At 34.9% G+C, this 72,089-nt stretch overlaps 7 protein-coding genes and 2 non-coding genes across 10 annotated transcripts; 7 read left to right on the top strand and 2 right to left on the bottom strand.

Moving 5' to 3' along the window:
* The first annotated feature begins 2,110 nt into the window (after positions 1-2,110).
* Positions 2,111-2,182, top strand: TRNAK-UUU (transfer RNA lysine (anticodon UUU)). The gene has a single exon. It is a non-coding gene; the product is annotated as a tRNA-Lys (tRNA).
* Positions 2,183-8,833: 6,651 nt separating this feature from the next.
* LOC126689778 (LOB domain-containing protein 24-like) lies at positions 8,834-10,357 on the top strand. Its single transcript, XM_050384956.1, has 2 exons — positions 8,834-8,989; positions 10,100-10,357. Exons 1-2 carry the CDS (start codon positions 8,834-8,836, stop codon positions 10,355-10,357), a joined length of 414 nt encoding a protein of 137 aa, XP_050240913.1.
* A 1,002-nt stretch (positions 10,358-11,359) lies between these two features.
* On the top strand, positions 11,360-12,190 carry LOC126689777 (uncharacterized). Its single transcript, XM_050384955.1, has one exon. It carries the CDS (start codon positions 11,360-11,362, stop codon positions 12,188-12,190), a length of 831 nt encoding a protein of 276 aa, XP_050240912.1.
* Positions 12,191-26,991: 14,801 nt separating this feature from the next.
* On the top strand, positions 26,992-27,429 carry LOC126689775 (protein PELPK1-like). Its single transcript, XM_050384954.1, has one exon. It carries the CDS (start codon positions 26,992-26,994, stop codon positions 27,427-27,429), a length of 438 nt encoding a protein of 145 aa, XP_050240911.1.
* A 12,667-nt stretch (positions 27,430-40,096) lies between these two features.
* On the top strand, positions 40,097-40,645 carry LOC126689774 (protein PELPK1-like). Its single transcript, XM_050384953.1, has one exon. The coding sequence runs from the start codon at positions 40,097-40,099 to the stop codon at positions 40,643-40,645; it is 549 nt and encodes a 182-aa protein (XP_050240910.1).
* A 3,096-nt stretch (positions 40,646-43,741) lies between these two features.
* LOC126689773 (protein PELPK2-like) lies at positions 43,742-44,050 on the top strand. The gene has a single exon (XM_050384952.1). The coding sequence runs from the start codon at positions 43,742-43,744 to the stop codon at positions 44,048-44,050; it is 309 nt and encodes a 102-aa protein (XP_050240909.1).
* A 4,116-nt stretch (positions 44,051-48,166) lies between these two features.
* LOC126732463 (uncharacterized) lies at positions 48,167-52,745 on the bottom strand. Of its 2 annotated transcripts, none has more exons than XM_050435317.1 (6): positions 52,399-52,745; positions 52,131-52,172; positions 50,749-50,864; positions 50,488-50,593; positions 50,236-50,289; positions 48,167-48,804 (listed from the first exon to the last, which is right to left on the bottom strand). In XM_050435317.1, exons 1-6 carry the CDS (start codon positions 52,663-52,665, stop codon positions 48,547-48,549), a joined length of 843 nt encoding a protein of 280 aa, XP_050291274.1. In that variant the 5' UTR covers positions 52,666-52,745; the 3' UTR covers positions 48,167-48,546. The 2 variants fall into 2 exon arrangements, with proteins under 2 accessions (XP_050291274.1, XP_050291275.1); XM_050435318.1 differs by having other exon boundaries at positions 48,167-48,826; positions 52,399-52,725.
* A 295-nt stretch (positions 52,746-53,040) lies between these two features.
* LOC126732462 (ubiquitin carboxyl-terminal hydrolase 17-like) lies at positions 53,041-62,814 on the bottom strand. Its single transcript, XM_050435316.1, has 12 exons — positions 62,264-62,814; positions 59,378-59,514; positions 58,500-59,287; positions 58,100-58,188; positions 56,417-56,502; positions 56,120-56,282; positions 55,894-56,008; positions 55,606-55,763; positions 54,658-54,742; positions 54,366-54,578; positions 53,826-53,887; positions 53,041-53,725 (listed from the first exon to the last, which is right to left on the bottom strand). The coding sequence occupies exons 1-12, from the start codon at positions 62,533-62,535 to the stop codon at positions 53,143-53,145; spliced, it is 2,751 nt and encodes a 916-aa protein (XP_050291273.1). The 5' UTR covers positions 62,536-62,814; the 3' UTR covers positions 53,041-53,142.
* A 6,859-nt stretch (positions 62,815-69,673) lies between these two features.
* On the top strand, positions 69,674-69,755 carry TRNAS-GCU (transfer RNA serine (anticodon GCU)). Its single transcript has one exon. It is a non-coding gene; the product is annotated as a tRNA-Ser (tRNA).
* Positions 69,756-72,089: the final 2,334 nt, after the last annotated feature.

Here is a 72,089-nt window from a genome sequence, read left to right as displayed (position 1 = left end):
GTGGTCATGTGAAGTTTTTGATTTTTTGTGAAACTTGTGTTCTTGGCACGTGTTGGGCATAAGAAAATCTCACTTGACAAACTTAGTCGAATGACATTGAATATCATTTTATGAGGTTACGTGAAGTGTTTGATTTTTTTTTTTTTTTCTTTTTTTTGACGCTTGGGTTCTTCGGCACATGTTGGGAATAAGAAAATATCACTTGACAAACTTAATCCAATGACATTAATCATCATTCTCACAACATATAGGATTACACATGTTTTAAGAGATACCTTTTTCTTTTTCTTATGCATTCTCATTCTTTGTTCTCACCTAGTCACCCTATTGTCACTAACTCATTGGCAGAGGATTCCTCCCCCTATTATAATATAATATAACATAATATAAAAAAAATGTTGACCCATTTTGGTGTTCGGGTTGTTAAAAATGGTCTATTGACTATTTTAACAATTCCAATACTATTTAAAAAAAAAAAAAATTATAAAGCTATTTTTAGCACTTCAAACTCCAAAAAATGCCCAAAGTCAAATTTTTTTTCACAACTTGCTACAGTGAAATGCCAAGACTAGCAGTTCACTGTGTTGGAAATATTTTAGTGAATAAACAAATTTTGATAAAAAAAAATAATATCTTAAATAATTAGTAAGAGTATAAAATAAAGATAGTTTAGAACAATCTCACAATGCTATAAAATAATGCAACGAAAACATTGTTCTTAAAGGTTGATTTGTTCCACTCGGAGTAAAACTCGATGCGATTAGTTCTCTAGGCCAAACAACCCCCAAGATTAGAATATAGCATCAACTTTCGTGATGGATGCACTTTCACTCATGAAGGTTCAAGAACAACCCTCTATTATCTTTCCTTAGAAAAAAAAATATATAAATTGTAGAAAAATATGTAGAAGAGAAATATAATAGAATTGTGTATAGTTAAATATAAAGTAGTAAAATATGACTTATAAGAAAGGGTGTGATGATGGATATAATTTTGCCTATTCATGAGTCATGACAATAATGGTCTATAGTTATTGATTACTAATAACCCATAAAACCCCAACAACTATATTATTGATTATTGCCTAACGACTATTTTACTCATAAATTATCAACAGCTAGAAAATAAATAATAATAAAAGTGTTTGGAACACACACTCACACCAACAAATTGTGGCAAGAAGGGATAATATATATATATATATTACTTTACTACATTTCTGTCTCCATTTCTCATTATAAAAATTTGTCTATTTTTTCTCTCCCCTCTCTTTTTTCTCTGCCGTGTGAGGGTCTCTTCTTCTCTCTTTTTTCTTTTTTCTTTTTTCTTTTTTTTTTCTCTAACGCCAACGCCTCCCTCTTTTCTCTCAACTAAAACTAATCCTCTCACACTCTTTTTCTTGGATCTCAATGGGTTTGCTCCATCTTTTCTTCGGCAAATTTTGCCAATGGGTTCGTTGGTGGATTGGGTTCATCGATGTTGATTGGGTTGTGGGTTGTTGTGGTGGTGGTGGGTCATTGATCGACTTGTGGAAGGGGTGTGGTGGGTGGGTCATGCCATGTGGTTTGTGTGGTGGTTTTTGGTTGATTTGTGTTGCTGGGTTGTGATGTGGTGGTTGGTGGTAGTGTGGTTGTGGTTGTGATATGGTTGGTGAGTTTGTGGTGGTTGGGTTTGCTAGCAGTGGGTTGTGCATGGTGGTTGTGGGTGGTTGTGGGTGTTTGTTCTTGGCTTGCTAGTTGTTATAACTTCAAAGGAGAGAAAGAAACAGAGGAAGAGATAGAAAGAGACATATATGAATAATAAAAAAAGAATAAAGAAATAATATTTAAATGAAGTGGTAAAAAAAATAATCATTGATATTAAGTGTATTGTAAAGCGTGATATTAAAATAGATAAAATAACTTTTTGAGTTATTAAAAAATAAAATTTTTAGAACCACCATGGAGGAGTGATGCATATTGATAATACACAAAGGATCATGAAACTACTAAATCTACTTGTGACTTGTGAGTGATCATAGAGACGGGAAGTGGGTTTATAAGTGCAATTCAATTCATTCAGCAAACAAACAACAGTGCAATCCAATTCATAAAGCAATAAGAGAAAAAAAGCCATCTTAGCTCAGTGGTAGAGCGCGTGGCTTTTAACCACGTGGTCGTGGGTTCGATCCCCACAGACGGCGTTTCCTCTCTATCTTTTCTTTGGATATAGTAATTTCTTTTTGGTTTTTAAAATTTAAAATTAGTATTCTATAATAAATAATCAATTGGCTATGTAAAAATTAATAATGTTTCTTGCATTGCAAATTAGCAACAATCCCTTCGTCCTTCACACTTACCTATCCAAATATTGTCTATGCATCACCATCAAAAAGAGTAGTCAAAACAAAAAAATATTCAATGGCAAGAATAAAGCTTTACAATCTTTTCACTATTCCATTTCAACCGTTCAGTTCAGTGGGCACAACTAAATATAAGACCAAGAGACAGCAGCAATTTTTCCTATTGGTCTCTTTTTCTTTTCTTTTCTTTTTTTTCTTGCTAAGTATTGAGGAACAGAATTTCCCCGTAAACCACAAAACCCTCTTAAGTTTTGAGAATAAAACTTAACCTCTTAAAAAGTTTGTTTCTAAAGTGTAAACGGTTAAAAAGTTTTGAAAATTAAATTAATAAACAATGAATTGTTCATAAGATGAGACACGCCCATATTTTTATTTTCACATAAAACAATAATACAATGAATCTCAAAATGCATCTCAACCATGTTATAAAACACAATCATTTTAATTATTTTTCCTAATTGATGTTCTAAGTAAGACCCAAACATAGTTTGAACATGAATGATTTGTAGTCACATAAAATTGTAAAGTAAAAGTTTTTATTTTTTTTTAAATATATATATATATATATATTTATGGATAAATTAGGTAGCTAGGATTGAAAATCTATAATGATTTACTCCATAAGTAGGTTTCACTATCAGATCAAGATATCAATTACTTTCTTTTTGGCGTAAGCGATATTTAAACACATATCTCTTATCTGACGCCAAAATACTTTAGCAATTGAGTAACTTTTTTTTTTTTTTTTTTTTTGAGAAACAGCAATTGAGTAACTTGAGTTAACTTGAACCAACCAAACTTTATGTAATTTGAACTAGAAGATCAAGTACCCCCCCCCCCCCCAAAACAGAGTTAATTTATAATACTCATTAAGTAAGCATGATGAAAGATTAGATCACTCAACAAAGTAGTTATTTATATACTTTTCTTAAAGTGAAAAGAATAGATATGCCGAAATTAGCAATTGAGTTAACTATAACCAACTAAATCAATGTATTTTGAACTAAAACATCAAGCACCCAAAATTTTTTTTTTTTTAAGTTAAATTGTGATATATACTTTTAATAAAAGATAATGCACCCAATTTTTTTAATGTTTTAAAAGAAGTTAACTTGTAATGCTCATTAATTAAGTAAAGATGCAATAAAAGATTAAACTACTTAAGTTTCAACAAAGCAATCATTTATATTATATACTTTACTTAAAGTGAAAAAGATAGATAGGATATGACAAAATTAGATGTAAAGTACGGCCAAGAAGTGGTCGCCATGCACATGAAGTGTTTGACTGAATGATTTTTGTTCAAAAATCTCTTCAACTGTATAAAGCCAATTGATCAGCCCCGCAGCCCTTCTTTTTTTTTTTTGGGTAAGTGTTTATGCAGGGGATAGAACCCCTAAGTTGGTAGATCATTGGGAGATCGGGTACCACCTGGGCTAGAAGGCCCGGTCCTTCTTTTATTTTAGCTTAAGAATGCACACAATCGGCCGCCACATGCAAAATAAAGTTGCGTAGGCCTAGGCTATGATCTAGGGCCCCTTACTATGATAAAATTTATCATGTATTTCTTTCAAGTATTCACTTCCTCACATGAGGGAGGTTTCATAAAAGTGGGGTTCACCTTCATGTGAAGGGTTTATATAAATATATATATATATATATAAATGTTTTGGAATTCAGAAGGTGCATTCTTAAGACCAAAGGGCATTACATTCCATTCGTAATGGCCAAAGGGTGTGGTGAAGGCTGTCTTGTACCTATCAGATTCTCTGATTTGTATCTGCCAAAAACCACTCTTCATGTCAAACTTACTGAAAACCACTGCTTTACTAAGCCTGTTAACTAAGTCTCTTTTGTTGGGGATAGGATACCTTATCCATTCTAAGACTTTGTTAAGGGGCTTGTAATTGATGACAAGTCTAGGGACACCTCTTTCTATCTCAGCGTTTTTCTGAACATAAAAGGCTGGACAAGACCATGGTGACCTAGAGTTCCTGATAATTCCCTTTTTAAGAAGATCCTCTATTTTTGCCTTGCAAGTATCCATGAGTTCCTGGCTCATTTGGATGGGTCTGGCTTTGGTAGGGATGTTCTTTTCATGGAAATCTTTGACATAAGGTAGAGCAACTTCGTGCCTTTTCCTATGCCAAAAGGCCGTGGGAAGATCAGAGCAAACCTCTTGCTTAAGTTTTTCTTCAAACTTTCTGATGTCTGATTGGAAACTTTTGCAAGTTAATTGTTCATCTATCCTGGCGTAACTTAGTTCATTACTAAGGTACTTAAGGTGTTGGGTTTTGATATAAGACATGGAGTCATCAAACCCATAGATAGAGCCATCCAGTTTGCAGAAAAGTTTCCAGATGAAATCCTAGAAAAGACTCAACTCCAAAGGTTCTTAGGATCCCTCAATTATATTTCTGATTTCTATCAAAATCTTCGACAGTAATGCAAGCCTCTCTTTGATAGACTTCGAACCAATCCCCCTCCTTGGACACCTAATCATACATTGGTTGTCCAACAAATCAAGAAATATGTCAAGACACTCCCTTGCCTTGGAATCCCCTCTGAAAATTCCTTCAAGGTAGTCCAGACAGATGCTTCTAACATTGGTTATGGTGGCATTCTCCTTCAGCGTGCTAGTCCCACTTCCCCTGAACAGATTGTCTGTTTTCATTCAGGAATTTGGACTCCCACTCAACTTAATTATAGTACTATTAAAAAAGAGATTTTATCTGTAGTACTATGCATTTCAAAATTTCAAAGTGATCTTTTGAATCAAAAGTTTTTGTTAAGAATTGATTGTAAATATGCAAAACATGTTTTAGAAAAAGATGTTCAAAACATTGCATCGAAACAGATTTTTGCATGTTGGCAAGCCATTCTTTCAGTTTTCGATTTTGACATTGAATTCATAGCAGGAACTCAGAACAGTATCCCTGACTTCCTAACCCGTGAATTTTTGCAGAATCCAGAACAAAATGTCCGGAAAGAAACCCGTACAACCCCAACCTCCCAAAATGCCTAAACAGCAAACCACTAGGAGTACCAGTCAGGCACAGAACCCTGGCCCCTTAGTACCCTTTTCCAGTTCACCTAAGGTTTCACCTATGTCACCATCCGTTGTTGCCAATCGTTATTTGGTCTCTACGATCCTGAAACCAAATTACCATAGGCCCCAAGGACAACACAGTTATAGTTCTGCTTTAGCCACATTTCCTTCCAAAGCACCTTCTCCATATACAGTTGAAGAACCCTTTGGCCTGATTGTGCCTAAGCAACCTTCTTTTACTCTCCTTCCTAGAACAGGAAGAGCATCTTACATCAAGAAACCTTTTGTTTAGCATATCTCTTATATTAAGCCACACTTGGCCCATATAACGGATCCGCTAGCATTAGCAATGGAAGTACTGCCTCATGAATGGCATTTTCTTCCCAAAAGCCCAGAGAAAAACATCAAATTCTATAAAGGTATTCTCATCCAAGAAAAGTATGCCAGAATAGAAGACATCAGAGATAGGAATAATCCCTCAATTGTCCTATACCATAAATTCATAATTCAGAGTTTTGTAAGCTGCAAAGATTGGGGACACCCCTCCACTCTCAGAACACTTACAGTACTCAAGGAATCAGAACCCCTGTACAATTATTATGACTATATGGATGCTTTTGAAAAGGTATTATTCTTCCAAAATGAGAACTATGATCACTCATGGTTCATTCAGTTTGACAGGAAGTTTAAAGGCCAGATACCTTCGTGGTTCCTCAAGTGGTGGGAAATGTTTGGAGCAACTCCTCAAAACTTCCCAAAACCTCTACAGGATGCACTACGGTATTTCAGCTCCAGGTTCCAGACAGATAAGCATTCTTCTCAGTTTCCAGCCATCTTGCATATGACAGTCCATTTCAAGATCCACTGGATTAGCATGTGGAATTATGCTATCAACCAAAATCTGCTCGATAGGGAATTCTTTACAAAATGGTGGGATAAATTCAGGCCTACTGATGTTATCTCCAAACTATATAAAGATTTTCCTCTTCCAGTCCAGAAATCCATAGATCATTGCACAAGATCACAGTCTAGCCTAGATTCCGCACAAATCTCCGGAAAATCTACTAAAGAACTCAAGGATCTTGCCCAACAGCTACTCCTCCAGTCAGAACAGCTAGAGTCAGCAGAAAAGAACTCTCCTGCCTCTTCAGAAGCTTCGTGCAATCGTGTTCCAATTGACCCATTCCAGGATTCTCAAGATCCCTATGATGGTTATAACCTGGATAGTGATTAAGGCATTTCCAGATAGAATGTCCCAAATGCTCCAAAACAACCCCAAGACTCCAGAATAGCTCAAGAACCACCTTTGCAAATCCGGTTACTATTCCATGAACAGTACCCACACTTGCAGAGCTGCCAACAGAACACTATTCACTGCACAGTCCAGAACACTATGCAGAATTACTATTCCAGAAAAGCAAGGAGACAAGACACTGTTCATAAACAGTGACCAGTTACTGTTCACCCAACAGTGCCCCAGCAGAATCATTGAAGTTACTATTGCTTTTGGCTGAAAAGATATTCACCTGGAAGTAAAAGCATTTCACCTTCCGTGATTCAAGCAGTCTCCTGAATGGATCCAAGGCTCCCTCCAGCTATAAAAGGCATCCTTGGCCTCAGTCTTTAGCAGGCTAAAATACACTTAGACCTCCTTTCTTCCAGAGCTTCTTACTTTGTACTTTGAACTACTTTGTAACCTAAATGGCTCTCTTCTTCTCCCCTCTCTTAGTTTACACTTGTACTAGAACTACATTTGTAACATATCTATGCTTCCGCCCCCAGTGCCCTCTGAACGGCACCCTTTGTTTGTAACTTACCCCCATTTGGTATATATATTTATATATATATAATATCACCTCACCTCTTAGAGAAAATCAATTTTAAAACTAGAATTTTAGTCCGGGGGAGCAAAATTAAAAGGCAATATTAAAAATGAAATTAATCTTAAAAACTATTAATCGATTATAATAACAAATAAATTAAACAGTTGTAAGAAAATATGAATATATTTCATATCATTAAAATAACTATACAGAAATAACCAACCCATTGCTACAGAAATTTACAACAAAAAACTTACAAACTAATGTGATAAAAATGTGATTAGTGTTAATTGATCAATATAATGAATAAATGTTTGAAATTAATTTTTGTGATTGACAGCATGCCAATTTATTAGCCATAAATAGTAAAATTTGTAGTATCACTTAATAATAAAGTACTCTGAAAAGTATCAAGAATAGTGAAATTTGTGAAAATAATGATAAAAAAGAAAATAAATAGTTAAAAAGGTTAAAAAACTGGGACAAGACAAAAGCTAATTATATCAATAATGAAATGGTTGAAAAGGTGATATGGTTTGGTGTTTGAGATGACCTTTTTTTTTTACCTTTCTTTTTCATGTGTCAGAGTCATTTACTTTGGTGAACTTCACGTAAAATATGCATCATTCCTTTGAAAAATAAGCATATTTATCTACAGCATTGTTATAAAAACACATCTTTTAAAAACATGGGCTGCTAGACCCTCATGGCACATTACAATGAAATTTTAAGAGAAGGCTCAAGGGCAAGCCCCTTGGCCCTCGCCCCCTCTGGCTCCGCCCATGAGAGAAATGCCCCCATAATGTGGGGGCCAATAAGTAATTTTCAATTTCCCCCCTCCACTTTTAAAAAATGAGTAATGTTAAGGAAATTGCAAATTTTACTGTATAGAGCTTACAAAATAATGTGTCACCAATTTCCAAAACACATTTCAAACGTCAATTAATTTATTAAGTAGTTGAAATTTGCACTATTCATGGGACATGAACAGTACAAATAAGCAAATGAACAGTATTTTTGGTGTGAACAGTAATCCGAAAATTATTTTTTTATTATTTTCAATTTTTAGTTTTCAACAAAATAAAATAGTATCCAAACTTATACTAAATTGATGGATAATAAATAAATTTAATTTTAAGCAATATTGAAATACACAAATGCCCATTTAAGGTTTTTGTATAAGACCTCAAATTGTATTGCGCCGGCCTTCTTTAAGAAAAACTATTTTATTCTTCTTTTACCTTTTGTTTCATAAGGAAATTATGTGGAATAGAATTTTTTTTTCTTTTTGGAGTAGTGTTTGACCTTTTATTGGTTCTGTAATTTATTATAATTTTTTTTTTACTGGTCACCCACCTTTGCTTTTTTTTTTTTTTTTTTTCTTTGATAAAGAAGAAATCTAAAGCTTCACATAATTTCCTTATTTGTGGCAGCTATTTTAGAAAAAAAGTAGCCGTTGGTAGCTTCCCAAGAAAAAACCATAAGAATATATATATCTCTAGATTTCACCATTATATAAACATGTCACCATTATATAAATACATAGAAACCAAATCTCTTCTTGAGAATAATTAGAAGTTTTGAAAGAAAATCTTTGAGTAGATTCTCGAAAATCTGACAATGTCCCATTCAACTAGATGTGCAGCTTGCAAATCTTTGAGAAGGAGATGCCCTAAAGATTGTGTTCTTGCACCATATTTTCCTCCCACCAATCCACAAAGATTCGCTTGTGTTCACAAAATCTTCGGTGCTAGCAACACTACCAAAATGCTAGAGGTATGACCAAATATAAATAAATACATATATACATACATGTTACTAGTAATATATTTTTCATTTATCAATTAGTTAATACAAAGGGTGGGTTCCAGTTAGCTTAGCCTATACCAAAAACTGATTGGTGTCTTGATCTGATAATAAAGAGCTATCATCAGGAGCGGACGCCATAAGTTAAAACTCTCTCTCTAATACAAAGGTGTTATATACATATTATTTCATATGCATATATAGAGGAGGGATTAATATTTCAGCTTGTTTGTCGTTGACTGAAAAGCTTTCTATCTTATAGAAATAATCACATAGATGGTGTTAATGATATCCTTAACATGTTTCTTAATGGATTCTTTTAACACATACACATAAGTAAAACAATCACTTCTATAATCAATATGAATGTTGAACATGTTTTACTTTCCTCTTTTTCCCTATCATTGTAAGGTTTGAGTTCATCATTTTATGTTAATATCAAATTTGTTTAATACCATTTCCTCCTAATTTTTCTTGAAACAACACTTGAGAAAAATTTTGTAATTGTTTTGAATAAGTGAATATTAGTACCTAATGAAGTGGACTAGATCAAAAATATATGTTTAAATTCATCTCAATTTCCATTTTTAACCAAATCTTCATTATTATTTTGGAATTAAGTTATTTGAGCAACTAATTTAATATTTGACTCTTTTATCAAAATAATAATAATAATAATAATAATAATAATTGACTCTACTCCTAATGGAATTTTTTCTTTTTTATTATTCATGTAGCCGTTTGACATTTTCCATATATATACTCTTTGTCAACCTTTTAACAAGTGTAATTTTAATACCTGTCACAACAAAGCATGAGAGCACCATCATTTGAAATAGATTCTTTGTCAAATTAAATTCCCTGAGTAATTAATGATTTTCATTTGACAAAAAAGAATCCCAAAATTATTTTACTTTGAAATTGATTTGTAGTGCATTTTTAACTAAGCTACTTATATTTTTTACTTCAAAATTTAGTCCCTTATAGCTGTTCATCTCTCTAGTTTATTTACCCAAAAACAAAAAACAAAACAAAACAAGAAAGCTGGTTTCAATTTTTTTTCATCATTTGGCATTGCAGCAACTTCCACTGCATTTACGAGCTGTGGCAGCGGATTGCATGTCTTTCGAGGCAAGTTCACGTGTCGAAGACCCAGTCTATGGAACTGTTGGGATAATCTCTCAACTCCAAGAACAAATAATTGAGGCTCAGTCTGAGCTAGTGAAGACAAAGAGTGAAATAGCCTTTCATAATGCACAGCAACAACTACAGCAACAACAAATGCAGCAGCTGCAAATGATTAATGCTATTGCCCAAGAAGGTGAAGATTGGCCCTGATCATCGTTCAGTTCAAGTCAACAACATCCTTTCCCCAACGTTAATCAACAGCTATTTGAAGACTACAACTATTTCAATACTTTTTGTGGCTTTGAATTTTGAGTAAATTATAAATTTAGTTTATCAACGAGTATGTTAAAAATACTACAAACAATTTAGATATTCGTATATTATGTCATTGAGGTGGTAGTTTAATCACTTGAACTCTCTCATTTGTATTATTTGTTTTCTTCTTAGCTTTTGAGGTATTTGAAATTAAATTTCCTTAACATCATGACAAAAATGATAGACATATTGTAGCACCAAGCTTCCCAAAGTAACTATGAAACTACATAGTATCCATTGTGAGCCATTAAAATATCCTATACCATTTCAAAACCAGAAACCTCACCCAAGGCCACATGACAAGGTCGTCACACAGACGAGTTGTCACACAAACAGGATAATCACCAATATCATGGCACAATGGTGAAATGACATCAAAAGCTCACAAGTTTATGTATTTGGCATGAGCGATACCTAGGGCTGCCCCCTTTGGTGGGGAGGGGAAAAAAGAAAGCTTTCCACCGTATCCTGGACCAGGTTGGTCGAAAAGTAGTGGGGTGGAAGGGAAAGTTGCTGACTATGGCTGGTCGGGAAATCCTTATAAAGGCTGTTGCCCAAGCTACACCTATGTACACTATGAATTGCTTTAAACTCCCGGATTCGTTGTGTAATGAGCTTAACTCTTTGATTAGAAACTTTTGGTGGGGCCAGCGGGATAAGGAAAGAAAACTAGCATGGCTAGCTTGGGAGAAGATGTGCACACCCAAAGCTGAGGGGGGGATGGGTTTCAAGGATCTTAAAGCTTTTAACCTTGCATTGCTTGCATAACAAGGGTGGCAGCTAACTCAAAACACTAAGTCCCTTGCCCATAGAGTACTGAAAGCTAGGTATTTCCCGAATTCCAATTTTCTGGAGGCTCAAATAAGTAAGAAACCGTCATATACTTGGAGGAGTTTGATGGCTGCAAAAGAAGTTCTTCGGAGAGGTTTGAGATGGAATATTGGGAATGGGCGTAGAACGAAGATATGGGCAGATAGGTGGATCCCAATCCCAAATTCTTTCACGGTTGCAAGTCCTAGGCCCCAAAATTTTGAGGGTGAACTAGTGGACACCCTTCTAGACCGTGAATCAGGGGGCTGGGACATTAGTGCAATAAAGAATGTTTTCTTACCTTATGAAGCGGAGGCAATCTTGAGTATTCCGATTAGTCCTAGTTTTCCGGAGGATGCATTGATTTGGGCTTGGTCGAAAAAAGGTGACTTCTTGGTGAAAAGTGCATATCAGGTAGCATATAGGTGGCTGACCGAAGACAGAGGAAAAGGGGCAGGGGGAGAGGAGTCAAACCCGAGAAGAAAGAAAGAGTTTTGGAAGGCCATTTGGGGTTTAAATTTCCCAAGCAAAGTCAAACTCTTTATGTGGAGGGCTTGTAAAAACATATTCCCTACAAACTACTGCCTTTGGCGACGAAAGGCGTCCACAGATGATGAATGTGTGTTTTGTGGGTTGAGTGAATCTTCGAGACATGCTCTATGGGATTGTTGGATGGCAGAGGCTGTTTGGAAGGAAACAAAGATGTTATTGCCCAAGGTGAGTCATCCTCATCGAGAATTTATTGACGTAATATGGAAAATTTGGGAGGATCGAATGGAAATAGAATGGGAGCGCCTAGAATGCACAGCGTGGTGCATTTGGAAGAATAGAAACGCAGCAAAGTTTGAAGGTAAGATTAAACAAGCAAAGGAGATAGTCTCGGAAGCAAATGCTCTGGTTGAGGATTTTAAGGGGTAGCTGGAAGCTCCAAGATAGAAAGCGCCATCGAGAATAGTAGGGTGGACTCCTCCACGTGAAGGATGGTATAAAGTAAATGTCGATGGCGCGGTGTTTAAAGAGTTGGGTAGCTGTGGAATAGGGGTTGTTATCATAAACGAAAGGGGTCTTCTCATGGGAGCTATGAGTAAGAAGCTGGACTTACCTTTGGGAGCATTGGAAGTGGAAGCAAAGGCTTTTGAGGATGGAATTTTGCTGGCTGGAGACCTCGGTTTGAGGAATATTGTATTGGAGGGTGACGCGAAAATGGTGACAGGTGCTCTGGCTGGTTGCTGCTCCCCCCTAAGCTCGATTCAAATGATCATTGAAGGATTCTGGAGGTGGAGTCTCAATGTCCACGCATGGCAGGTTAATCATGTGTGTAGGACGGGCAATTTTGCTGCCCATCTGATGGCTAGAAATGCCAAACTTGTAAATGACAGTGTTGTTTGGGTGGAGGATACTCCACCCATCATTGAATGTCAAGTGACCAAAGATGTATCTGGTTTGGACTTGTGTCCATTTTAATTGAAAGTCTATTGAATGTTTGCATATCAAAAAAACAAAAAAAAAAAAACACACAATTCACTTCAAAGTAGTGTCATAAAATATTTCAATAACCAAATATCCACAATATTCTCAAAATCCTCAAAACCATTTCTTGTCATAAATATTTTGCATAAATTTCCCAAATAATACAAGCTAAGATAAATCATCTTTAGAATTTGCAAATAATATAATAAATCTATAAAATTCATTCCCAAGAATTTTATAAAAGATGCTTATCTTTTTCATACTAACAAATCATGCATTCCCCATATGCATTACCAAATATGATGCCATTTTCACGAATAATCACATACATTAAAGTTACAACATAAAGCTTTCTAGGAAAATATAGTTTCCATAAACAATTTCCCAAAATGTGTATAACCCAAAAACAATATTTTATATGGCATGGTTATTTTCCAAAAATCTCATTAAAAAGTTGCTTACCTTGCAACTTGCAAAAAGCCTAGTTCCAAAGCTCCAAAAGGAGATTAACTAGAACCGAAAAAATACCAAACAAACCTATCATGATAAGCATAAGACTTGACATTGTATCTAGCAACGAATTATAAATCGCTAGATAAGAGATTAATTAGGCAAGCCTAAGTACTTAACCTCACAAATAATGTATTTCACTTCCAAAGTTTCTCAACAATTTCATTTACAAGGCTTTGACTCCAATTTATAATCATGTCATTCAAAGCTTCTCCTTTACCATAAGTGATCCTAGCACTTTATGAATTTTTTCCACCATGTATGCATACCATTTTCAAGAGACCCATGAAACAACATATATAACAATATCCACCATCACAAACCCCAAATGTAAATCTTCCACTATCTCCAAATAAACAATAAAAATTAGATTCATCAACTGTTTCACATTAGAAAGTCAAAACCCCCAAATCTTTACCATGGGTAAATCTCAAATGGCTACCATTGTACAAAATCCACAACCATTCACCCAAATAGGTCCAACAAATCAAAATCCATAAACATAAACCCAAATAGGTCCACAATAGGTCCACTAAAACAAAACCCATAAACATAATCACAAGAATATCACTTCCAAAACTTATATTACAAGAACCTCTAGCAAAATATGAAAACCCACAAAAAGTATAAGAGCTCTTACCTTAAATAAGATGAGATGTAGGAGTTTAAGAGGTTTTGATGGAGTTTTTTTTTTTTTTTTTTTTCAATAAAACTCGCCAGAAAAATAAGTGTGGAGGTGGTGGAGTGATGCACTAGTGGAAACGTAAGAGAGGGAGATATAAGTGTGTTTGTGTTCTTGTGAAAAGAAAGAAAAGAGAAGAGAAAGAGGGGCATGGCCGGCCAAGGGAAAGGAGGGATATTTTGTGAGATTTGTGTGGTTGGGAATTAAGGGGTAGGTGGGGCCCATGGGTGGGTGAAAATTTGACCTTTTTCTTTTTTTTCTTTTTTCTTTTTAACTTGGGGCGTTACAGGTTGTATTCAATTACTAATTATGTGAGTTCAAGTTAATTCAACTACTAAAATTTCTAATGGTTGAACAATAGATACACTTTTTAGGATAAAACTTCCTTTTCAAATTAGAAATCACTCTAATAATAGTATTAATAATTTTTCTTTTCTAAATAAGATAATATCTTTTCTTTCCTTTTTATCAATTATATTTACAGTTCATTGTCTTCATAATTCTTTCCTTTGTACTCTCTATCAAGCGAATTTTGGAGCAATTTTCTCAAACCAAGGTTCAGATGGCATTGGCAACAATGCTATTGCAGTGCTGAGTTGCCTAGTGTATCATTGAAATTCACCGAACTTATAAACCAATGAATTTCCCATGAATATATTATGTAAGCTAAAAAAAAAAAATACATCATTATTTTTTATATTTAGAATCATTTAAATAATTCTTCTTATATTTTATGTTCTCGTTTCTATATTTTTTTTATAGGTAAAAAAAATATAAATATGACTACATTTATATCAAATCACATATCATGTGCACTATGATTTCTTCTAAAAAAAAATGTGCACAATGATTAGTAAGCCACGTGAAAATTATATAAAACTCTTTTTCAGTAGTTTTTTGACAACAAATCAGTCCAAGACTGTGATTAAATAAAATCTAAATCATAGAGATATGTTATCAAAACAATTGAACGCTAGATGGAATAACAAAAAAAAGGAATTAAATTTGGACTTTATTTCATTTTGTACAATATTAATGAGTAATGAGTAATGACACTCGATCAATCTCTCTGGATGCTGCGTGTCCACAACCAATTTTACTTTTTTTTTTTTTTTTTCACCCTTGTGCAAAAAAATTTATCTATATAATCATATAAGACTCTATTTTTTTATTGATAAAAATTACTATATGTCTCTACGTTTTTTGTTCCTACCATTAACTCATTAAAAAAATTAGAAATAAAAATTAAAAATTACAAAAAAAAAAAAAAAAAATCCTCATTTAAACTATAAAAAAAAAAAAAAAATGATTGTGTGGATTTTTTTCATTTGTTTGGTTTTTTTCACTTTCTTGCTAACCGATCACACAATACATCTAAAACAAATTAATCTCTAATTCATTTTCTTTTCTCTTTGTGAACTTTCTTGGTAACCAAACACAACACTAAACACACCTTTCTTATACAAACAACAAATAACCTAGAAAAGCAACATCCATTTGTGTATTAAAACACACAGATCCAATGGTGTTGGTGATGTCTCTTTTTATTTTACACAATCATTTTTCAATACTCACATCAAATTATCTATTCTAAAAGCAGTTTCAATAAAATTTATAGTATCCTTAACATTTTTTGAATTAAATTTAATATAGCTATATTAATGAATTTGATTGCACAAATTTAATAATGCTTTTTTGTGAAAATTGGCTCAATATATGTGCCTCAGTCACTTTTTTTTAACAAACAAGTATTTTATATCAATACACTTTGAACATGAAACAAGCATCAAAAAACAAAATGACATTCGGCTAATGGAAACAAACACAACCTTATATATCATTATGTGATGTGCCATTAAATCAAAATTGTCCATTCTTGTGGCTCATCAAGCAAGAAAAGAGATTTAACTCTAAGAAACACATTTTATAATAATAAAAAAGTCACATAATTTCTTGGTTTAACAAAGATAATCTACACATTTTTATAAAAGAAGTCACATTTGGATTGTACGTATTTATTCTCATCTCATCTTGTACTGGTAGTCTGGATCTAGTAAGGGGCTGACATCCTGCAGCAAATTCTCTATTTAGCCATTCTTTTTGGTTCATTTCATTTTACTTTGGTTTCTCACTTTCAATTCTTCTCACAATTATTTGTGATCTCTTTCTCTCTCTCTCTTCCTCACCTATATTGTACATCTAAGAAGCTAAAATCTTCCCACCAAACCACCTCTCTCTGTTCTCTCTCACACACACCTACTGAAAACTGGCGATAATCTCAAACCGAAAATATTTCACTTCTCTTTCACTTTCTTTGCCTCTTTCACTTCAAGAAGGGTTTTAGGGGAATGAACAAATGTGAATAAAATTATGGTGGATGATAGCAAGGATTAGATGGTTCTTTTGGCTGACATAAGAGGTGTGGTGGAGGATGTTGTTTGTATAGATGTCGATGAGGAGGATGATACAAGTGAAAAAGATGTGACTGAAAACAATGACCTAAATTCTGATTGGAGGAGGGGTAATGATGAACTCATTTTGAAAAAGAAAGTGTGAGACTGGTAATACAAAAGAGGGTGCTCAAGTGATGATTGATATCTTTGGTTTAAATCCCCTTTCCTTATATACAAAAGAGAATAAATAAATAAGATATAGTTAGAGAGTTTAAGTTTTACATAGAGTTAATATAATTATGAAGATCCTAGTATTCAAACTGGTATTTGAATTTTCTAAGACTATTGATAATAAAGATTGCCAAGAGCTTTGCCTCAACTAGCTAGTTAGAATCTCTTAGTTTTTCCAACGAAGACATTTCGAGTTTGAATCCCCCCTCTCCTATCTATCAAATTATCAAAAAAAAATTTTTAAAAAAAAAAATCAAGGAAGGTTTATGTGATTTCAAAAGAAAATAAAAAATACTCCATAATATTGGAGCCCCATTCAAAGTTTTGTTCCCCTAGAACAAGCGGTCCCTTTCCTTCAGAGTGAGTAACAAGTAACGACAACAACAAGTGGTTCTTTTCCTCTTCTTTCTTTTTTTTTTTTTTTTTGCAAATTATTTTATTTTAGTTTATTTCCACAAGAGTATTTTAATATTACAAATAATAGGAAAAATAAAACTTTACTGTCCTAAATTACACCCTAGATTATTCTTTACATCCTAAAATTTTCGAATGCACGTTTTACACCCTAATCTATGATCTTTGTTATACTTTGCACCCTAACATCAAGTTTGCCATGCATTAACTTGGATAAAAATCTAAAGTTTAAGGTGCAAGGTGTAATAAGTAGTATAGTTTAATATGATATAATATAGTTTCCCTTTATGATTTGTAAATTTGTAGAGTGTATAATTAAGTGACTAGTTATTCTCAAAAAAAAAAAAAAATTGACTAGTTTGACCAAAATCGGAAATTTATCCGCAATTCTTCTTAAGCCATGCCATATGCTATAACTTAATGATGTGATCAACTATGAGTGATGAATAATCATTTTCACATTGACCCACAATTTTTCCTTATCACTCACATTTAACGACTTTAGAATTGTAAAAAAATTGTTGCTAAACAATTGTATTCTTAGACTATCTCAATTATTTATGATATCGGCTTACAATGTAACATTAGGGAAAACATATTCCGTTGTTTAAAAGCACATTAAAAATGGAAAACAAATTCCTATTCATTTAGTTCTACTTTTCTGTTGAATGTAGAACATGTTTTCCATCGTTTCTGTTGACTTGCATTTTTCACGCCAAAAAAATATGAAACATTTTTCATTTTAATAAATAACTGCCTCTAATAGGTCCCATGCTACCAAGACATTTATATTTATAATGTTCATCGAAACTATGAGTGCTGCCAGGGTTTCCAATGCACATTGGAATATGGAATCTTACAATCATTTCTTGATGATGAAGTAACGCTACCACCCTGGTCAAATTTCAAATCCTGCCTATGTACAGATGGTTCATTTTTCATTTAATTTTGGTAGCAAAGCCATTCATATTGAAACAAAACCAGAATTTGATTAATTTGTAAGCGTAAATGCACTTTTGGTCCCTTATATTTTGCTCCTATTTCTATTTTGGTCCTTACTTTTTTATTTTATCGCTTTTAGAACCCAAACGCATTCCACTTTAGTTCCTATCATTATTCACTTAACGGAAATATCATACGTGGCAAACAGAATAAAGTACTGACACAATAAATACTGACGTGACCATTAAAATAATAAAAAAAAATTATTTGGCAATTAATAAATGTCACGTCAAATCCACATTAGCTTAGAATTTTAAAAATTAATTTATCAATTTTAACAAAAAAAAAAGGAAAAACATAATTAAAAATCAACAACACATGAATTCAAATTTGACATCCTCTTCATCAAGAACACACGAGCACAAACATAGAAAATCAAACACAAGAACACAAGAAAGTCAAACCCCAAAAAAAAATCATAAATGAACATCATACAAAACAAAATCAATTCACATATATACATAAACCAAATTATCCAAAAGAAAAAATAGATTTAAATCCGTAAATTTAATCAATACAACCATGTACAAAATACCCACAAATTCTAACAAACCCAACTCAATCCCTCAAGCATACCAACAACAACAAACACAACTCTCACCCAAATTTGAACAAAATACCCACAAAACCATTAACCTAACACACCTTACTCTTTCTGTCAGAAAAACCCCTTGATCAAACCTTAACCCTCCTTACCAACCCAAATTTGAACAAGATGAAAACCCCGGTCAACAAAAATCATAACCCACAAACACAAAGACATGCCCACAATTACATAGACAGAATTTTGAAACCTAAACCTAAAACTTAACCCAGTTCTTTTCAACAATTACATAGAGACAAAACCCAAAGACATACAACAATTACACAAAGACAAAATTCAAACCCAGAATTTTCGGCTCCAAACACAAACCCATATTTTTTGGACCTAAATCTAGTTTTTTTCAACAATTAGAGAGAGAGCTAGGTTTTTGGCCAAGGTTGAGAGAGAGAGAGAGAGAGAGAGAGAGTTGGGTTTTTGGCCAAGGGTTAGAGAGAGAGAAAGTTGGATTTTTGGCCATGAATTTAGAAAGAGAGAGAGAGAGTTGAGATTTCAGCCATGGATTTACACTCTGTTTGTTTCGCTGGAAAACTTTCTGTAAAGATAGTTTTCCACATTTTCCAGTGTTTGGTAGTACAAAAAAAACTGGTCAACGGAAAACTATCTTTAGTCAATGGAAAATCTTAATAAAAATAAGGCTTGTTTTCTATAGGTTGTTTTCCAAAAAAAAAAAATTGGAAAACAATCTCTCTCTCATGGTACACTCTCTCACTCTCTCTCTTCCCTTTTCTTTTTCTTTCCTCACACCCTCACTGTCACTAACTTTGGTCTCCCCTCTTCCATAGATCTCTCCCTCCCTCCCTCTCTCTCTCTCTCTCTCTCTCTCTCTCTCTCCCCATGTTTCTCTTCCCCTTTATAACACAGTTCTCTGATTAGATTTTTCTTTTTCCCCTCATTACTCAGTAATTATTTCATTCCTCTCTACCAACTTGCAAAGGAGAACATATTTGCAACAGTAATTATTTCATTCTTTTTTACCAAAATCCCAATTCTTTACTTTGAATTTCAAACTTGATTTTATTTTTTTTCTCTAAGAAATTTTTGGTTTGATGGATTGCAGGTGGTTCTTTTTTGCACATAAAAGTGCTAAAAAAATATAAAAAATAAAAAATAAAAAAGAAGAAGAATGAATGAATGAAGTAAAAGACAAAAATTTTAAACATAGTGCCTATACAGCTCTAAATTGCTTTTACATAGGATAATCTTTACAATAAATTAATAATATTGTTATATAATAAATGATAATTGTTCAGGGGAATTGTATTTGTTGGTAGATACATTATGCAGATACTATGCAGTAATAATATATTATGTAGATACATTATATAAATACATAATTTCGAGTAATATTAAAGACGTGGTTGACCATAGTAGACAATTAGTGTACCAACAAAAAGAATAGACAATTAAAAGTTATTGTTATTTGTACTTATTAAAGATCTATTCCTATGTCAATTTTATGTATATATACAAATGGTTGATATATATATATATATATATATATATATATGTATGTATGTAGGTATGTATGTATGTATATATGGACGTTACTGTCCATATATATGAGCAAGATGAGTGATAGAGATCATGAAAATTTGACAACTAATTTTGATTGTATCTATTGTCAAAATTTTAATATGAAAACCAAATTCATTCTTTTTTTTTAATATATATATATATATATATATATTGATTACATTAGTTGGTTTACATAATACACATGTTTTAAATTACACAAGAAATATAAAAAATAAAAATAAAAAATTGCATACCAAACACCAAAAAACATTCTCAAGCTCATTTTCAAGGTCGTTACCAAACACTGGAAAATGATACAGTTTTCCAGAAAATGCTCTTTGGAAAATGAATAATTTTCCAGAAAACGTTTATGTTGAAACAAACAGAGCGTTAGAAAGAGAGAGAGAGCTCGTCTTCAATTAATCCCTTCAGCCAAAACCCACCTTTAGTTGAAACCCACCTTCACCCAAAACCCACTTTCAGTCACCTCCACCTTCACCCTGAGCTTGGAGACTTTTTGTAGAGAGGGATAGCTTGGAGAGAGAGCTTGAGATTTTCATAGAGAGAGAGCTTGGAGATTTTGTTTGAGTTTTTAAGATTTGACTTTTATGTTGTGTTTGGTTGCCAAGAAAGTTTAATAGAAATTGAGAAAGTTACTCAAAAAAATCTCGATCTTTAAAATTCAAAAAGCAAATTTTTTTTTTCAATTTATATTAAAATTGATAAATTAGAAATTATTTGTTTTTAAAATTTTAAATTAAAATGCTAAAGTGGCATATTTTAAATACTAAATAATTTTTTTAATAATATTTTAATGGTCACGTCAGCATTTACTATGCCAACAGTACACTCCATTTGCTATATTAGCAATTTCCGTTAGTAAGATGACATTAGGGACCAAATGAAATGCGTTTTTCATTTTAGAGACTAAAAGCGGTAAAATAAATAAGTAGAGACCAAAATAGAAATTGACCCAAAATATAGGGACTAAAAGTGCATTTATGCCTAATTTTTATTAATTTTTAGTCAAATTAAGTGCTGGTTTTGCAATGCTTTTCTGAGTATATCAATGGCTCAATCTCGCAAAATAATACCAAAGGTTAAAGACAGTTCAAATAATTTCAGTCCATTATACAAATCTTTTCATTTACACTCCAAATACAACAAAAGAATGCCAGTTTTACAAAGGATAAATACTACCACAAGCTAATCCAAGTTTACACATCCCAGAAGACTGAGTTTTGTAGTCTTTGAAATCGTTCTGTTGTTTTGGGGCGTGTGGAAAATTGTGAAGATTTGAATGTGAAATAAATACCACTCTTTTACAAATGATTTCTAAATATAATAACTTGTCATATGTCAGATTTACAAGTAAAGTTTTTAATTTTTTCGCAAAAATAGACTTATTATAATTTTTTTGGCCACAGAATGAACAGATACTTCATCACTATTGTTCACATGTCATTACGAGCATTACGAGCCGCTCTCCATCGTTGGATTAGCTTAGCCGAGTGAAGTAGTTGGAGACCGGAGTGGCGGGAACTGGAATAAGCTTCCCGAGCACAGCAAGAGGCCAGCTGTCAGAAGTAAAAGGCAAAAGTTTAGGAATAAAAGTAAAATCATTTAGTACCTTGCATGTGAACTTCTAACCACAAGCACAATTGCTCAAGAAAAAAAGAAATTGCTCCCTAGTTTGAACAAATGTAAAATCATTTTATGCTCCCTTGTGTTTTTTCCACCTGGTTTGGTTAGTGCATTGGGGATAGAACTGCATACTTCTTTTGTTGTATGCTTTTTGATGTATAGTTAGTGTGCTCTTTGTATTCATTTCTGGTGTCAATTAATCAGAATTCTCTAATTAGACAGAAAAAAAAAAGGTTAAAAGAGCCCGGTTTTGCAAATCTTCAGAAAACATCACAAATCTTGCTGACATTGAAAATTATTTTGTTCCACCATAAACAGATTTCCTACAGTTAGAAGTTAGAACCACTATCAAATGATTTTATAGCTAAACATGCAGTATAGGATGCGTGGTGAGATTCAAAATCAGATACTTGAAACAAGATACTCCCATGGCTTTAAAAAGAAACTTGTAAGATATCATGAATGACCACTTTGAATGACTGAACTAACCTGATTATAGCGATAACAATGGATATAAGCCTTTGCTTCCAATTGAGTTTCACTGTTGATGTAAATTTTCCAAGGAATTCCATGATGAGTATCTACAAAATAGTAAGGACTAGCATTATTAATACCAAGTAGACATGCATGTACAAAAAATAAAAGCATGTTAAACAATCATAATGGCTGAAGTACGAAGGTAATTCCAACTATTGACATGGAAAGGCGGTTTTTGGTTACTCCACTGAAGACATTTATTTCATCTGGTTTACGAGCAGACTTCTTAGAGGCTACTATGGCTTCTTCACGTGCTTTCTCTAAGAACGAGGCAAACTCAGAGACTTGTCCTTCAAGATGAACGATACGGGTATCCTTCTCCAAGTTATCAGCTTTAAGCTCTTCCACCTCATTCTTCAGCTTCGTCTCACTTCCTTGTAGACAATTAAAATCCTCGGTCAGCCTAAGGACCTCCCCCTTTTTGAGCAGAACTTCATTGTTCAACTCCTTAGCTTTGTCCTTAGCCGTCGTAGCCTCTATAGCAAGCTCCTTAGCTTGGCAGGTTGCTATATAAAACTTTGACATAGCCTGCATGTGGACGAAAGGGAGTTAGACATTCTATTCAAGTTAAAAATGTTTTACACACAAGGACGAGGGAAAGACTTACCTTAAAAAGGTCATGGATGCCAGAACGTTCAAATTCCTTCATTGACATGTTATAGCATTCATTAACTTCACGTTCAGTGACAATTCCTTTGAACGTCCTCCATGCATAACCCTCGTCCAGAACTAGATTGGAAGGACGATCAGAGGGCTCCGACGAACTAGGCTTGCGAAAAGCTTTGGGTGGAAGGGGAGGATCAGTCTGGATGGGATGGATTCTTTGGACGGGCTCCACATCCACGAGAGGGTCGTCCAAGTTCACTGTCGGAGGTGTAAACTTGGGGACCTTGGGAAGGGAAGTCTTACCAGGCTTTTGCTTTTTAGGGCCTCGACGACTAGGTAGGTCGTCCAGGTCCACGGCACTGGAAATTGACTTAGACTTCCTCTTCCCAGCCTGGACGGAAGCCACTTGGACAGTTGGGGGTGCAGCAACATCCTCATCCCCACTAGTCACTGTTTTCTCTTTGTTTTCCCTCATTGTAGTTTTCCCTGTGACGAGGAAAATTAATTTAAAAAAAAAAAAAAAAAGAGAAATAAGGTGGACGATACTTACTTCGACGGGTAGTCTCCTCGTGACTAAGGTTCTCTGCAGTAGGCACTGGGCCAAGTCCCCAAGCTGCTAGACGACTAAGAGTTACCAAATCGTGGAAAGTTCTCCCAAGGAAGGTACGAACCACATCTATCCGGTCCAAGTAAAATTTGTCCAAACGTGGACGAACAACAGTTGCATCACCAAGAGAAAGAGTTAGACGATTGAAAGATAAGAAAAATGTAAGGAGAAACGAAATAAAATGAAAAGAAAACATACCCTCAGGACGAAGACGACCTAGAGGGCTGGTAAAAGGTGGGAAGGGGGGATTACCCACATCAGCTGGGTCCCCAGCCCAATTTCCAGAAATAATAAAAAATTCTTTTTTCCAAAGCCGGTCAGACGAGCTATGACCCTTAATTAAACTGTAATAAGAGCCACTGGACGAGAACTGGTAAAAACCAGCAGATTTCTTGATCTCCGAGGGCTTATAACAGTAAAGGAACTCGTCCACCGTAATCAGACGGTTCCCTTCTAGTGCCTCACGCCATAGCACTTGCATGGCGACTATCGTCCTCCAACCATTGGGGTTGAGCTGGTTAGGTTCAATACCTAACCTTTGGAAGAGGTCTCTGCAGAGGGAATTTAGAGGAAACCTAAGGCCAGCTAAAAGGTAAGAAGTATATACCCCTAAACCAGAGGAAGGAGAACAACACCATTCTCCAGCCTTGGGTAGATGAGGATTAAGCTCTTTAGGAATTTGATATCTATCTACAAGAGTTTTTAACTTGGCAGCGTCTAAGGTGGATGCTACCTCTGGGGCACAACTATAAATGACGTCTTCCTCGTCCTCTTCCTCATCTTGAGGAGGGTTAGATGGCTATCTAGACGAGCTAGTCCCAGATCCAAAAGCCATCCTACGTTGTAGTTCCTGAAATTCCTCTAAGGGAATGCCAGGAACCCCAAACGAGTAATGCTCATCTGAGGAATCACTACAAGACGAGCTATCTACACTACTCTCCTCACTACCCTCACTCCCAAAGGAACCGTCCTGGTACTCGTCTATCTCCCTCTCTATACTACTAGACGAAGACATGGTTGAAATGTAGAAAGACTTAAGATGAAAACCTAAAAAGAAAGAGGAAATACCTGATAGAACTAGGATGAGAGCTAGACAAGGCTCTTGGACAAGATGGCAGAAAGGAAAATGAGAAGAAAGTAAGAGGCATGAAAGAGAATGCACTATTTATAGGCCCCAGCAATAGGGTCAGTGAAACGACGCACGCCACCCAAAAATTGACACGTGGCGATTCCTTTGGGAAATGGAATCGACACGATTGGCCAACCAACAGTTTCGCGACAAGTGGCTCACAAAAAAGTGAAATCTTATTAAAATCACAACAATATCCTGGACGACCCTTTGAACAAAGGGGCAACTGATGGAGAAGTAGAAAATTAGTCAAACTCTTGTTCGTCCAAAGGCATCGTCCAGAGCCAATAGAGCAGGTTGGACCAAGAATCACCCCAAAAGAAGAATATTTGTTCATGAACGATGATATTGCTCTTGATCAATCAAATCTCCCATGGACGATAAACTCGCCCATGAAGGTCGTCCATGGACGATCATCAGATGTCCAGGGACGACCAAATCATCATACACTAGACGGATGAATACGCAACACTTAGAAAACTTTCGACTCTCTGTAGCGGTTACTAAACCCGTAGCTATCGCCATGAATCCCTCAAATGAGTTAACTTCCCTTAGCAGTTACAACTTTAGTAGTCATTGAGGAAGTTAACTCCGGACTCATTGGCTTCCACAAATCTTGGGGAGGTTATTGGACAAATAACCGTCCCCAGGATCTCTATATAAAGGACCGGTCTGAACCCGTGAAAGGTAGGGCTGTCCATCCAATCCGACAAACCGACCCACCCGAAGATTCCGACCGAATCCAACCCGAAAACCGGCCGACCCGATCAAGTCACTGGTCGGCGGCGGGTCATTTGTTCCAAAAACCGACTCCGGCGGGTCGGTCTCGGTTTTCCTCCCAAAACCCGAAAAAACCCGATCCGACCGATGTACTAAGAATTTCAAGCAAAAAAATTCCAGAATCCGGCAGAAATTTCCAGAATCCGGCGGGATTTTCCAGATTCCAGCGGGATTTTCCAGATTCCGGCCTCAAATTTCCAGATTCCGACTTCAAATTTTCAGATTCTGGCAACAAATTTTCATATTTCGGCGACTTATCAAGTAGATCTATTGATATTTCATCCAAATCTAGTGAAATCTCACCGGATCTAGCGAGATCTCACCAGATCTGGTTAGATCTCCGCCGGATTTGTCGTTTTTTCGCCTGAAATCAACTATTTTGACTGGATTTTTCACCGTGGACGGTTCCGACCGAACCGACCGTATTCCCAACACAAAACCGACCAAGCCGATCCGACTCCCTCGCCGGTCAGCGGCGGATTAGGATTTTCTCAACCCGATTCTATCGGGTCGGTCTCGGGTTGGGCACAAACCCGACCCGGACCGACCCGTGGACACCCCTAGTGAAAGGTAAGAACATTTCTGAGACTTCACTCCCAAAAACTTGGAACTTCATTCTTGTGAGACTAACTTTGCCATCGGAGGGGGTTTGGCCGGTCTTCTCCGGTCCCCTTTTTGACAGCGCTTGCTTTTTATAGGCCTTCCACCGCTTCAGTAGCCCACCGAAGCCAGATCATCCACCTTACTGATTCGGAGCGATATTAATTTCAAAATATGAAACATCGTAAAAAGCAATTGTAAAACTTTATATATTTCAGTTTTTGTTTTTCGTAATGTAGATATATTCAAGTTCTCTTTTGATTTAAATTTTGTGTAATTTATGTCTCTTATTAACCCCCCTAAAAAAAATCCCGGAGCCGCCACTAGTTTAATGGTGGAGACAGATTTGAATTTCATGAGAGGAATTCGGTAAAGGTATTGTGAGATAGGATGTGGTCGTTTGGGATTTAGGTTAAATTCTTAAGAGAATCAATTAAGAGGAAACCTAGGCAGTTTAGATTGGCTTTTATGTCACTTTAGTTTTGAAAAATGATACTATGCAAGAGCCATAAACTTGTAAGTCTGAAATCCATCAGATAGTCCATTCTCATAATAAGTTGATTACTTGATAGTCCATCCCCTGCCGACATTGTTGATTTCATTTATATAAATATATACATACATATATATATATATATATATATATATATATATCTTTGCATTATGCTAGTGTGTCCAATGCTGATGAGTCATATATATATATATATATATATATACACCGAAACAGATTATTTTTGTTTAGCTATAACCTGAGAGGGTAGGTAGGTTGGAATTTGAACAGGCTTTAAGTCTAGTTGAGATGGTGAACTAACCAGAACTTCTCTCATGCATTCCCAACTACATCTCATCAAACACTTGGAACGTACCCTTCACATTCCACTCTATAAATACCAATTAAAATTTCCTGCCTTAAACACTTCAACACATAACCGAAATAGAAGTTACCCATATATATATACAGAAAAGACTGGCTATCTCTCTGATCCTATCAAACAATGGCTAGTTGCAATCATGTTTTCATTTTGGCTTTAATTGTAACATTGTCTTTGTCAAGCATTAATATGAGCTTGGCTGCTCGTCAACTATTGCAAACGCCTGCAGCTCCATCTCTGCCAACACTGCCTCCATTGCCTTCAATGCCAACACTGCCTCAAGCCACATTGCCACCACTGCCTAGCACGCCATTGCCAACTCTGCCAACACTGCCAACTACCACACTGCCACCATTGCCGTCACTGCCAACTCAACCAACTCTGCCAAAGTCCACGTTGCCACCATTGCCAAGCACCCAAATCCCCTCCTTACCAAATCCGACTTTGCCAACGACTCTTCCTCCTCTGCCAGCGACTCCATTGCCCACCATCCCTACAACAATCCCGTCAATTCCTACAATTCCAACAATTCCCTTCTTCTCCCCACCCCCATCAAACTGAACTAGTAGTCCTTGAAACGCTGCAGCCACGAGACCATTCAGGCATTCACTCTTCTTCACCCATTTTGGGATGGCTGGCTTCTTGAAGTGTTTCTCGAGTTTGTTGGAGCCTGCCTTGCTTCTATATATGTGTTAAAAGGAACCAGTGGGTTTATGATAGTACTCGTTTGTATTTGTCATTGAAGACTCATTCCTTACTTATTTTAGTGTCATTCAGATTGTTATTGTCATGCTTTCCCTTACAACATGATTTCTTATTTATTCTAATGATGGTCCTTTCTATCTTCTTCCTCCCCCCCAACCCAACGCAAAAAGGATAAAGTTTATTTAATAAAATCGTCTAAGATAAACATATTACACTAGTTTAGGAGTAATTATTTTTTTGGACTTCCCCATAAATGCACAACATACAAATATGATGGACAAGTCCATTATAGACAAAAAAAGGGTTGACAAATAGATGACCCCGAAACAGCTTAGAGTAAAGACTCTTTTATTTGCTTCACGGTAGATGTGTTGGATTGAAACTTGCCAAGGCTTGGCAAGAATGTACGTTTCAGCAATCAGTAATTAAAACATTAATTGACAAATGAGAAATAAAAGCACTAGTAAGAAAGTTAAATATACCTAAATAGAGTCAGTTTTTAACAAGGACGGAACTATATATAGACAGAGGGGGGCTGTGGGCCCCCCCCAAATTTTTTTAAAATATTAAATAGTAGGTATATATTTAAGATTTTAGAAAATAAGTCCAAGAAAAAATATATTTGCCCCCTCAAGAAAATTATATTTGCCCCCCTTGACTTCAAATCCTAGTTCCATCCCTGGTTTTGAATATGAGATTATAATAACCGAACTCCCAAGCAAGGGATAATCCATCCTGAATAATTCCCAATTTTGCGAATAAGCTAGATGTACGATTTGCATGAGAATCCTACGTTCCAATTTCCAAAATGATCTCGAGCCCTTCTAGAGTCGATGGCATAATTCAAGATCATTTTGGGGAATGGAATGTGAGATTCTCATAAGATGGTCAAATGTGAGTTTTAAATTTAAAAAAGAAAATAATATAAAAAAATTATGAATCATTTTTTATGGTTTTTAGATCCCTTAAAAACACAATTGGATTAACCTAGGTAATTAGCCAAGTTGTTACTTAGTCCAAATTAACAAATCTAGGTTATCACAATCAAAACAATCATATCATGCAAAGCAGCGGAAAGATAAATAACACAACGATATGATCACCTAGGAAACCAAACCGATAAAAACTTAAGGAGAATTTAACCTAGCTATCCTCAAGGTAAACCTGAATCCACTATGAAAGAATCGAAGTTGTTCAACAGGACTTAGACCACTAACATCCTATTGCTACCCACCAGTAGAAACTTACTGACACGATCACATGCAAGTTCCAAAACCACAGACTCCTTCTTTCTTGGATTCTCCAACAAGTACAAGCACACCCGCTTGTGTTTCTTTAAGTTCTTATGGCAGCAACTGAATAATCATCAAGCTCTTGAAGAAATCTCCTTCTTGATAATCCTAAGCTTGTACTGTAAAGGAAAGCTCCTCACGGATCTCACAAGAGATTTACACAAACTGCAATATAAACAGCACTAAAACGTGGTTAGGGTTTGCCTTTTATACCTAAGGCAAATTAGAAAATCCTAAATGTTTTAAAACAAACTAGGGCTGAGTTGGAATTCTGTAGAAAAGCGCCTCTGACCCGATTTTTGATTGATCGAACCTAAGCTTCGATCGATCGAACCAGGCCGAGAAGCTTAAATAACTTCTGCAACAGTTTATTCCAACTTTACATAAATGAACCAACTTTGAGCAAGTTTAAACACGACTAAACAACTTGTTTTGATCATGGTTTGCCAACAATACACATTACAGTTCTAAATACATAAAATCCTAAGTCTTTAGAACCTAACAATTTTGGAAATTGGAATGTAATTATGTAACTCATATTGGGCCACATTATTCTAACAGAAACTGCAACAAATCAGTGAGAGAGGCTAACAATGTGACCAATGCTTTTCATAATTGTCCCCAGCAACAACTCATCAAGTTTATGTTGGAGTTTGGCTCCAAACCCTTGATTTCTAAATATATTTTCCCTATAAAAACTCAATTGGTACATGCTGCTTTTCACAAAAACACTAGCTGCTAGAACTCGCCCCTAACTCTCAACTCTCTGCTTCTTTCAGCTATGGCTTTTTATGAGCATATCTTCGCCTTCTCTTTGGTTTTAGCATTGTCACAGTCAAGCACCGATACTAGCAGCTCGCCATCTTTTGGACACAGGTGCAGATTCAAGTTCAACCCCAGCACTGATACAATCTACAATCCCACTTCTGATCCAACCGAAGTTTCCCAATGTTGGATTGCCTATGTTTCAGACTCTACCAAAGCCCAAGATGCCAGCAACATTGCCAAGCACCCAAATACCCTCTCCACCAACACGGCCAGTAACCAGTGTCACATGCGCATACTACAGTACCACACCGTTCCCATCCTTGTCAGTACACTTATCTTGTATATTACTGCCTAATGGGCCACTCTTACCAAGCATCCATAATATTCCCATTTGAGCCAATATTGCAGAAACCAACAACATTGCCACTGTTGCCAAACACATACCAAAAACACAGCTTCCACTAACTCAACCAAAAGCTAGCGAAGCCACTCATACCAAGCATCCCATAAGTCCCATCTAAGCCAACAGGCCCAACACTGCCAACCCAATAAATAGCAAAATAAAAGAAGACATTTTTCATGCGTCTTCTTCTTTTTTATTTTTAATTTCCCTCGCCATTTTTCCTTTTTCTTGCAAGTATATGTAGGGTGATTGTTATTGCTTTTCTCCCTCCAACCACCACTTTTCTTGGGAATTCTTTATACAACCAAACACTAAAAATATTATAATTTCATTGATTTGATTGCAGGTTGCATCGATGGCACCTTTAACTTTATGATTAACTTTGTTTCTAAAAGGGTATGAATTATTTATGCCTCCATTGAGAGGACTGTAATTCTTTACAATTGATGGTAAGTACGTCAAGTTCTTTATGTTGATTACGGAGATAAAAATCAACCAAATAACAACTAAATCGATGAAAAGAATATTCCAACTATGCTATGATGTGAATAATAAAACATGTTTATTTAAGTTACGAAATGATGAAATTTAAACCAACAATGCCATTGTCTGAACCAAAAAAGGTAAAGATAGCAACTAAAGATCAAATTTAAGAAAACCAGAACTTACAAAGCTACTTACTTGCATTAACACCTTCATAAGACAACACAGAATTATACTTGTCCACTTTGTTTCCTGTCGATTTCTCACCATTGTAAATTGTCTTATGTGAGATTAAGTGTGCGTTTGGAATGAGCTGAATTTTTCAGCTTATTTTCACTTTCAACTTATTTTTGCTACTTTTTATGAGTTTCAAAGCACTTTTTGATACTATTCATAATACTTTCAACTTATTTTTTCTACTATTCATAAGTTTCACTGCACTTGTTGATACTATTTATAAGTCCCATTGTATTATTCATCTTATTTTTTGACATTTTTTTCTACATTTTTAGTAAAAAATTTTCAATTTTAGTTAAATAAGATGTTTCAAACGGGCACTAAGGAACAGCTTATTCATAGGTCTCACTATACTATTCATCTTATTTTTTGACATTTTTTCTACACTTTTAATAAAAAGTTTTCAATTTTAGTTAAATAAGATGTTTCAAACGAGCTCTAAAGAACAACTTATTTAGCTGAAACTGAAAAAAAAAAAAAAAAAAAAAAAAAAAAAAAAAAAAAAAAAAAAAAAAAATTTGGTGAAAGTATTGTAAATAAAGCTAAAAGGTACTAAAAATAGCACAGTAAAACCCATGAATAGTACCAAAAAATATAATAAGACTCATAAATAATAGCAAAAATAAACTAAAGAGTAAAAAATGAGGCTTTTTAAACCAATATCAAACCCCCCACTAAATGTCATCAACTTTACAACTTCCAATGGAGTAGACATCAATTAATAACTTTTTCGTGACACTGGTCAAATCCGAATGATTGAGAGAAAGAGTCATCAGTTGGGAGCTGCCTTAGCTGATCACGTGATGTCTCAAGGAAACCCAAGGCGCCCAAAACCTGTCCTGTCACAGCAGTCTTCAGCAGCTTAGTTGGTCCCCTGGTAGCTTGTACTTCTCCAGCAAGATTTCCATCCGCACATGTGGAGTTTCCTTTCCCCCAGGAGTCACATTTCTCTAGAGTACTCTTCCCGCCCACAAGACCAGAAGGTTGAAGAGAAGCTGATGCAGAAACAAACCCCTGTCCGGTCAAGAGCTGTGCATCATTCTCACCGGAAATCATACGAACCATCTCATTGTTCAGGTTTTTTTCCTTGGCTGCCATTTTTGTATTCCACCCCGCCCTTAGCCAGTCCCCAAATTGATGGCAAGCTGTATGCCAGTCCCTTGCTGCTGGGCAATGTTTTTTATCATGCCCAAGCTTCCCACAGATGAAGCAAACCGTAGGAAGCCTTTCGTACTTGAATGTGAGCCATAGCTGTTTCTCTTCAAAGCTTACAATATAAGCTCCTCTTCTTAGAGGATTATCAATTTCCAGCTCCACACGAACTCTCATGAACTTTGCCTGGTCAGATTGCCATGAACGCCTATCAACTTCCAAAAAAGTACCTAGCTTGCTACCGATTTCTTTCCCAACGTCCAGTGACATATGCTCAAAGGGGAGACCCCAAATTTGTACCCAAAATGGAGAATGGGTGAAGGAAATGTTTGTGGAAGTCAGTCCCTTTTTCCATCTACAGAGCAATAGGAGGTTGTTGTCAAAGCACCAAGGCCCACACCTCTCAACCCACTCCATCTGGAATTTTGAGCTAAACTTGAATTGGAGTATATTGTTTCCAACTTCCACAATCCTCATATCTGAACCCATTTTCCATGCTGATCTGAGGGTGTTCTTCAAAGCACGTTGGTTCTGTTGCCGATCAGCAAGGAGCCGCCCAAAGAGGCTGAGGGAACATTCTTCCAAAAGGCCCGGGCAGTTTGAGACTGAGATGGGAATAGTTTCTTCTTCTTCTTTTGTGAGTTGTAGGTTCTGTAAACTAGAGAAAATGCTTGGGTCCATGACCAAAATAATTTACACTTGCCTAAAGAGAACAACTAGAAAAACTATACAACCCAAAAAAGAAAGCTTTGGGAAGGAATAGCTCGTATTCAAAGAACGAGAGGAAGAAAGACTCCTACTAGGGAGAGAGAAAAAAACTCAATTCAACTAATTACTATATTGTTGTGACAAACCATATCAATATTGCACTAAGATGTTATCAATTTTTTTATGCATGTTTTAATTTGAAAAACATAATCTTTTAAGCTATATGTATAACAAATACATATAGCTTAATTTTGAAAATCTAATATATTGTATCAACTATATTTTGTTATAAAATAATGGCGAAAATGCAATTTTGGTCCCTACATTTTGAGCCTTGTTACAATTTGGTCCCTAAATTGATTTAGGTTCTAGGCCAGTCCCTGATTTTCAAAAATCGCTTTTAAAATAGTCCCTACCGTTAACCCAGTGACAGAAAATGCTGATGTGGCAAACGGCGTGTCCTACTTGCTGACATGGCGCTGACGTGGATATTAAAATATTATTAAAAATACCAGGTCAGCATCCATGTCAGCGTTTTAATGACAAGTCAGCATTTTAATTAATAAAAAAATTAAAAAAATTTAAAAAAATTAAATTGAAAAAATTCAAAATCAAAAACAAAAAAAGAAAAAACTTTTTCAGATTCTCTATTTCTCTGTATCTTTCTTCTTTTCGTTTCCTTTCTTTTCTTTTCTTTTTTCAGATCCTCTCTTTCTCTGTCTCTTCCATTTTCTCTTTGGCCACGCGGACGATGTGAGAACGAACTCCAGCGAGACCATGACGGACTCGGTGGTCCCCAACGGAACCTCCAGCCGGATCGAGCAGCGGATCGTGACGATCACGTGCTTGTTGTTCGTGTTGGTTATGCTAGAATCTCTAAACCCGGCCAACCTCGCTGTGGAGACCAGTGACTGAGCCGAGGCAAGGTCTTTGCACTCCACAGAAACGATGAGCAGTTCGAAGCGGAGGACGAGTTCGGACTCGGGTTCAGAGCGAGTTGGTGAGTCGGGGAAGAGGAGGGAGATGACCGAGTCGAGATCGGCCGGGTCGTGAGAGACGAAGAGCCAGGAGCCGCCTTTGGATTTTTTGTTGGGTTGGGTTTGGTGTATGGGTTGGGAGAGGATGGAGATACGGCCGGAGCAGGAGCTGGTGGTGAAGTAGCAAGGGTGGTTGTTGAGCCGGAGATACAGCCGCTTTTTTCTGGGTTTCTGTAGGGGTGGGTGGTCGGTAGTGGAGGTGGAGATCGGTGTGGCCGTGGAGATCGGTGTGCCATGTTTGTGTTTCGGAGATGGAGTTGTCTTGGTGAGTTTGGTTTCGTGCTTGTGGTTTTTTTTTTTTTTTTCCTGATGTGGATTTGTATATTTATTTCTTGGATTTATTGGGTTTGATTTACTAAAGGTTTATGGCTTTGATTTCTTGGATTTATTGGGTTTGATTTACTGGATGTTTATGGGTTTGATTTCTTAGATTTATTGGGTGGTTTATGAGTTTGATTTCTTGGATTTATTAGGTTTGATTTACTGGATGTTTATGGGTTTGATTTTTTGGATTTATTGGGTTTGATTTGGGGAAGAACATGAAGCATGAAGTTCATGTCCTGGGGAAGAAGAAGAACAATGTTCTTCCGAAAAATAATGAAAAACAAACCCATTTTTTAAACTCAAATTTTTAAACTGAAAAAACTTTCTTTTTTTCTTAATTTAACTAAATTAATGTTTATTTATTTATTTATTTTAAAATTTCTGACCTGGATTTTTTTTTAATTTTTTATTAATTTAAATTTGACGTGGCATTTCAAAAATGGTAAATAAGTTTTTTAAATATATTTTATTATCCACGTCAGCGCCATGTCAGCAAGTAGGGCACGCCATTTGCCACCTCAGTATTTTCTGTCACTGGGTTGACAGTAGGGACTATTTTAAAAACGATTTTTAAAAATCAGGGACTGACTTAGGACCTAAATCAATTTAGGAACCAAATTGTAACAAGGCCCAAAATGTAGGGACCAAAAGTGCATTTTCGCCTAAAATAATCACATCATTTTAAGAAGAGTCTGATATTAATACTTTTTTTTTTTTTTTTTTTGAGAAAGTGATATTAACACTTATAAGTCTCATTTACTTCTTTTATAAATGCTTTTCACTTTACAAAAAAAGAAATTATCAATTTTTTTGTGTGCATCGTGCAGGTCTACAAATAACCTATATAAAATCAAAGATGTTTGACTTTTGATTGACCTAATAATATTTTGACATTTTGGAGATCTGACAATTTTATAGGTTATTATTCTAAAATATATTTTTAATTGATTTTAAATTCTATTCCATATTTAAACCCCTCCATTAGAATCTTGTCAAGTGATTTTTCTCTATAAATTTTGGAATAAATAGTTTTATATACAAACACAATCATAATAAATAGGCACTAATAATTACCATAATTATCAAATTTCATATTTAGACGAATAAATACCATAATCATTATAAATGCCTATTATAATTACCATAATTATCAAATTTTAATATTTATACAAAAAAAAAAAAAAAGATATTTTGTTAAACATCTTCTTGCATTGCACGGATTATTAACTAGTTTATACTACAATCATAATCATAGAGGGTGCCTATAAATAGGTTGTCATTGTAGAGTTATAGTTATTCTATATAAGTTCTAACAATGATCTGCAATTAGACTTTCTACTGTTATAATATCTCAATAAAGATACAACAAGTCTCTCACATTGGGGTGGATACCATAATTGTGGGGTGTATGTCATTTTATACTTTTAAAATGTTGTGTAATTATTCAATTCCTTTCAAAAACCGAAAAAAATATATATATTCAATTCAACTCAGTCCCTCCACCGTTGATTTATCTTCTATAGCTGAATTTCTCATTGAGCTTGATGTCAATATGGGTGGGTTTAAGGGTGGAGACAGATTTGAATTTCATAAGAGGAATTCGGTAAAGGTATTGTGAGATAGGATGTGGTCGTTTGGGATTTAGGTTCAATTCTTAAGAGAATCAGTTAAGATGGAAACCTAGGCAGTTTAGATTGGTTTTCATGTCACTTTAGTTTTGAAAAATGATACTAAGCAAGTGGCATAAGCTTGTAAGTCTGAAAATGCATCAGATAGTCCATTCTCATAATAAGTTGATTACTCGATAGTACATCCCCTGCCGACATTGTTGATTATATTTATATATATAAATATATATATATATATATATATATATATATCTTTGCCTTATGCTGGTGTGTCCAATGCTGATGAGCTATAGACGAAACAGATTATTTTTGTTAAGCTATAACCTGTGTGCATGGTAGGTAGGTTAGAATTTAATAACAGGCTTTAAGTCTAGTTGAGATGGTGAACTAATAACCAGAACTTCTCTCATGCATTCCCAACTACATCTCATCAACCACTTGGAATGTACCCTTCACATTGCACTCTATAAATACCAATTTAAATTTCCTGCCTTAAACACTTACTCATAACAGAAATAGAAGTTACCCATATATATATTCAGAAAAGACTAGCTAGTTCTCTCTGATCCTATCAAACAATGGCTAGTTGCAAGCATGTTTTCATTTTGGCTTTAATTGTAACATTGTCTTTGTCAAGCATTAATATGAGCTTGGCTGCTCGTCAACTATTGCAAACGCCTGCAGCTCCATCTCTGCCAACACTGCCTCCATTGCCTTCGGTGCCAACACTTCCTCAAGCCACATTGCCACCACTGCCTAGCACGCCATTGCCAACTCTGCCAACACTGCCAACTACCACACTGCCACCATTGCCGTCACTGCCAACTCAACCAACTCTGCCAAAGTCCACGTTGCCACCATTGCCAAGCACCCAAATCCCCTCCTTACCAAATCCGACTTTGCCAACGACTCTTCCTCCTTTGCCAGCGACTCCATTGCCCACCATCCCTACAACAATCCCGTCAATTCCTACAATTCCAACAATTCCCTTCTTCTCCCCACCCCCATCAAACTGAACTAGTAGTCCTTGAAACGCTGCAGCCACGAGACCATTCAGGCATTCACTCTTCTTCACCCATTTTGGGATGGCTGGCTTCTTGAAGTGTTTCTCGAGCTTGTTGGAGCCTGCCTTGCTTCTATATATGTGTTAAAAGGAACCAGTGGGTTTATGATAGTACTCGTTTGTATTTGTCATTGTAGACTCATTCCTTACTTATTTTAGTGTCATTCAGATTGTTATTGTCATGCTTTCCCTTACAAAATGATTTCTTATTTATTCTAATGATGGTCCTTTCTATCTTCTTCCTCCCCCCCAACCCAACGCAAAAAGGATAAAGTTTATTTAATAAAATCGTCTAAGATAAACATATTACACTAGTTTAGGAGTAATTATTTTTTTGGACTTCCCCATAAATGCACAACATACAAATATGATGGACAAGTCCAATATAGACAAAAGGGTTGACTAATAGATGACCCCGAAACAGATAGAGTGAAGACACTTTTATTTGCTTCACGGTAGATGTGTTGGATTGAAACTTGCCAAGGCCTGGCAAGAATGTACGTTCCAGCAATCAATAATTAAAACATTATTGGACAAATGAGAAATAAAAGCACTAGGAGGAAAGTTAAATATACCTAAATAGAGTCAGTTTTGAATATGAGATTTTAATAACCTAACTCCCAAGCAAAGGATAATCCATCCCGAATAGTTCTCAATTTTGCGAATAAGCTAGATGTACGATTGGCATGAGAATCCTACGGCCAGTAACCACACTGTCACATACGCATACCACAGTACCACACCGTTCCCATCATTGTCAGTACATTTATCTTGTATACTACCTAAAGGGCCACTCTTACCAAGCATCCATAATATTCCCATTTGCGCCAACATTGCAGAAACCAACAACATTGCCACGGTTGCCAAACACCCACCACATACCAAAAACACACAGCTTCCAATAACTCAACCCAAAGGGCCAAAGCTAGCAAAGCCACTCATACCAAACATCCCATAAGTCCCGTCTAAGCCAACAGGCCCAACACTGCCAACCCAATAAGCACTGCTTTCACTCATAAGCATCCATGTTATGGTTATGCATTTACTTCTACAATAAATAAATGAGCCTTGGATATATGATGGAGTCTTACGGGTGCTTTGATCCTGGTTTGTTGCTAGTTGCTACTAATGTATATGTATGTGTTGTCTCTAGTTATAAGTCAGTCTATGTATTACTTGCTAGAGGTTTTGAAGAGTTTGTTTTTCTCTTCCTCTCCGAGCTGAAAAGAATATTCTAACTATGCTATGATGCGAATAATAAAACAAGTTTATTTAATTTGCGCAATGATGAAATTTAAACCAACAATGCCATTGTCTGAACCAAAAAGGTAAAGATAGCAACTAAAGTCAAATTAATAAAACCAGAACTTACAAGTTACAAAGCTACGAACTTGCATTATAACCCCTTCATAAGACAACACAGAACCCTGAAGGGCCTAAACTAGAAAATTATACATGTCCACTTTGTTTTCTCTCCATTTCTCACCATTGTAAATTGGCTTCTGTGATATTAAATGTCCAACAAACTTTACAACTTTCCAATGGAGTTGACATTAATTGATAACTTTTTCGTGACACGTGATCAAGTCCGTATGATTGATGAATCTTTCCCCTTTGGCTAAAACCACTACTTTCAATCCCCTTCTAATTACCCAACTACAAAACCAAATACTACTACTTTCAACTAATTACTATATTGGTATGACAAACTATATCAATATTGCACTAAGATGTTATCAATTTTTTATAAATTTATGAATATTTTAATTAATTTGGAAAACATAATATTGATTATATAATTATTTTTAAATTGTATTTAAGGAAATTTGATTAATATATGATGTGATTCCACTACCTTCTCATAATGGATCACCAAATGAATGAATAACAATAATTATTTCATTCTACCTTCTTGTATTTTTTGTAATATTAATTTATATTACCTTATAATAACCATTATAGTGTATAAAATATGTCCTTACAATATACATTACACATCGTAAACTATATTTTGTTATTTGGTTTATAATTATTAAAATCTGTGATTTTTGATGAATTTAAATACTAATTATTAGAATAGTTTACTCTAACTAGAAATCTATTACCAAAATTTAAAAAAATTTAAAATACTATCGAAAATTAAAACTCTCTTCTTCAAACTTTCAATAGATTTAAAAGAAAACCAATATTTATTTAAATCACCTACTACAATTTTTAGTTTTAATCAAATCTTAATCCTAAGAAATATAATATTTATCTAAAATTCTAAATCATCTACAACAATATTTGGTTTTAATAAAAACTCTGTCTTAAAGGGTATAGTTCAATCATGTAATTTAGATTTTTTTTTGGCTATCAATTTTATTAACACATTGTGATTATATTAGTAAACTATTTTCATAAAATTACGTAATTTTTAATTTTTATGTATATCGCATGAACATATTGTCAGTTATTTATAAATTTAGGTAAATTGTATTTTTAGTCCCATAGATATAGGTTTTGAGCAATTTTGGTCCCTTAATTTTAAAAATTTGTAATTCAATCCCTCAAATTGTAAGAAGTGATGAATAATTTTGTCACTTCATCTATTTTCCATCCATTTCTTACTTGCATTTTTTTTTTCCTTTAAAACATGGGGTTAATTTCATTTTAAACCTTAAATATAGGGTTGGTTCAAATTTGGTCAATGACATATAGGGTGTTTAAACATTTCGTTAGTATATATGAAAGAGAAATAGATGGAGGGACTAAATAGTAAAATTAAAAAATTTGAGGAAACTAAATTCAAACTTTTTAAAATTAAAACCAAAATCAAATAGATCTCACTATGTGAGGGATCCAAAATACAATTTACCTTACAAATTTCATCATATAGCATAAAATTCCTAAGTCCTCATTTCAAACCCTCTACAAATATAAATTATCATTATCTACATGTGTGGCAAGAAAATTTGGTCAAATATAAGTTATTCTTTATCTAAAACAACACGATAAGCCAATTGAACTTCCCAGCATTATCCAAAAGTGAATTCAATGGTGTCCTATGATATCTCTTGCTTCTATTTTTGTTCAATTATTCTTTTGAACATTCCTAACGGCCCTAAAACAAAAGGTGTGATGAATCACAGCACATAATCAAGTAGATTTGTTTTCCTATAAGCTCCCACAAGTCAATTGTATCATTTTAGATTGGCTAATGATTTTTGAACAAACAACTAGTCTAGTTTGCTAGGTGAACTAACTAAGGTTTATTCGTAGTTCCTTCAACCACATTCCATCAAACTCATATTGATGCTTTAGTCCTCAGAATCCTTCAACATTTTCCCACTATAAATACCCATGCAGTATATGGTTTTTTAAATCAAGAACATCTAGCCAATACTAAAAGTGAAACAGCTTTTCAAATCTTCTCCTCAGACCAAACCATGGCATTTTCCAACTATTGTTTCGTTCTGTCCTTGGTCGTAGCATTTTCACTCGCAACCACCAATGTAAGCCTTGCAGCACGCCAGCTTTTGGACACAACAGCCGCTCCACCTCCGGCATTGACACTGCCTACGATCCCAAGTTTGCCCAAGTCCACATTGCCTCCATTGCCCTCAGTGCCAACACTGCCTCAAGCCACATTGCCACCACTGCCTAGCACGCCATTGCCAACTTTGCCAACTCAACCACCTTTGCCAAAGCCCACATTGCCACCATTGCCAAGCACCCAGATCCCATCTCAGCCAACACTGCCAACTACCATATTGCCACCATTGCCAACTCTACCAAAGTCCACTTTGCCACCATTGCCAAGCACCCAGATTCCATCTTTGCCAAATCCAACTTCCCCAACCACCCCTACAGTTCCCAAGGTGACACTACCTCCTCTACCTGCTGCTACTCCATTGCCCACCATCCCAACCACAATCCCCACCATTCCTATGACAATTCCAACAATTCCTTTCTTCTCCCCACCACCATCAAATTGAATGACTAGTCCCTGATATGTCAAATTCCCTTTCATCTTCCTTCTAGCTTCATCATTGGATGGTTCTCTATACCACTATTTGAAGCATTTTTTAAATGTGTGGTGGGAACCTGTTTGTCTTGGTTTTATATATGTAAGTGCTTTTGCAGGCGCGACTAGGTTTATGTGTATTTGTTTGTCTCGGTGAGGATTCTCATGTATTATTTTCCATTATTCTAGATTCATTCTTCGATCATTTAATACTTTTCAGTGTCACTTGGAGTGTTATTCTTATGATTACCCATATGAAATATGATTATATATGTACATGATTTCTTTAAAAAGTTTGGAGCTTCTCTTACATACAGTATACTTTATGATAATCTGTGATATGGATTAATTGCATAAATCACTTAATTAATTAATCTTTCGAACAAAAAAAAACGGTGGAGTTTCACTTATAATTTGAGATCAATCTTCTATCTTAAATTTATACATGACAATGGTCGATTTTTTTTTTCTTTAATTTTTTCATTAGCATCCTTGTAAGGCCATATTACTGGCCACGGTAATAAATGACACAGGTTAGACGAGATATCTGCTAATAATAAAACAAAATAAAATAAAATAAAAACAAAAACAAAAAACAAAAAGGAAAAAGGAAAAATTATGGGTAGAGCTAGATGGCTCAAGCACCATATATACCAAATGGTTTGGTATAAAAATTGAACCATAATGTAGCCCCTTGACCTTCGAGAATTGAAGTCTTCTCTCATCTCTGTGTGTGTGTTAAAAAATACTTAGTATTCTCAAAAAAAAAGTTTATAAGTAAAAAAAAAAAATTAAATAAATAAATAATCAAGAGAGAGATGTTAACTATTAAAGATTTTCCAGTGACAACTCATTAATTTTATTTCTCTGGATCCTTAAATATTTAATGTATTTTTTTCTATAAAAACCCAATGGGTACATGCTGCCCTTCAAATTAAACACGCATGCTACAATTTGCTCATTCTTGAAAAGGTCTAAACTCAACAATCCAAGGTTCTCTTAACAAAACCTTCTCTGCATCAGTCTTTGATTCAAAGTGTATATTGCGCGTGCAACTGTGCAAGCATACTAATGAAATTATTACAATACGAATGGAATTGTCATACTTTTTGGAAGAGGATTATGCAAATGAAAAGTGTACGAGTGTGAAAAAAAATGATTGTAAACAAATATGTAATGAGATTAATTATGGGTTACTTATGGATTGTAAACTATCATATCGTATAACTTATAATTAATTCGTATATTGCATTGTTAGAATAAAGAATCAATTCTCTTATATGTTGATCCATAAAATTATACAAACGATGTTGCCTATGCATAGGCAGCATAAGTAATATGTGTGCAATAAATATAAAATATAGTAGAAGTATAGTACAATGGGCCTAGCTAGAGTCCAATTGACATGTATACTAATATGCACGAACATGCTAGTATATACTAGTAATTTATAAATTTCATAATAGAACATAAACTTCTAAGTATAAAACTGAAGTACAATTCTTTATTATAGTACATTAAATTTCCCTTTTAAATTCAAAACATAGAAAAAGAATTTAATTGTCTTTAAAACAGTGAAAAGTGTTAATATTTCACTGATTAATACAATCAATTGTTTGAATTTAATTGAATAATCTAATATCCAACACCTAAGCAATTATATATAAGTTTTGCCCAACTTAATAAGACTTTTTTATGTATAAATTCAATGGTTACAATTGAAGAAAAATTTGAACCCTAAAAATCTTTATTAAAAACACCAAGTGATATCAGGCTATCAACTAATGAATTGCGTGCTCTTGGCATATATAAGATCTTATTTGAAACCTCTTCAAAATATAAATCACCATCATCTACTAAGAGTCACATGAAAAATTGGTCAAATATCCTCTTATAAGTCTCCATTGAAAACACCAAGTGATATCAGACTGTTAGCTAAACTACTTCTCTTGGCATATATAAGATCTTATTTAAAACCTCTTCAAAATATAAATTACCATCATCTACTAAGCTTCACATGAAAAATTAGTCAAATATTCAAGTCAGTGTATCCATTTGATAATTCATAAAGAAAACGTGTCTTTTTATAAATTTTATTATTATTATTAGATAAAAAAGAGAATCTCATTATAGACTCATATAAGCAGTAGGTTTGTTTTCCTATTACATCTTCTTTTTCTTCTTCTCTTTATGTTTTTTGGAACAATTGCATCCTTTTAGGTTGACTGGTATTTTTGAACGAACAATTAGTCTAGTTTGGGAGGTGAACTAACCAAGGTTTCCTCATACTTCCTCCAACCATAATATTCCATCAAACATTCAAACTCATATATCGTTTAATATATTCAGCCCTCAAAATCCTTTAACGTTTTCCCACTAAAAATACCCATCACTGATGGCCATCAGCCACCTAGTTTTTTCAATCTACAACATCTTCTCACAGCTTCTCAAAGTTGCTACTGTTAGACACGACACCGTTTTCAAACAACCACAGCAACACGGCATCATTTCTGGCTCTCAGCACGCTTTAGACTTTTAACAATACGGTGTCGTCTTACGAAAGGTAGTTTAAACTTCACACCGTTCCTGTATTGCTTTATGAAGTGTGACTTCAAATTCAAAATTCTGTTAGTGCTATTAACTTTGTTACCACGGTTACAAGCCGTTGAAGTTTTTTACAGGAATTAGTCTCCTAACCCATCCCAATTTGTTATTAGGTTGTGTTAATTGGCACCACAAAGTACCTGTTAACAACAATTTTTTTGGCAGCTCTTGGCAATTACAATAGTTTTTTTTTTTTGGCAACTTTTAACAGTTTTTTATCTTTTTTGGCAGTTTTTTTGTTAGCTTTTTTCCTTTTTTCTAAGTGAGACCCATATAGGAAAATCTTAATAAGCACCCCATGGTGCTTGTTAACATTTTCTTTTGTTATTAATTGAACTAACAATATGTTAGATTCAAAGCTATAAATACCATTGTATAATGAAAATATAGAAATCTCATTTTCCTATCTCTCCCTCTCTTTCACTATATTTCTTCCCTAAGTTTGAGAAATTTTCATCAAACCATGGCGTTTTCTAATTATTGTTTCCTCCTGTCTTTGGTCCTAGCATTATCACTAGCAACCACAAGCCTTGCAGCGCGCAACATTTTGGACACACCAGCATTGCTAACTCTGCAAACTCAACCAACTCTGCCAAAGCCCACATTGCCAATGACACTACCTGATCAAACCACATTGCCACAATTGCCAAGCACCCAGATACCATCTTTGCCAATTCCAAAATTCCCAGCCATCCCCACAATTCCCGAGTTGACACCCTCCGATGACAACTCCAACCTTCTTCTCCCACTTCCCTTCAATGAGAACCACTAGTCCTTGACATGCCCCACTTTTCCATTCATCTTGGGATGGTTCTTTGTATTACTAGCTTGAAGCATTTTTTCAATGCATGCATTTAAGTTTTTATTCGAGTGATTGGTATTTTACCTGCATGAGTAGGTTCGTGTGTATTTGCTTGTATCAGAGATTATGATGTTTTATTTTCCATTATTCCAGACTCATTATCTTTTAAGTGTCATTCTTATGATTTGCCTAAATGATTATGTATACAATTTCTTTGTTAGTGTGGAGCTTCTCTTAGCATATACTATCTTATCAAACCGCTTCTTCTGGCTCAAAAGGAAACTCAAGATAAAGAATGGTTGCATAAACCACTTAAATTAAACTAAAACGAATAATTAGGGTGTAAAACCTCCCATTTTAACGCAATATTGGCCATGTGATGATGACGAGGAAGATATTAATGGGGATGGATAAATGACAAGTTGATAACATCATAGCAAACATGAAAATGTGTCGTGAACTGTAGAAGCATTCAATTTTTATAAATTTGAATGCAAAGAGCAATTTCCCGTAGAAGTAATATTTGATCATTGATGTAACCACAATCCACAAGAAATGTCTATCTCAAAAAAATATAAATAAATAAAAATTTTATACCATAAGTTATAATGAAATAGGTTTGTTTCCCTTTATGTTTTACTAAAGAGGGGTGTTTATTTCGCACATAATATTGCACACAAAATATATAACAAAAAAAGGAACTCATGTTTATGTACTTTGTGTGCAATAATGTGTGTGCACTGGCAACTAGCTATTACCTTTTTCTAAATAAAGTTTGTTCACAATTCCCCCAACCACATCCCATTAAACTCGTATTGGCTACTCAGATCCTCATGATTGTTCAACACTTTACCCACTGTAAATACTCCTATGGAACTTGGTTTCTTCAATAAGAAAAACATCTACCCAATAGGCCCAACTCTTCAAGTGAACTAGATCCGAAAAACTTCTATCAATCTCTAGGATTTTCTAATCATTGTTTCCTCCCACCTCTGTGTTAGTTCCATATTGTGTATGGTAAGGAATCACCAATGAACGAGGAATATCAGTATTTATAGACTCCTCGTGTCTTTAGGGAATAAATATGTCTATTTACCAAGAGTTACATCTTATCTAAAAAACACATTACTTCTGTAAATAACTAACTCTAACGCTTAATTAATTATGCTGTTGGTTGGTGAAGCAACACTATCTACCAAGTGGGTATTATCATATAGGTAAAGATGCATCATATTATGGTGTGATCACCTATTACTGTTATATACTAAGGGAAAGGCTTCTATCCAGTGGCCAGTTCCACTAGACACGTTAAGATACGGACATGTGTCCGCATCTCAACGTGTCCAATGGAATTGGCCACTAGACACAAGCACAACCCATATACTAACACTTTAATGATAGCATCATCACTCTCAAGCACCAATATAAAGTCTAGCAGCTCGTCACCTTTTGGGCACACCAGCTGCTCCACCCGCAACAATGCCACTGCCTACAATTTTCTCTGCCCAAGGCAACATTGCCTCCGTTACGGACAATACCAACACTACCTAAAGCCACGTTGCCTACCACGCCAACTCTGCCAAATCCCACATTGCCACCATTGCCTAGCACCCAATTTTCACATCTGCCAAAAGCCACATTGCTATTATTATCTGCCGATCCGTTACCAACACTGCCAACCAACCAAATGTCCTAGTTCACATTGCCGCCATTACCAAGTGCACAAGTTTCATCTTTGCCTACAATCCCAACGGTTCCCTAGGCAACATTACCTCCGCTCCCATCTACTCCAATGCCCACCCCAACCACTATCCCAACACTTTTTTCCCTCTTTACACCCCCTTCAAATTGAGCCACTAATGCTGGACCCGTAACATTTATATTCATCTTTCGCCTAGCCTTTTTTTTTTTAATGGTTCAATGCCTTGGAGTCTTCGTAAATAATAGAACCTGCATGGTTCTTATTTGAGTTTGTTTACAGGCTAGACTCTAGCAAGTCCATATATATTTGTTAGTCTTACAGGGTTTCATTTTTCATGCATCATGATTCATGCATTCTTTACTTGTACCAAATTGTAAAAGGCTCTTCTATTGTTTTTTAGTTAGTCGTATCAGCTTGCAAAAGGCTGTTCTATTGTCGATCTTAGTAATGGAAAAATGATCCTATGGTTTGTAATTTGTTACAGTTATATGGTCCTATCTAAATTTAATATTTTATGGATGCGTCCCCAAAGGGGCCTCTCTCTCTCTCTCTCTCTCTCTCTCTCTCTCTCTCTCTCTCTCTCTAATGATGATGAAGAAGAATAAATGTTAGTGAATGGGAGAAGAATGAGATGGGTTCACGTCTCATTCTTCTCCCATCTCTCTCTCTCTGATGATGATGAAGAATAAATGTTAGTGAATGGGAGAAGAATGAGATGGGTTCACGGAACCCATCTCATTCTTCTCCCATTCACTAACATTTATTCCTCATCATCACAGAGAGAGAGAGAGTCCGGTCAGGTTAGAGAAAAAAAAAAATATATATATATATATATATGAGGAACTAATTATTAAAGGTGTTTTTTGGGGTCAAAAGTGATGATGTAATGACACGTGGAAATGGTGTGAAAATAGGTGTGAGATGGGTTGTGGTCACAGATTTATTGTTATAGCATTGCCATTCTCAAGCACTAATACGAGCCTAAACAGCTTGAAAAACTTTTGGACACGACCACAGCACGTCTACAGTTGCTTCCTTTGCCAGGGATGCTGACTCAATATTCTCTACCAAAGCCCCAAGATGCCACTATTGCCAAGCTCCCATCCCAAATACCCTCTTAGCAAACACAGGTAAAAACCACATTGCCACAATTGCCTACTATCCCGTTCCCAACACTGCCAACACACCCAACTCATCCAAAGTCACTTTTACCAAGCAACCAACTCCTGCCCCAGCCAACAGTGCCTAAATACACATTGACACAGTTGCTAACCTACCACATATCCACCAAGAATCTTGTACCTCAATGGCATTACCCAATTCTCCTGAGGATAAGAGTTTGTGTTCAAATCCCCCCTACCCTACCTGATGTAAGCAAAAAAAAAAAAAAAAAAAATCAACCACATACCTATGCTCCCAATTCAATTAGAATCAACTCCACCAAAGTCCACATGGCTGCCACTTCCAAGCAACCAACACCCACTTTCTGCAAGTCCATCTTTGCCAAACATGCCTCAAATCCCCTTCATTCCATCAAAAACAACTTTCCCAATGGTGCTTCAATCTCCTCCATAAGACTAAAAGAAATTTGGCAGAGGTTGATCTGAACCACCGATTATTCATGCCTCATCGCACCCCCCATCAAACTGAAAACTAGCCCTTTTGATGCTACGGTTCTGCCTTTCCTCCAACAATAAATAAATGACCCTTGAATGTGGCAGCCATACAGAGTCTTTTGATCCTGGCTTGTTACTACTATCTAGAATGTCTCAAGTTAGCCTAAGTATACTTGGTAGAGACTGTAAAGAGTCATATTTCACTTTCCCCCTACCTAAAATAAATAACCGAATCACTTGTGATATTGTCATCTAGTCCTCAAAATATTAGATAAGTTGGTTATTTTACTCAAAATGTTGACTTTTTAACTACCCAAACTTAAAATTATGAAGGCCACAAAATACAAGATTAAACAAAACAAATGAGCAAAGACCCCCACCCCCACCCCTTCTCCCTGAGGGTTCTCTCCACACACACCACCCCTCCCCCCCGCCCCCCCACCCCCCCCCCTACCCAAAAAAAAATCGAAGATACCAAAAATAACGGTAATTATCTATGGTAGCCACAGAACATGATCATGGGGGTGGGGGAGACATTATTTAGTACAAACTATAAAACCAGCTCTAAATTCAACCAAACTCAGGATCATGCTTCTATCCTTCCTACAATGCAATGAGCCAACATGCTAAAATTTGCTTTTTTTATGGAAATTATTCATTAATTAAATCAAACATTAAGCTACTAATAGATAATATTAAAACAAACATTCAAAATATAGCGTTCCTCACATTGAAAATGACATAGGAAAAAAAATAAAGAAGTACAAATTGGTCAACCAATCTCAGGTTACAGAGAATACTAATTCAAATCATAAATCAACTTAAAAGTGAGGTTTCTCTGCTGTCTTTTTACTTTATAATTCCTTTCACAGATGTAGGAAGGCACCAATGTGCTGAACAGCATAAAGATCAGCACAGTGCACAGAGTAAACAAATTTACAACGTCAGTAAAATTAGCAACAGGGTATCTGTATGAAATGATGATCATATATACAGTTCTTAAATTTTCAGATCGCCACCACCTCTCAATAATAATTCAAAATTTATCTTAAACATCTACCTGTAATTAATTCTTCTATGAATTTCCCTCAAACAATAAATTAACCAATGGCAGGCTTATCTGCAAATCTGCTGACATATTTTGCACATCATTGGAGCAAGGCAGGAGAAAAAGGGTTGAACATACCAGCTCCTGAAAGTGCTGCCTTGATGACAGGTTCAATAATGTTCACAATGTCCACACCCACATATAAGACATGGCCAAGTCTCTCAGTGTTTATAAAACACCAAATCTCGGCTACAATTGGCTTTGACAGCCTCCTCCAACTTCTCAGCCCGGTCAAAATCAACTTTGAAAGTGACCATGCTGATGCCATCTTTACCAGTATCATAATCCTGTTTGATGTCTTCAATTTGAAAAGATTGTAACTGTAAATACCAAGCACAAGATATGAGTATGCAAACATTAAGTTTAACTTTTCAAAGATGCAAGGTCTCTACTCTCCATTTATGCCATATATTGCCATACCAAAAAAAAAGGTTTCACCAAGGAAAAGCATCTGATAACTTATCAACAAAAAAAAAAAAAGCATTTGATACTTACCACAAAAAATAAATAAATAAATAATAATAATAAAGGACTTCATTTACCATAGCATTTTACATCTGTTCCTTTTAACAGATCAACATCAATTCACCAATTTACGTGGTTCGGCAAATTGCCTACCTCCACAACAACGACGGAGAAATTTCACTATAAAAATAAAGAGATACAATAGTGCACAAGAACACTCTCAAGAAACCCAAATCCCAATTACACCCTAGCACTCTCTCACAGAAACAATAAGAATAGAAGCTGACTGCCTCTCTTTTTCTCTATTTTCTCTTATGCAGCTGCACTTACTAGATTAATAGAATTCTTGATCTCTCTATTCCGTAGAACACAAACCTAATATATGTATTTATATATGTCATAGGCCAGCAACACTAGGAGTTACATTCCTAGTTGTATTCAGTCATACTTGACCGACTTACAAGCAATGGGCCTTGTGGGCTTCAGTGGCAATTCAAGCCACAAATTGAACCCACGTCAACAGTCCTCCTTGTTAGACAAGCTTGAAAGAAAAATGTGATCATAATGGTGGCTCATATTAGAGAAGGTAATCTAGCAAAACTTCCATTCTAAGAGTTCATAATCACATGGTTTGTAACTGTGAATGTTATGTCCAGAATTCAAATAACACAAGATAAGGATCGGTTCAGGTTAAAATAAAGTTCTTAAGTTGAATTCAAATAAAATCATGCAGGAGATTAGCGGATTAGCATTGCATTCATTTCAAATTGTATTTAAATTTAAACAAGAGTTGCATTGTATTTAAATTCAAATAGGATTTGGATCCTATGTTTTGGGAGGTGGTGGTGATAAGGCTATATCCTCATTAGTATTTATGTACGTAGAGGAATATGAATGAAGCAAGCAGAAGATAACCCAAAAAGTATATTCTCCCTCTCAAGTTCATGAAGTTAGTCACCTCGAATCAACTAAGTTATCTTTCAATTATCCCGGTCATAATAGATAGTAAAATAAGAAAAGAGATAGAAGAAGGAGGGCAGTCAAAAGAACTCGGAGTAACAGAGATATTATCAAAATGTTCTGCTAAGATTTTTTCAAGGTATAACTATTTCATTGACAGAGACTTATCATGAAGATCAATAGCAACCAAAAATGTCCTTAAAAGAAGCAAAGAGAAACCTTTTCTTTCCAGATCAGTTTTGTCATATACATAATTCAAACCATGCGAAGGCATAAAAAACTAAGTAATATGATCTCAGATCACCTGATGGTATAGAATGCCCAAAAGATCAAATGGAACCTCCACACCCATTGGAACCTGCAATCATATTCATTCCAATTATTTATCCGAAGAAATTTCCTTTCCCAATGATAAATAGCCTCAAAATTAACTAACAAATTTCCATGACATATCTGTAATTATCTTCACATACTTTTTTAATTAAGTGGAACAGCATGCAGCGGCAATCATAACTCATAAGTAAAGACGCATAAAAACCCCAAAAGAATCCAATACCTTAGATTTCACAACACAAGTTGGGGCATTTCTTAGGCACTCTGATGTAACTCCTCCATAGGCCCTGACCAATCCTCCAGTGCCTAGTTTGATGCCTCCAAAATACCTGGTATTTAATTGAAGGAGCAAAAACAAGATGTGCAACAAAATATAACCAACCTAAGCTTTTGTATATAACACAACTAATTTAAAGCTAAGAATCCACACATGAGAACTCAACATAACAATATGTACTCAGGAAAAAGTCATGGAAATGCTTACCTGATCACAACCACCATAACTCTATCTATTCCTGAAGAAAGAATAGCAGAGTGTATTGGCTTGCCAGCTGTACCCGATGGTTCACCATCATCATTAGACCGATATTGATCTCCAACCTGAGATGCAGAAGAGAACAACATGGGACTAAATTGAGAAAACCATGTCAAAGACGACCTTCTTTAATGGACTCCCATCATCTTCTGCATGGAAGTCTATGCTGTTTAGATTCCAGAAAAATCAGATATGCAATGCATATGGGTCTGAATAGTAAATTGTTAGGAAGTCTACTACCCAACTCTCTTTCCCTTGGAAAACTGTTTGGTAAATTTCCAACAAAGGTTAGTTTCTTCCTTTGGACAGCTGCCTTGGGGAGGATTTTAACTACTGATAATTTGAGGCGTAGAGTTGTTGTGGTTGACTGGTGTTGCATGTGCAGGAGAGATGGGGAGACTATTGATCATTCACTTATGCATTACCCTATAGCTAGAGAGTTGTGGAACATGGTGTTTTCATTATTCAGGGTTCAGTGGGTGATGCCAAGTGGGTTTAAAGAACTTCTAGATACCAACAGGCATAGATCTGTGGTAATCTGGGCTATGACTACAATCCCTCATTGTCTTATGCAGGGTATTTGGCGAGAAAGGAATGCTTGTTCTTTTGAAGGAAGTGAGAGATCAACCCGTGACTTGAAGCTTTCTTTTTTCCACACCTTATTTGAGTGGACAAATGCTTCGGGTGTTTTCACTTTTGTTTCTCTGGTTGATTTGATTGATTATTGTAATTTTCATGCATTGTAGTTTTTATTGCTGCTGTCTTTAGCACACTGCCTGTGTGCTTTGGTTCCTTGTATTATCTTTCTTTTATTCAATGAAGTATTATTTATTTATAAAAAAAATAAAATAAATATAAAAAAAATGTGGCCATAGAAACTTATCAAATAAAGTTTAAACTTATTCCTCCCAATTTTTTCCGACTTTGAACGACGCTTCCACACTCATTCTGAGGACATAAAAACTATAAGTCTAATGTTGAGGGCTGAAACCCTCATCAAGGCCCCCACAAGTTTGCACTAGAAAGAAGAACACGAACAAGTTTATAAACCCACAGGGTGAGGAGGGATCACTCATGTGAAAGTGAAACATAAAAGATTTCACTATCAAACTGCCTTCCTCCTACAAAATACTATAAGGTAACAAGACAAGGTAAACTGTTAAGGATCCATAGCCAACCACAAAAAATTTGAGACAAAGGCTTAGTTTTTTTTTTTTTTTTTTTGAAGCGAAGACGTATTTGTCGTTGTTGTTATTGTTCTGAGAAGCTTAACCCAATTAGGCTTATTATTATTAGCAAAGTAAATTGCATATGATAAAATAATGTAGTACCTTGTACGCCCAGCAGTTGTGAGTAGCACGTGGATCTCGGACCTAAAAATCAATCAAAATATTCAAGCTTATTCTATTAAGCATTCAAAAAGATGAGTAATAAAGAGCATCATCATAAATGAATCAAAGGTGGTAGTATTAGAAAAGAAGCAACATAGGAATCGCGGCATACCATTACCATACCAGTAAAGTAATGTTATTGTTATTATTATAATTGGGCAATTGGTCAAAATGGGTGGGAAGAAAGGAAAGGAAAGGAAAGGAGAACCTGGGAAAGGAAAGAGAAGGCGGATTGCTCGTCGGAGATAGGGCCAGCGATGGCGATGAATTTGCTCTTCTTTATTTCCTTCTCGAAGCTTACTCTCTCTTTGATGGTCGTGAACGCACCTGCACCCTTGCTACTACTGCTCGCAGTCACCATCGCTCTCTTTGCTCCGACCAGAGCCACCAGTGAGGCTGAGATACGGTGGTTTAACTTCTGGTAGTGGTAATAATAACTGGGTGCTGTTATTGATGAAATTGATAGTAGTGGCATTTGTTTTTGTTTTCTCACTTCTTTTCTTTGTATTTGTATTTGGGTTTGGGTTTGATTATTATTTTATTATCGGCTAGAAAAATGACTTACTTGACGACCCACCAGTTTCACAATTTTTTTTTTTAATCTTTTTCCCTCTTATCTTTTCCGTGTTGTTTATTTTTTTCCCATATATAATTATATACCTCTCATTCTTAATCCTTTTTTTCAGTCGATATTTGTTAATATGATAAGTTATGATCCAAGAAAAATATTTTTAAATAAATTATCCCTCCTCTCTTGTAAGAGGAGACCTGAAAAATTAAAAATTCAAGCCAAAAGAAAAGGTAAGTATCATATATATATATATATAAAGAAAAAGTAAAGATCAAAGACTTGGAGAACAGGGAATGGGGAGCTAAGAATAAATGATTGATATTTTTTTTTTCCCTTAATAACATAAATGACAACGCTTACTTTCATCTCACAACTCAAACCTCAATAAAACGTTTGAGCTGATCTATCACCACTTGCTCTTCTCAATGGTACACCAGAATTTACAACAGAAGGGTTAGCAAAGGCAAATTGCCCAAAGTCAGTGTCCCTACTAGTACTACTACAACCTAACTGGCTGCAAGACTTTCTACGGTGTCTAGTTGTGTCAGTATACAAAATTGCAGAGTTTCCATCCCCATTCCAGCCGTTCCGTCGGGATGCTTGCCTCCAATCGTAATTGTCCACTTCTGGATCTGCATCGAAGTCTTCATAGGAGGAAGATGGAACCGAGTCTGATGAGAGCCCATAGTTGTTATACCAACTGGGTCCCACTTCACCAAATATGTAATCAGACAAGTCTCCTGTGCTGGCAGAGTCTTTGATGCTTGCTGTGCTGCAAGAGCTTGCGTCTGAGCAGCTGAAAAGGGAGGAACTCTCGCTCGATGAATCAATAGCAGAAATTCTTTGCATCGAATGGATTCTCCAATCGTCTGGTTGGAATGATTGATTGTTGTGTCTCGCAGGCTTCTGATGTGTTACCGACTGTGTCTTTAAACTTCTGCCTTTACACACTCGTGGATAGCGCCTAGTAATAAAATAATAGTGTAACATTTTGAAAATGATGTCTATTCTGAAAGAAAAATAAAAAATATAAATATGCAAGTTGTGCTCCACAGACATGTTACCTAGCGTAGAGAAGCATGTACGCCCCCTCTAACAAGACCCTCTCCAATTCCACAGGTTCCACCTACATAAAAAAAACGGTGCCCAATCGGTCTAAAATTACGAATAGAACTCAAGCCAGTCATTCTAAATATCATCTAGCATTAGATATTATAATCAAGAATACATGCATTAACTAAAGCACCCATAAAAACACAATTACCCACAGACACAACTGTCTATGAAGTTCTCATCCAAAAGAATGATCCACAAGATGGAAAAATGTAAGCATATTCGTACGTTATGGAATGAACATCAGCAACAAAGATTTCAATTCAGAACATAATGATAGATTGCCTCTTTCATCTGAGATGCAAACAGATTTTGGCAGTTAAAATCCAGAAAGCTCTGAAAACCCCTCGGTTCAATAGAACTTAAGGTCCCTCATTTCGCCGAACCCAAAAGAAGAGAGAGATTCAAAGAAGAAGCATATATAAAAGAAAAAGTCAGGAACCCAACTTGATAATATATGTATTGATACTAAAAATAGACAGAGAACTTACTGTGCTATCATCTATCCTGAACCACTCCCCATTGAAATTCTTTACATAACACACATAGTGACCCGAATATGCAGCATCCATGATATCCAAATGAACCACTACTGCATAAAGACTGTACAAAGGAGAATTATCATTTATTCCACTTATATACGGGGCCATGTTGAGGACCTCAGGAAACTGAATTGATTTGTTTAACTTCTCAAAGTTACCAGACTGCAAGGGATTGAAGAAAAAACATTAGAACTAAAAATAGCATGAAGTACCAAAAAGAAATTAATAATCACAAACTTACTCGAAATCGCTTCAACACAATCGTTAAAATATTTGGCGCCTCCAATATTGTCAACTTCTTTTTGGCCCTCTCATAAGATTTACATCTAGATTAAACCAGTAAAAAGAAGTCAAATGATCAAACTTATAAATAAAATTAATGCACATAATCAGAGGATTCAACCAGAAAATAGAGAAAAGAAAAAATATTTTAAAACTAAGTTACAAAGATGGTTCAAATTATTGACATAAATCTAAGCTTCACTCTTCACAACTCATAATCAATTGCTAAAAAGTGTGACATAGATTAAATTACAGAAACCATAACGAACAAGTTTGGCTCAGTTTGTTCTAGTTATTGGTCTCAAGTTCAAAACTTAGTATGATGTTCTAACAGTGTAATTACCCCACCCCACCCACACCCCAAAAAGAAAAAGAAAGAGAGAGAGAGGATAACAATCACATGAGGTCTGAACCAACAACCTAACCCTCCACCTTGCTCTTACAAAGTGAGGAGATGTTATCTCAGCTAGAGCTCATTGGCATCCTATAAAAACATTCTATAAGTCTCCATAAAAGCTTCTAAACTACCTGGAAAACAAAAACTCAAACAAAGGTGTTGGCCATAGAAAATAAAATAATGTGCCTGACCATCTAGCAAAAAAAAACCAACTTCCTCACTCCAACGTCTTCAACCTCCAACCAAAGAAGAAACCAAAAGAAAAGGGAGAAAATAAACCACAGTTGCAGACCACAATATTGGTGTTGGGAATGGCGATAAAAGGTCTAACAAGGCAAATAAGGCAATACAGGAGTTCTCTTGTTACAGGAAAAATAAGTACTCAAATCAGTGTGTGAAAGCATAATCAGTACAAAGATAAACTGAGCAGAAGACACTACAGGACTTTTCTTGTTAAAATAAAAGTGAGCATTATGAGCATTTGATCCAAATGCGTGCACATGAACCAACCTGCCGCAATAGTACTTGTTCTCTCGGTCCAAGATTTCAGTAGCTGTAAATTGAGCAAGAGCCTCTTCAAGAGTTCCAATGTCCCCATCTATCTCAACAGTAAGATCCATCATCCGCTCATATTGCTCAGATTTGGCAAAGCACTTCATGCACTTTATCTGAGAATCCCAGTCATGGCAGTTCAAAACAGGAATTATTACCAACACCAGAATGACTTGTACTATAGTAAGAAGACAATCAATTATTTAAGTGCATGAGCCTATGTGAAATATCAAAATAAGGAAGAACCTTAGATCGAAGGTAACCCCCAAAAGTCAGGCCAACTAAAGTTGTTTCTTGTGCCACTGGACCCTCAGCCCCAGCTCCCTTAAGGCAGACAGATTGCATTGTATCAACAGCATACCTGTCATCTTAGTAACTGATCATGTGGTACGCATTTGAGGAGCAGAAAAAAGGAAAAAAGATCACATTAAAATTTATAAATACAACTGGTCAAGTTTTTAACTTGGCTAACCTCAAAAATTCATGGGCATCTTCTTCCCTCCCATGTCCAAGATGACTTCCAATTTTATGTATTTTGGATAGTATCCCAATGGGAGACAACGGGGAATAGCCTTCTTTTGCCTTCTGAATTAGACATTCAAACTCACAAATAAAACACCATCCCTTCTTTCGGCCTGGGAAAGAGACAAACATTGTATAATGAGAGAGACATTATGCACATTATCCTAATAGTTTTTTTTTGATAACTACAAAGTCCTAATAATTGAACAAGTCATAAGCCCACAGTAGATCATGAAGAGAAACTTGCATGATTTAGAATGAAGCCCTTGAAGAAGATAAGTAGTAAGAGGCCGAGTATATGCCAAGCATTGGAGCACAGCATTAGCATAACAGCTGCAAAAAAGAAAAGTTTATAGTTAGAAAAAGTATTAATGAATAAAAATAAAATGCTTTCAGAAGTAACAGCACAGATATTCAGAGAGAGAAAGAAGCAAAGGATGTTTCTGTGTTCTTATTATACATTGCATGGAATAGAAAACGACGGCATAAAACTCCACACTGAGAAGAGGCAGAAAGAACAGCACTAGCAGCGGAAGCAGAAGTGAGAGAATATGGATATGGGTAATTAGATGACAACTCTTCTTTACCCCTTTTTTTAGCTAGTATCTTTACGTATATATAACTGCTGTTCAATTGTAGCCATAACATACTTACCTTTTTTTTATAAGTAATAAAAAATATATTATAAAAAGAAGAAAGGTGTCACCTAAGTATAGAGGGAGCATACAGCCATAACATACTTACTATCTATAGCTTTGGGCAAAATTATGATAATTACAATTTAGGCTTTGAGGCTTATGCCCAGCTAGGAAGCACAGGTGCAGATTCGGGTTTGGGTGCAGGGGCGGTGCGGCGACTCAGCAATTTTTGAAAAAGTAAGGTGTGGGTGCGGCAGGATACATTTTTTAATATATTATTAAATATATTTTTATTTACAAATTATTAAATATAATTTCATATAATGGTAAACATATACCAATTTAAGTGCAATAATAACTACAAATAATTCAGTAATTTCAATTTAAGTTATTTAACCTATAAATAATTTGACAAATATTTAATAAGATAATAACTAAATAAGAAATCAACTCAAGTTTATTTTTATTTTTATTTTTTTAACATGTGTTTCAGGTAGTTTCTTAGCCAGTTTCGGCGGATTTCGGCCAGTTTCAGCCCAAATCGGCCCAAATCAGCGCGAATCAACCCAAATCAATCTGAGAACCAAAAAAAAAAAAAAAAAAAAGTGGCAGATCAGCACATCGACGCAAGTCAGGTGCAGGTGCAGTGGCCCTAAAGCCACACCCGTGCTTCCCAGATGCCCAGCCTCCTAGAGATACATAAAAGTCACCCCTGCCTCTTACCCATTTTAACTCTGAGCTATATAAAAAATTTCCCCAAGGAAAGTAATATACCTTACTAAGCAAATTGATGAGAATTTTAAAAAAGGAGAAAAAGAAAAGAGAGAACATGAGGACATCAAAAGACAAAACAGTACTGTTGTAGGTGAGAGTATCCAAGTATTATCATTGCCTTATAGGCAATCTCTCCAGTTTAAACTCTACTATCTATATCTAAAAGGTAGTAGAATGTAGACCTTTGTTAAAATGATACTAACAATACAATAAAATTAAAAATAAAATGGTTAATTATATAAAGATTTCAAAACGAAACCTAAAGGCAATAATAAGGAAGTAGATTATAAGCTTAGTTCATCATATATTACAGACACATGAGTCATTCTCGCAGTATTCTTTTCATGTAATTTATTTTTACCAACGAAATTTTAAATTAAGGAGACATGAAGTGATTGGGGAAATAGGATGGAATTTTTAAAAATAACAATAATAATAATAACACATTATACAAGAAAGATATTATTCTTCTCCATAAATTTAGCAGCCTTATAATCCAAAGCTGTAAAGTTTATTACCTGTTCCCACAATTTGTAAGGCCGAATGGACGTAGTTCCACCTTATCATCACAGTAAAGTTTCGTGAAAAGTTCGTATGGAAAGACTATCTGTCAAAACAAAACCAATTTTTGGAAAATAATCAATACAAGTAATAACACAGAAAATATTGAGGCAGCTATCAAAGGACAGATAGTCATGAGTCCCACCATGGGGTGATCAAAATGATTATCCATGTTTACTTTTAATCACATGACCTATTTAATAATCATATGATTTCCTGAATGATTCAATGAGTCATGTAATTAAAATACATGGGGAGTCATTTGACTTTCCATATACTGGATTAAGGGAAATTTCCCAAACTGTTTGCAAAAACCAATTATCCTATCAAGAATAAATAAATCATTTTTGTAACCACCTTGCAATTGTTCTTTCCACCAATCTCGTTGCCATGATCTAAAAGATTAGGCTTTGACTCTTTGGAGGCTTTAAACTGCTGTACAACTTTTCGCACAGATGTTTTCAAGCCATTACGAACATTCTGTGGCAAGCTTGGGATGCTACCAACTTTTGCAGGTAAGGCATGATAAGCTTCAATTTTTGCAGACTTGGGATGGGAAATTGACTGTCCTCCAATGGCTGAAGATGGACGATCATTAGGAGCATTAGAGGACAAAGACTTCACTTCTTTACGCTTAAATAATTCAGAATCATCTTTCCCATCATCAGCTACAGAATCCGACCCCGATGGTGAGCACCTAAATTTAGAAGCATCTGCAGCTAATTTTCCAGCCGAAGTGGATCCTGTGGTGGGCTTACTATTGCCAAAAATTTTTGGCTTAACATCATTAGTTATAACTGGAGCAGGCTTAGAAAAATGTGATTTGAAGTCAGCGCTTTCATCAATATGACCAGATTTCTTCTTACTTGATTTACTTGCACAAGAAATACTATCTACATAATTTACCACATTAGTAGACTGTGTGGATAGCACCTTAGTTAGTTCCATCTCATTAGAACTAACAGTTGTACCAACCATATCAGTGGCAACATCATCAGAAAGAGGTTTCTCTAATTCATCATTAGTGCCAGACCTAATGACCTGACTGGAATCTATAGATCGTTTACTTCCAGCACGAGATGGAGAGGAGCCAGCAGACAATGAAGCACTAGGAGACGCGAAACCAGAATGTGGTCCTTTGGTATCTGCAGAAGACCATAGAATATTAACATCATCCATCATTAGTGAAGCGTCAGAAAAAATTTCAGTTTCTTCTTCTATACCAAAATTATTACCATTAATTTCAGACTGTTTTTCCAATATTGATTTCCCATCAAAGTCACCTTCCTCTTCAAACGGTATGGTGGCAATTGGAGGACAACATTCATCTTTGTGACCTTGTCTCCAGTGCAAAATCTGGCACTTGCCAGAACTACAACCAAAAAAATAGGCAAATTTGAAAGTGAATAACTATCCTAGCAGTACCCAAGGGGGCAAAATAATAATCATAACAAACACAAACTTACAGCCAGTAGACAACCAAAATCAAATAGTGAAACATACAGTAAGAGATCACAAAAGCCTGACATAGAGCTATTTTTTAAAATTCCACAGTTACACCATACAATTGAAAAGTTTAAGAGCCAGTGATGTGTAGCTAACAAATCTTAGAAGAATAGAGATCCATCTGAGCAGTTTGAATGATCCATGCTAACCATCACAACATTGTTAAGTTTAAATTAAAGAAGAAAAACTTCTGCAAGAACATACTTCCACTACATATCATTTTATGTGTGTGTGTGTGTGCGCATGCATGTGTCTGACAAGCCAAAAAAAGATAATAGTTTCCCTCGGGCTGACAATTATACCCCACCTACCAGACAACCAAGACCCCCCTCCCCAACACCCAAAAAAAAAAAAAAAAGACAAAAGACAAAAAACATAAACATTAAACCAAGTAAATAGATAAAACTCATTTTCCTTAATAATAATATCCCCTAAAAGAATATAGAAACAACTTTACAACCACAGACACTGGTTCACAAACACAATTCCTTGGAAAACACTAATGTAATCAAGCATAATCAAACAACCAGATTACCAAAGAATTTAATTATAATCAATATTCATCTAACAGCTCAAATGGAAATGACAGAAGAAATTCACCAAAACAAAATCCAATATCATCATCAAAGAATGCATGATGATATTACTTTTAGTTAAGCAATATCATCACATTTCTCTTTGTAAACTTTTTCGCTCAACTGTCAAAAGCCCACGCATCACAGAAAAGCAACAAGAAAGTATATAAATTTGATTGTGGGTAAATAAATCACAGAGCAAATCAAATTAATCAATTAATACAATAGCATCTGCTCTCTGAAGAAAGAAAGCATGTAATTACGACTCTATACTGTTTTAGTTTGGTACGGTGATAAAATTAGATTGACCAACCAAAATATAAGGAGGCATTGCCGACTATCTTGGCCCAGGAATATCAATAGTTTATTCTGCCCAATTGAATCTGCTAAAGTTTCAAGTTTCCATAGCAACAATGTATATTACACAGTATGTTTGGATGGATGGGGAGGAAAGGATAGAGGGAAAGGAGATGAAGGGGTTTAATTTACCTTGGATGTTTTTTAAAGGGAGGGGGAAAGAGTTGGGGGCATTCTTACCCCTCCAAACCACTCATTTTTAATTCCCCCAAGTTGAAAGAGTTTGGAAGGGGAGGGGTTCCACTTGTATTAAATTTTTATTTTGTCCATTTATAACTATTTCATTAAATTGAACAAAAAAGAGAGGTATGATTGTCAATTTATATGATGTCTTTTCATTTCTTCAAACAAAGGGGGATAAAAAAGAGAGGTATGACTGTCAATTTATATGATGTCTTTTCATTTCTTCAAACAAAGGCGGATATCTATCCCCCCCCCCCCAACTTAATTTTTAAAACATCCAAACAAGAGGAAAGGACAACCCTACTCTCCCTCTCTTCTCCTTCTCCCTCATACCCTCTACTCTCCTTCCAAATGCACAAAAAGATGCTAAGACCACGTGGACATATGATCTAAGGAGTAAGAATAGTTACCAAACAACGTTAATCTAAGATAGAGAAATGCATCAACAAAAGACATCCCTCCGTCTTCACTAATCTTAGGTTTGGGTTGATAGCAAAGTTCTGAGGATCTCCAATAGTCAAGAAAATACATCCTCAGAAAGCCCAAGTGAGTTATTTGACCTAATATTACAGCACAAGGAAAGTAACTAAATTCTTGCTGGTTTTCAATCTCACACTCCTAAATGAAATAGACCTTTCGGATAGTAAATGCTACATCCTCAACATACGCATCCACCAGAATATTATCAAAAACACTAGTGCACTTGATTCTACTTGTATCTGATTCGTGTCTACCAGAATATTATGTAAAACACCACTGCAACTTTTTTTTTTGATAGGTATAAGACACTAGTGCACTTGATTGTACTTGTATGTGATTTGTGACAATGCGGGGACTTAACATATAGCTAGAACATTGGGTACAGCTTTATACCCAAAATGAGTTTGACTGTACTTAATGATTTAACCTTACTACAATTCTGCCCTCTTTTGAAAAGTACTAAAAGAAATTAATAACAAACACCTCATCACACAGACTGCAAGTCCGATTGAAGAAGAGGATAGTTTAACGGCACCATCAATCACAAAACTTGATTCCATCATGACCACAGTAATTAGATAAGTGGCTGGAGCTCATAAGCATAAGCCTCAAGCTCACCCCAAATGAAACACATTTCTAACCCACAATAACAAACAAGGTTGGACGAGGAATTTCTAAACCCATGTAAAGAATGCTCGATGTGCACCGGTAATTCAATGTCTTCACGAATATTATCCCTCTAGACTGCTAACAAATTAACTTCTTAGACAGTATGCATTGTATTTGTCCCATCCCTAAATGGTAATATCACCCACACCCATCTCAAAATGAAGAGATTCTTTGTCAAATAATGCAACAAACAAGATTCCATTACTAAAATCATAGCATTTCCTAAAGTTCTAATCTTTCATTGCCTTTCAATCACTTCAACAATCAAAGTAAGGAATACGAAAAGAGTACAATAGAAGCAACCAAGCACAAATTACCAAAATTAACAACAAAAATTCCAAAAGTACGAACCAGTATCTAGCGAGCTTGCACTGAGAGCAGCGCATAGTGGTGGGACTATAGCACACAGCACACTGGTATTGCCCTACGACTGAAACTGGTCCGTACTGAACAGTAGCTTGGACCTCGGCCATGGCGGCCTCTTCGGAGGCCATAGCCACAAGCCTCATGATCTCCTCCTTCTTCGCTTCCGCATCCTTCCACTTGTGGCGAATCAGCACACCGACAAAGAAGATTAGGGTTAAGAGCACGATCTCAAACCCTAAGATTCCGGAGACCAGCATTGGCCTTATCCGGCGCCGAGAATCAATCCAGAACAGAGAAACCCTAGGATTGTGATTTTGCTATACATAGATTTCGCGACGGCGGCGGTGGCGGTGGTGGTTTTGGACCCGTAAAGGATGAAGCGGTCGGTGTTGGTGGTGGAGGTGGAGGGCAAAAATGGAATTTCAGGTGGGATTGGTGATGGTAGTCATGACGATTAGCATAATTATTAAAAAAGGAGAGAGAAAGAAAGAGAGGGAATGAATGGAGTGAGTAAGTGAATGAATGAATGATGTGCGATTTTTTGTCGTCTGATTTTACTACTAGCGAAAACGTCTCAATTGCTAGTACTATTTTGTCGCGTGTGTGTTACTGTGTGGTTTTTCTTTTTCTTCTTTTTTTTTTTTTTTTCTTCCTTGCACGTGACCGAAAAAAGTTCGTAAACTAGTCTACGTCATTTGTCTACCATTTCGTTAAAGGGACTACACTTGTTTAAAATTTTTTAGTCAATCTATGATAAAAATATATATATTTATTAAACTAACTAACTAATTTTAAACAAGTGAAGGTTTTTTAGTAGATTTGTAGACAAATAGTGAACAAGCAAGGACGGACTTAAGATTTTAAGCTAGGGAAGCTGAAGTATAAAGGAAAAACTCCAAATAAGCATCCATATAGTATTTAAAAATTATAAATACTCAAAATCGTTGTTTCGAAATACGTTAAGATGCAATTATTTACCAACAAAAATAAAATAATGTTTTTTTTAATACTAGACTAGTTAGGATTTTTTTTTTTTTTTTTAAGTTAGAGCATTTACAATGGTGGTGCTAAAAATTTTAGTTTTTAGCACTCAGAAATGTACTTTATCTATTTTACTACCTCACTTTACTATACACTCAATATCAAATGTTTTTTTTTCATCGCTTCATTTAAAATAATATAAACAACTCATTAAAATAATAAAAGAAGAGATAGAATTTGAGTTTTTTAATTGAAGGAAGAGATATAATCTTAATAAAATATTGTATTTTTTGGTTCTTTAGTGGTAAAATAGATTTTTTTTTTTTTTTTTTTTTTTGCTAAAATACAATCATGTGAATATTTTTATTGTTTTTGTTAAATTCTTGAGTTGAATAGTTGCTATTTAGGTGAGACTAGCTAAACTTATAGAGAAAAAGGGGCTATGATTTTGAAAGGAGCCAAACTATAAAAATAACATATATAATAACTAAAACAAAAAAATATTTTGGACCTGGGGGCTCGAGCTTGGGGCCCATCTGGGTCCGTGCCGTGAATAAGAGACATAATCTACTATCGTATAAATTTCTTTACGTGCTGGTATGTCTTTAATCTTTTAGTTTAGTTGTTTCTTGAAATTAGTTTTGGTCAAAGATGTTTCTTAGAATTTTTATTGATATTTCTTCTTTTGGGTGAGTGCAAATTTTGACAACGAAGTGTGAAAAGTTTTATATTCTTTTGAATTAAGACACGAGAGAATATTATTTGAAACATTTTGCCACGCAAAGCTTTAAAAATGGAAACCAATTATTGTATTACATAATTGCTGCCAAAAAGTTTAAAAATCAAAATATGTAGTTGATGATGCAAAGAATTAACGGTCACATGACTCACATGTCTTAATGAGTTTTGAAAAAACCTGCAGTAGTAAAAGATTACACATAAATTCAGAGTGACACTATTGTGTTGCCGACAAAAACTTATTTGATACTTACTTAAATTAACCCTTCAAATTATATATGTTGTGCGCACTGTTTTTGGGATTTTTTTTCATACCTTGGCACAAGCAACATTTGTTGCTTATATAGGCCATTGGCTATTACTCCATGATTTTAACCATATCCTATTATGTGGGTCATATAGTGAGTTTGGGTGAAAATTGAAGGTACACATCCGGGCGTGCATTCACCATTAACGTGACATTGCATGTTTCGAACACATGCCCCTAATTCTCACTCTTCTAAATGGAGTTGGATTGTCTAGAACTTGCTTTATCAGTTTATCTTCATCTTTATCTTTCTCATTCATCCTTACTTTGGATGAGGAATCGGTTTTGTTTGAAAGATTTATTGGACAATGTAGATCCCATTAGTTATAATTTTTTTCAATTCTATGAAAGGATTTAAAGCTTTGATGTTTCTTTAAAAATGGATATTATGGAAATTTTTTTTTTTTTAATTGCGTTATTGATGTCATTTTTAGTGACTATATTCCTCTATATACTAACGGGTTTCAAGGAACCATTTTTCTATAATTACACACCTTTTTGAAAAATTTCTGTAAGGACTCAAAAAATAAAGGTCCAAGCCCACTTAAATCAATGGTATCTTGTCCTTCAAATCAATCTCAAACAATAGAATTTTTTGAAGAGAGTGAGAAACTAATTCAAGTGCAACTTTAAACTAAGTCCAAGTTTAAGGCCGAATGATCCAAAGTAACAGATAGACATAATTTAAACAGCAATTGGGTATAATGACCTCCTCGGGCAAGTCCGAGGATCAATCTCTTATATATAACTATAGTTCAAGTTTTACACCAAGCTATTCATTGTTCTCTTTTATGTTCTATTGGTCCTAAAAAATGTTCATCCCCCTTTTTTATGGGGGATTCCCTTTCCTTTTATATCACTCTCCCATGCATCCCAACCCTCTATCTGTATGTATCAAGGCATTTCTCATGATACTTGTCCCATTAAGACTCTGCTAAAGGTGGTAGAAAGAGCCGTTAGTTGTGAAGTTATTGTTCAAGAGTCATTTCCACATTAATACAGCTAATAAGGTTGGTGTAGGGCATTGAATGCAGAGGTGAGAGATATATCCTTCAGGAAACTTCCTCCCACCATCCTTTTTCCCACTGTTATATCTTCCCCTTCTTTTGGGCCTTCACAAGATACCAATTGTACTGATTCTCTTACTCTCCTTGAATGGGTGAAGTCCTAGGAGCTCGTTTACCCTTCTGGGCCTAGATTAGGTAAGTTAATCCTCGGTTTAGTACTCCTTGGTCCTCAGATCCCAAACAATTTTCATGCAAGTTCTATTGCTTGTTTTATTAATCTTAAAACATAATCTCCGCATATACGTACACAATTGGATCTTAGAAATGAAAAAAAAAAAAAAATTAAATTTGTTTATAAAGCAAAATAAACTAACAATACCAAAAATAAGTTATCTTATACAAATATTTTTTAACTAACAATGATGTCCAGAGATCTTCAAGCACTTGATTAATCCTCCACATATATGTAATCATCCTATTCAAACACAAAGTATGAAAAGTTTTGATATTACAATAGGATTGTACCACCTTTTTAATCGAAGTCCTGTGTTACAATTTTCATGGGAGTTCTAAAAATTTGAAATCACATTATTAAATTATCAATAATCCATTATATTATTTTCTTTGATTTTAACTTTTAAAATGTCATGTTATTTAACTTATGAGAAAAAGAAATATGTGTGGTAATTGATTCAATTCGATTTGTTACGCCGCATCTCTTTGTAGTCATCGAATAATCAATACAATTTTTTTATTTTTTTAAGATTTGACTTCCTCATTTTTATTCGATTTTATAGACTCAAATTGCTTTTTTTTTTTTTTTTAATAATTTGATAATTATAATAGAAAGGGGAGATTTAAATCATAAACATTTTCTGAAAATACTAGGAGGTTTCATATGAGATACAAAACTTTTTAAATAACTAATAAAATTAAAGGTAAACTATGTATTTGGTCCCTATCCTATACACCATATTTTAATTTGGTCCCTAACCTTTTAATTGTGTCAATTTGGTCATTACCATTTCAGTACCGTGTCAATTTAGTCCTTACTGTTAATTTTTAGATGAAAATTGATAACGCGTCTAATGGCCAAAATAAAAAATTAGCTTTCATTGATGTGACAATACAATAAAATTTTATTTTTACCTTTTAACATGTTATCAATTTTCATCCAAGATATAACAATAAGGATTAAATTGACACAACATTGAAAGGTTAGGGACCAAATTGACACAATTAAAATATTAAGGACCAAATTGAAATATGCTGTAAAGGATAGGGACCAAATATGTAGTTTACCCTAAAGTTAAAGTAAATAATAAAATAAATTAGTGCTTCTTAGTTTTTTTTTTTTTTTTTTTTATGGGAAGTGCTTCTTAGTCGTGATTACAATTGATATGAATATCATTAAGGACAAAAGCAAATAAAAAGCTAAATAAAGGGGGAAAACAATAATTACAAGGCTGAGTGGGATTTTTTGTATTATTAGATACTTCATTCTTCACACAATTTACAATATTGGTTTTAAATGACCTGGTTATTTTATTTGCCTAAGAAGTTCGGAATTTCTCACTCAATCTTTGGGAAAATTATTGTGTACTCCCAGAATATCATAAATGTGTACTTTTTCCTCTCACATGAATAAAGAGTCTCACGAATTAAATTCATGGTAAGACTTACCATTCATATAAGAGGAAAACAACGTATTCATGGTACTTCAGAAGTCCTTAATAATTTTCTCAATCTTTGAAGAAGACTCAGAGCTTGTCATAAATACTCTTCACTCAAGTGATAAGTCTCACTTTTCCTTTGGTCATTTAATTAAAGACATTATATCTTTGGCTAGCTCTCTTCAAAACTACTATCTCTTATTTTTATAGAAAAGGTAATGCCGTATAGCACATGCATTGGCCAGGCAAGCAATATTTTATTTTTTCGTTGTTAGTCTAGATGGATAAAGTTACTTATGACATGTATAATCTTTACTTTTCTGATTTTTTTTTTTTTTGCAAGAAATATAATACTCAAGCTAATTGGATTCTCAAAATTAAAAAAAGACTTAGTAGTTTAGTGACGTAAAATAAATATAATAAAATCCCAACATCACACGACACATGTACGTGGGTGGGAGCATAAAGAATCAGAATACACATAACCCACGTAATATAACCTTTTAAATATTGAAATGTTTATTTTTTTCTTTAAAAATTAAAATATGTGTTATCTTATAAAAGTATTCTCATTGGGCTATACATAACCCATTAAAATGCAAAATAGCTAATACAATTCATAAAAAATAAAAACATCCACATCCAGTGAGCTAATATATATATATATATATATATATTCCTCTTTTATTTTCTCTCTCTTCTTTTGTTTCACTTTCTCTCTTCTCTCTCTTACTTTAACATTAAAATAATATTATTATAATGTAATGTATTATAAAACAAAAAATGAGAGATAAAATGTATTATTAAAGTAATTATATAAGTCTGTTTAAAAAATTATATATAATACTTTCGTGTTTGTGTGTTTTAATAAGTATTATTGTTTTCTAAAAAAAAAAAATATTTATATAAATAGATAAAGTAGTTTTTTTAGTGAGGTAAAATGTTTTTTTTTTGTTTTTTTTTTGTTTTTTTGTTTTTTTTGTATAAATGGATGTGAATGATCTAAGCATTTACCTAATATGGGACAGAGGGTTACTTGTTAAGATTTCATGGCTCAAACTACCTACCTTTCTCTATCTCAAAAAAGAAAATCATGGCTCTAAAATTTCATATTATTGGACAAAATTAATTGTAGTCAATTAAAACATAAAATGTTGTGGATGAACATATTTCCCATCCATGAGCTCGTACATGGTGTACCTGGCATAGATATAATTTTCGCCCATCTAGAGAGCTAGATAAGAATTTGGCTACTTCAATGTTGAATGCTATACGGTATAGAATGTGCCATTGAAACACGTGCGTTGATGAAATGGTAATCTTTAAAAACACACACACAACTTAAAATTTCATCTTATTTTGGGATTACTCAAACACTTACAATACTGATCCACCCAGCAAACTCAAAAGGGTCAAAAACAAAAAAACTAAAGAAACAAACAATCTCTAATGATACGTTTATATATAGGACAAGGTTTGGGTCTAGTAATCCCATTAAAATGTGGGCACGTGATAAATAGTCGAAACTAAAGAAGTAAACAATCTCAGGTTAATGCTAGGTTTATATACAGGACAAGGTTTAGGTCTAGTGATCCCGTTAAAATGTGGACACGTGACAAATATTTGACATGTCTCCACATCTCAATGCATTTGGTCCCAAGCCGTTTCCTAATTTCTTTATATATAACCCCAGGGTGGAACTATTGTAAATCTTTTTAAATATATATGATCGGTTCCTCAAAATCTTCATATTTTTTATATGACTTCTTCTATTTTGTTATTATTTTGATCCTATCATTCTTTAAATTCTAGTTTCACCTCTAATATGACATGATATGATTCATTCAACCCCTAACCGTCTCTACTAATGATGTAATGAAATGTGTCTTGAGGTAACCGATTTAGCTTTTTCTTTAATATAAGTAAGAAAAGTAAGACAAACAATATGAATATTCTTCTCCCTTATTGTTGTTATTTGAAATAGAGAAGAAATGAATAATCTCCTCCCCTTACTAATAATATTGGCTAGTTAATTCATCATGTACTCTAAGAATTAAGCCATGTGTTAAATGAATTACATATGCTCAAATCTTAACTAACTCATCCTAATCTCAACTAACTAACTAAAGGGATTACAAAAATTATTACAAAACTTCTATCTATACCCAAATGTGGAGTTCCTAACATGTTTCCTTATATATAAGTATGTAACCCGGGGTGGAACTATTCTAAAAATTTTCAAAATGTATACTTCTGGTTCCTCAAAATCTTCATATTACTTATATGATTTCTTAAATTTGTTGAACTTTTGTATATGTTATGTTATTACTTTGATCTCTCATTCTTAAAATTCTAATTTTTTGCCCCTAATATAACATGATTCTGATTCATGCAATCTCTAGCCATCTTTATGGATTACGTAGGGAAATGTAGCTTGAGATAACCAATTTAACTTTTTCTTTAACGAAAGCAAGAGAAGAGAACCAATGTTAATATTCTTCTTCCATATTGTTGTTATTCGAAGTAGGGAAGAAAGGAATAATCTTCCCCCTTTACTAAAAATAATAACTCTTGTGAAGAAAACAAAATGTGTGTAAGCCATAAGCCAATAACGACGTACCTCACATGTAAATCACAAGCGAATATCCTTTGTTTAATATTCTTCTATGCCGTCGAAATGTCATCAAGAGTCGCTTTGGCCGAGTGGTTAAGGCGTGTGCCTGCTAAGTACATGGGGTTTCCCCGCGAGAGTTCGAATCTCTCAGGCGACGCAACCTTTTTTTTTTTCTTTCTTTCTTTTTGCTTCTTTCACATCATATTCATAAAGAGGCCTACATTTAGTCTATACTCTATAGAAGCCGGCTCAATTGAATGCCTTCCCCAAATATTACCTCCCACTTTTTGGTCTGACTCTGTCCCCTAAACTTGGTCAGTTTGGACTTGTGCAATTCTAGTCAGTGACCCTTGTTGCCATTCTACTATTTTTTCTAATCAAAACTGGACAGGTGGACGGCATTTGGAAACGCCCAAAAGGGCCTTAATAATATAATATATATCAAACTTTCTTCAAAATTGTAGTGGGTAAATAAAATGGGTGTCCAAGTCAATAATAGCATTTGATTCTCATAAAAAAAGAAGAAGTCAATAATAGCATTTGGTACCCACTAAATAGACTCGTCCCCTACTCAATTACATGTATTTAATTTGAAACTGAATAATGTGCCCTCCGCCACACCACCTTTCCAAAGATTCAACACTTTTACCACAAGGCCACGATTTGTAGTGGATAAATAAAATGGGTGTCCAAGTCAATAATAGCATTTGGTGCCCACTAAATAGACTCGTCCCCTACTCAATTACATGTATTTAATTTGAAACTGAATAATGTGCCCTCCGCCACACCACCTTTCCAAAGATTCAACACTTTTGCCACAAGGCCACGATTGATTAGGATTAACCAAATCCTTTGTGGGTTACTACTGGTTACCAACTAAGGACCTATCCCTGTATAATAATTAATGGCACTTTGGACATCTAGAAGCAAAGTTTGAGAACAAAATGATCTCATTCTCAGTATTGATGAGTTTTTTATTGCCCAATCCCATCCACACCAGAAAGTATAAACTATCAAACAAAAAGAAATTTCATGCAATCATTTTTGGACCTTTGGTCCGTTACATGCACTTTTTCTTGCTCCAGAAAATCTTGGAGAATCTCTAATATGTGTAATTATAAATGTCGATTTATGACTCGACGCGTTCATGATGGACGTATTTTGGATGTCACACGTGATGCTTGAGATATCGATTTGATGTTTTGTGCTGTATCTCACGTACGACTCCACAAACAATATTATGAGTTTTATGACTTTTTAAAGAATAGCAACCAATGTCACATAATGCTGGGATATATGGGATAGAACCCGAAACGAATCAAATGATCGATACCACACTTTCTTATATCTCCTCCAATAATTAAATCCACCCTCTCTAGTCTCTATCCCTCCTCAAAAATAGTAAATAAAGTAGCGGTATTTGAAATCCTTAAGAGTCACAGCTTATTTTCTATCCTAAAAAATAGTCACAATTTATTATCATCGATTCATAAGAGTTACAAAGTCTATTCGAGCCTTTAAAAGAATTTGAACCATAGCTATAAGTGATGATTTTAGCCATTTCATGATTCAATGAATGTTGGATATATTTCAACAATTTACTTTTGTGATAAAGCAAAATAAACAATACACAGATCTAAGAATAAGCAATAACACAAATAGATGTGATAGGCAAAAACAATAAACAAATATTGAATATATATAAGAAGAAAACTGAAAATAATTAAAAACTCACAGACCAAATACGTGAAGAATGAATGATTCAGATCAAATCTTGTGTTTAACACAATCTCCTTAAAGCAAATTTCGCCCCTCACACAATCACTGTGGTGCTTTGAGACTCATAGACGTCTACCTCCTAGGATAAAATGATCTACAACACGAAAACGAAGCACACAAGGTCGTGCTCTGTGAACTACTCAATGTCTCTTTCTCTCTCTTTGACATAAAATGAATGCACAAAAGAGTTTTTTGAAAATTTGTTTTTATGAATGAGGGATTATGAATTATTATATGTTACTGAACAGGCACTGTTTCAGTAATAACTGTTGTACACAGATTAACTGACTCAAAAATTAAAATAATAAAATATTATTATTTGGACAAGTAGGCCCAGTCCACATATGCCCAAAGCCCAACCCAATGTCCAACTCATGAGCATATAAACTCATATATTATCTATTTCCTTTCCTATGTAGGACTCAGGATTTTTATCACTTCTAATAACATCTAAGTTTTTTTTTTTTTTTTTTTTTTTTTTTTTTTTTTTTTTTTTTTTTTTTTGAGAAGGAATAACATCTAAGTGAACATAGAAAATATCAATTTCTTATTCACTCCATACTATTTTTCTAACAATGAAATCCGTATAAACTTTTATTTTTACTAAATTAATGATGATATAAGATTTAGTTAAGTTTGAGAATTTTTCATGAGGGTGACATTTTGTATATATTTGATATTATTAATCGTTTTGTTTAAATAAGATTTAATT

This window comes from Quercus robur, chromosome 6 (genome assembly GCF_932294415.1).
Source record: "Quercus robur chromosome 6, dhQueRobu3.1, whole genome shotgun sequence".
Lineage (NCBI taxonomy): Eukaryota > Viridiplantae > Streptophyta > Magnoliopsida > Fagales > Fagaceae > Quercus > Quercus robur.
The sequence above is the reverse complement of the archived record's forward strand: the minus strand, read 5'-3'. Positions and strand labels throughout refer to the sequence as shown.

Excerpts from the sequence above, each read along its gene's own strand:
- LOC126689778 (XM_050384956.1), top strand. The coding sequence starts at position 8,834 with ATGTCCCATTCAACTAGATGTGCAGCTTGCAAATCTTTGAGAAGGAGA. Across the intron at positions 8,990-10,099 it reads ACACTACCAAAATGCTAGAG|CAACTTCCACTGCATTTACG; the intron begins GTATGACCAAAT and ends TTGGCATTGCAG.
- LOC126689777 (XM_050384955.1), top strand. The coding sequence starts at position 11,360 with ATGGCTGCAAAAGAAGTTCTTCGGAGAGGTTTGAGATGGAATATTGGG.
- LOC126689775 (XM_050384954.1), top strand. The coding sequence starts at position 26,992 with ATGGCTAGTTGCAATCATGTTTTCATTTTGGCTTTAATTGTAACATTG.
- LOC126689774 (XM_050384953.1), top strand. The coding sequence starts at position 40,097 with ATGGCATTTTCCAACTATTGTTTCGTTCTGTCCTTGGTCGTAGCATTT.
- LOC126689773 (XM_050384952.1), top strand. The coding sequence starts at position 43,742 with ATGGCGTTTTCTAATTATTGTTTCCTCCTGTCTTTGGTCCTAGCATTA.
- LOC126732463 (XM_050435317.1), bottom strand. The coding sequence starts at position 52,665 with ATGCCACTACTATCAATTTCATCAATAACAGCACCCAGTTATTATTAC. Across the intron at positions 50,865-52,130 it reads ACAACTGCTGGGCGTACAAG|GTTGGAGATCAATATCGGTC; the intron begins GTACTACATTAT and ends TCTGCATCTCAG. Across the intron at positions 48,805-50,235 it reads TGGGCATTCTATACCATCAG|ACATCAAACAGGATTATGAT; the intron begins GTGATCTGAGAT and ends TTCAAATTGAAG.
- LOC126732462 (XM_050435316.1), bottom strand. The coding sequence starts at position 62,535 with ATGCTGGTCTCCGGAATCTTAGGGTTTGAGATCGTGCTCTTAACCCTA. Across the intron at positions 55,764-55,893 it reads GGGGTTACCTTCGATCTAAG|ATAAAGTGCATGAAGTGCTT; the intron begins GTTCTTCCTTAT and ends TGGGATTCTCAG. Across the intron at positions 54,579-54,657 it reads TTGTGTTGAAGCGATTTCGA|TCTGGTAACTTTGAGAAGTT; the intron begins GTAAGTTTGTGA and ends AATCCCTTGCAG.